The following is a 55,669-nucleotide window of genomic DNA, read 5'->3' on the forward strand; positions in this document are numbered from 1 at the left end:
TTTGAATATTTTTCAATGTAAAACGTGGATATATTTTTTACCATTAGAGGGAAAGCCAATTCCATTGACACGATTTCCAATAAAATGATAAAAACCAATAATCAATTGCCAAAGAAAAAGGTTCGAAAAAGATATACAGCTTTCAAACCAAAATTTGTCCCCCACAATGGCACTAGTTAGGTTTGGAAATAATTCAAATTTTGGCGAGTAAAATTATGTTATCTATTTTTATACATCTCCTACCAAAAAAATGTAAAATAAACAAGGATAATATATATATATCAATAAATTTTATGAGAAAATTATTATTTTTTAAAATCAAATGAATTATACTGGTTTCTACCGAGCAATAAAAAATAAAAAAATAATAATAAAAGGCTTATTTGTGGCAATTTCGCGCTACAGGTGGCACCATGTTTTTATAAAAAGATAAATTGGAATTTTTGGGCTTTGTCGTATTTGGCTTTTTGCTAACACAGGATGCCTTTTGCGCCTTACTCCTCATGTTCGTTGAAATTCCATTATTCTTGGCAAAAAAAGTTCAATATTAGGTTAAATTTGGGAGAAAAATTATGTGTTTGCACTCTCTAATCTACAACAAAATGTGTTTGTTATACATGTTTAGGTATTCAAAAATCATATATTAGTATCACATTTGAAACAAATGATACTCAAATATCATATAATAGTACTATGTTTTTAATGTTTTTTATTGACTTTCATTCATAAATGACACCTGAACCCAAGGAGTTCAAACACATTTTTCCTGACACCGAGACTGAAAGCAAATTTTTGTTTGGTTTTGAGAATTTTGAGCAAGTTACCATCAATATTACTTCAAATAAATATGCAAATTTTATACTAATGCATCAAAACATACGTGTTATATACATTTTTTTGAAGGTGGCACCATCTTTAAAAAAAAAAATGAAATATTGGAATTTTTGGCTTTGTCTTGCTTTGGGTTTTGCTAAAACACATAATGCCTTTTGCTCTTTACTCCCTAGTCGCGTTTGTCTGAAAGTCCATTATTCTCGGTATACAAAAAAATTCCATATTCCGTCAAAAAAAAATAATACAATATTTAACACGTATGTGTGCGATACATAGATTTTTTTAAACAATATATATCCAATGGATGAGTGACACCTCATCGGTGATCACATAGATGTGCACGGTAGATGTACAGCATATCAAAATTGTGCAGTGGGTTGCTTTTAGTAATTTTATGAATTTGTCTGCATTATTAGATAATTTTCATTTTTTTACTCTTGAAATAATTTTCTTTCTATTTTTCTCCAGAATAAAAATTGTATCACACAATTTGTAAATCAACAAAAAATAAAGACTGTATAATTTGTATCGGCAATTTTGCAGTGGCATACGACAGAGTATGAAATACAAAAATGTCTTCACCAAAAGTTATTATTAAATTTTTTTTTAAAAAAAGTATTTATTTTGTTTTCACTAATATAAAAAATGTTTAGAAAATGAAAATGATGTAGTTTGGGCTTGAATCAAGCCCGAAATCCATGAGAATGCATGGGCCTGACCAAAGTCAGATTAACTCCAAATCTTCGATGTTGAGTTTTTCACAAACCTGGATTTTCTTCCCATAATGTCGATTTCACACATCTTTTTTGAAAGATAATCTTATAATTAAATTAAGATAAATCGTTCATTACAAACTCAACCAACCAATGAAGAAAATCCTCATTCAACCGAACAAAAGGTGAAGGGGATAAAGAAGCAAATTTAGCCAAATTATGAGCAACGTTATTAGACAATCTAGGCTCATAAACTATGTCAGAGATAAATTTATCTTGCACCAATAGATTGATATCAGACGCACATGCTCCAATATAACCGAGATTTTCATGTACGGTTTTGACTGCTTGCATTGCCAATACAGAATCAGAAACAACTAGAACATCACAAAAGTTCTTTTCATAGACCAATTTAGCTCCTTTCCGAATAGCCAGTAGTTAACAATAGGCAACAAACAGTGGTCGAGAGATTTGCTTTCCAAATGCTAACAATAATCTCCCCCGACAGACTCTAAGAACACCTATGCTGTATAGGTTAGAATTTTCATTAACAAAAGTGTTAACGTTTAGTTTGTAGGTACCTGTAGCCGATTTCTTCCATATCTTGTTAGCAGGTTCACTTTGATATTAAGGTATAATAACAAAATAGTTACAACATGTCAACATCTTTAATTTTAAAAAATAATGACATATTCTATATATAAAGGCCGAAGTACTTATTTTAGATTGAGATCTCCAGTGGTCCGATTTTGTGACATACTCCATCCATTTAAATTGTAGATAAATAATATTTTTCATATATCTCATAAGTAAAATATCTAATCCATTTCAAAAATGGACATATCATCTCAACAAATTACATATTTAATATTATTCTGTAACCGTCATCAAGATAATAATTTAAAAAACTATAACAAAATTTTATTAATCAACTCGATCTATTAATAATCATGATCACGATTTTATACACGCGTTCCGGTAATAATAAAATTGGGGGCTCAAATGTCATCGTGTTTGGACGAAGGCCAAAAACGTTCAAATCTCTTGAGACAAATGTGTTAATACTTTTCTCTAATCTAAACATATTTATGATTTAAACATATATTTACTAATAATAAGAAAATCGGCGGATTAAATATTATGTTGTTTGGACGAAGACAAAAAACGTTCAAATTTCTCGACAAATGTGTTAATATTTTTCCCCAATCCAAACACACCTCAACCATTCGAATGCGCTGCATCTCTATTAAATATTAATCCAAATCCACGTAATCTTTATATGTTGATTTTATGTCTATCGACTCACACTCCAATTCTGTATCTATAGTTTGCAGTTCTACTCTGAAGCTCAAACGCAGTTTCACAGTGATTTATTCGGTATATCGAGTTGCCCTAGATCTCGTACGCATATTCTATAAATATATATATACACAAGCGTACGTATACACACAGATCTTATGTGCTCGATATTTTCGAATCAATCAGGTAATTCGATCTCTAGTCGGTTCCAGAGATGCATGGAGGGATATTCATGTGTTTTTCAGTGTTTTTTGCTATTGATTTGTTTTAAATTTTTGGTGTACGTTTATTTGTATGCTCTTATGTTTGTGTTTGGAGGTCAGTATATTTAATGATTGTGATTTGAAGAGGTTTGATGATTGTCGATCAAGGTATTGAGTTAGGTTTGACTTTTTGGTGTTAATGTTTTAATTCGGTAATTTGACTCTTAGGACCATCGATTTCTGGGCGGTTCGTTGGTTGTGACCGTAGACATGCATATTTGAATCCGTCAAACCCCTTTATAAAATATTATCAGTGCAATACTATTTTTTCAAATCTCACCCTTGACTTTTCAATCATTTCACCCAGGTATAGATTCTCCCCCTTGTTTTGTTTCTTTTCATTGTCGTATGAATTCTGATGTAGTGTTCGTGTTCTGGATATCAACTGTCTAAATTGGTTAAATTGGAAATTGACAAACAAAAAAAAAAGGATTGGATATTATTGGTAATGTTTATTTTTCAATTTTTGGCGTCTGAGCTTACTTTATATGTTTCTTTATTTATATTAAGTCCTAGGGGAGCTAAAATTTTCCAAGTATCTGACTTGCCATCAGCAGTTTCACTTGCAAATTTACAATCTTCAGCTATCATTAACTTCATGATCCGAAACTGGGGCAATTGATTGTTTATAGCAAAGTTTAGTGTCTATCTCAAACTTAATTGGAATAGTTACAGGTTTTAATGTTGAATGTAGTGGTCTACTTTGGCCTGTCAAAGTACTTCGGCTTTTATTGTCCTGAGATCTTATCGTATGTAACATTTATTTATATTTAGTACATCTTGCTTGAGTTTGATGTATTTTTTATTTTCCTGTAATTTATGTGAACTCTTCGAATTAGAATGCTCATATGTCTGCTTTGCAATTTCAGAATCATTCTAGATGAAGCACTTTGAAACATCCTTGAAGCATTAAAGATACCGAGGTGAATTTCGGAATTCGAGGCAAAATCAGATTGAGGCGTGGCATCTTGGCATGAAAGACGTGCAAATATTGCCTTGGCCCCGCCAACACGGTCATTTAAAGAAGCCAACGTGGATAATCATATTGGTTTCTTTAGTCAGCTTGTTCTTAGTTTGCACATATGTTTACCCACCTCACAGTTCTTCAGCTTGTTATGTTTTCTCATCTCATGGTTGCAAAGCCTTGCAAAGTTGGCTTCCACCTATGGCTGCTAGAGAACTCACTGATGAAGAAATTGCTTCTCGTGTTGTAATTAGAGACATTCTGAATATGGCATCTAATACATCTACCAATCCCAAAATCAGCTTCCTGTTTCTGACACCTGGTGCTTTACCTTTTGAAAAGCTATGGGATAAATTTTTCCAGGTACTGTGTGTTTCTTGAGTTCGCTTGCTATCATTCAGTGCGTTTGCAAAACTTACATATTTGACTTCGGCTAAACGGTGGTCTTGGCGTAAATGTCTCGAAGATGTAAAGGAAACTGTGTGTGTTCGATACTCATTTAGAGACTTTCTCTCTTTCATTTCAAGTAGTCTGTTTAGAATATGTATGTTCTATTTTGGTGTCCGAATTGCTGAATGAATTTGAACTTTTTTGAATTACTGAAACAACATGAAATGCACAATTTTTTTTTTTTTGGAATAGATTTATTATACTTCTCTCATTTCTGACTCTTAGGAACTGATTGCTAAACACTAAATGTTGGGAAAAAAAGACATTAGATTTGGTAAATAGTGGTGGTGAATTTTACAAACCTTTTATCAGTTTGTTACCCTGGATTTGAATCGTATTTAATATTTTTTTTTTAGGTTTGACCTTCTTTTCTTGTGTTTTGCTTCATTTGGCAGGGAAATGAACGTAGATTCTCTATTTATGTGCACGCATCAAAAGACAAACCTGTGCATTTTAGTCGTTATTTTATCAATCGGGAGATTCGTAGTGATAAGGTTGGTACCTCATCCCTTCATGCATTCTTGTTCAATGTATCTGGCCTGTGACGGACATTAATTTATATTAAATTTACTCTGTAGCTTTGGTGCTGTTGACAATTTATCTTGTTTGATGAAAGCCAAAAGTGAGATATAATCTAATAAATAAGTTTTAGTGTCGATTGGAAACATGGAGAGTGGGTAGGCTTTAATTTTTGTGGTTCCGGGTTCTGACACATTTTCTGCTACTGGAACATGTTAGTATTTGAAAACATTTAAAAAAAAACTAGTTATTGTGAACCTTGTTTAAAATTTATTTGAAATATTGCACCTACATGCACTTAACACAATCTTATATTCTTAAATTGAGCTACACTAATGTAGTGTCGTGCTTGATTCGTATGCAGATCAAATGATTCATTCACGCACTAGAAAGTATTTATAAACCAGTAATCGTGAACCCTGTTTAAACTTATTTGAAATATTGCACCTATATGCGCTGAACACAATCTTATATGCTTAATGAGCTATACTTACATGGTTTTCATGTTCAATTCGAATGGGGATCAAATGATTCGTTGAAACACAATTCTTGAGATTTTTCATTTATGGGATTATTTACTGCTCCAAGCTCGGTTAAGGAAATCTCATTGATTTATCTGCTTTACATATCTGTAGATCCTCAGCTTTTCACAATAATATTATATTGTTTCAATTAGCGAGCCATAATGAAATCCATCACATAATTACTACTGAGCACTGCACTTACAATTATTGCTGCGTTAACATTGTATACTGATTCACAATTTAAGGTGGTATGGGGGAAAATTTCAATGGTTGATGCTGAAAGGCGGCTTTTAGCAAATGCACTCAAAGATCCAGATAACCAGCGTTTCGTACTTCTGTCAGACAGGTGGTTATAGAATTTACTCTCTTTGAAGTTCTTAATTTTTCATTTATTGAGGAACTCTGGTAAGCAGTCAGTTATTAATGAAGCAATTTCGTGGAATGCAGCTGTGTGCCACTTTGGGATTTTGATTACGTGTACAACTATCTGATGCACGCAAATACCAGCTTTATAGATTCGTAAGCCTACAATTTCTAAACTCTCCATTATGTAGATTCTTCTCTGCAGCAGCAACTGTTTTGCCCTAGTTTCTAGTTTTTAGTTTTAGGAAATATTCAGTAGTGAACTTTTGAATAAATAGGTGGCTTACCATATAGAACGCTAAAAAATTGAAGGCTAAGACCAATTTCAGCAGAATCTGCTTTTCCTAATAACTCTTTTCTCCTCTCTCTCTCTCTTTTTACAAATAGTAATGTAAGATAAATAAACATTCGAAGAAAAAATTAGCGCTTTAGTGAAAACGAGTCCTGCTATACACAACAACGGGGGAATGCTCCCGAAAATTGGATAATTACAATGGAAACTTAATAAATGATATGGAACACTAATGTTCTGAATAAGATCATGCTTTCAAAACTTTACATATATCTCCATGAAGTACACAATTTATATTTTTTTATCGTCCTTTATTAAATATATTCATTCCGGAGTTTAAGTACCCATCCTGTTTTTTGCAGCTTCGAGGATCCAGGACCACATGGAAATGGCAGGTATTCTAAACACATGTTGCCCGAAGTTGAGAAAAAATACTTTCGGAAGGGAGCCCAGGTGGATTTATATTATTGAAACAGTTCCATAGTTGTCAGATTAACTAAGTGCAGTATGTTCAATTTTAAATATAATTAATTTTTGTTGTAATATGCATTTGGTGTTGTATAATGCAGTGGTTCACGATGAAGCGGCAGCATGCCATCATAACCATGGCTGACAGTCTCTATTATACAAAATTCAGGGATTACTGCAAGGTGATCTAGCTTATGATTTCTTGCTGGTAGTTTTCAACTGTCTTCTCCTTTTCCACAGCTTTGAATTTTTTCCTGGACATTTTTAGGTATAATGATCAGATTTTATTTAGATGTCAAACAAACCATTACGTTATTAATTAAGTTCTATCATACACTCTGGAAGATTATCTGGACCCCAATGCGTGCTTAACCTCCCTTCTGTTTTGCTTAACCTCTCTTCTGTTTTAAAATTGGAGGTAAGATGACCTCTGATTGTCAAAGGTAGGATAACTAACTCTTCCAATGGATGTCTCTGTTCCATATTCTAACTGCAAAGTTGATTTAATGATGAATTGATTAATGAGAAAAACCAAGCTGTTTGATTAGTGGAATTTGAAATGAAGCTGTTTGATTTGTGGACTTTGCTTCAGTATTTCAGATGTTTGTTCATGATTAGCCAAACTGGTTGTGCAATCTAAATCCGTGGGTCTTGTAAAATATAGAGGTTAAATCTATTGGATGAGTGAACTCTTGAAAGCATCTTAGGGGTAAGCCCACCCCAATATAGAATAAATGTTAGGTATGCTATGTTACATGGATCCGAATGTTGGGCGGTAAAGCGGATACATGAACAAAATATTAGAGTCGCGGAGATGAGATGTTAAAGTGGATGTGCTTCCATACAATAATGGATATGATAAGAAAATAATGTCAGTAGAGAAAAACTTGTTAAAATGGATGTGCTTTCATACAATAATGGATATGATAATATCAGTAGAGAAAAACTTGGGGTTGCACCTATTGAAGAAAAATTGAGGGAGACACGCCTGAGATGATGTTGACACATGCGAAGGCGACCAATAGAGACTCCGGTTAGGATATGCGAGACCATGACTAGTACCCATAATAATAGACGAAAATGAGACGAAAATGAGACGAAAAAAGACTTGAATTATAATGATTAAACATGATATTCATTATGGCGTAAGAAGATCCATATAGCCGACCTAACTTAGTAGGATAAAGGCTTGTGTGGTGTTGTGGAAACTCCCATAGAAACGTGAGAGCCGTCAAAATGAAATTCAAGTAAAGAGGCATTTTCAAGAGAAGGGTGAAACAATAGGATAGAGTGTGTGGAACTCTTAGCTCCATGATAGGGAATTTTAGCTCCCAAAAAAAAAAAAAAAACTGATAGGACCCCAAATGTATATCTCACAAATTATGAATCAAGAGCAGTAGGACACCATTGAATTGCTGAAATATTTTGATTAGAGTTTACTTCTTTATTTCTTGACTAATTTTATTAGGAAATTGAGGTTGCTATGTCATAATACTGAACCACCATGCCTTTGGTAACCTTTCATTGAACAGCCAGGAATTGACGGGCTCAACTGCTATTCCGATGAACACTATTTGCCCACCTTTTTCTACGTGAGTGCTGCCTTGCACCTTAATTTTTTTGTTTTTTTAAGATGCTTCCTCTGTCCTTTTGACCCTTCTAATTAAAACTGAATTTTTTCCTCGTCTTGTCAGATGTTCGATCCTGCTGGAGTTTCTAATTGGTCGGTAACACATGTTGATTGGTCTGAAATGAAGTGGCATCCGAAATCCTACCGAGCGCAGGACATCACCTATGAGCTGATTCGGAATATTACCGTATGACCACTCCTTTGAACTTTGACATCAGTATTGTTCAACTCTTTCATCTATCTTCACATTCAGCTTTTATACTCCCTAATCCAAGTTTTCTCGGGCATACTTTCAGACTGTTTGTGGTGATCCTAGTGTTCCAGTATCGATTTTGTTAATAGTGACCTTTTTTCATGAATCATATGCAAAATATTAGCGCTTTTTGGTTAAATCTTGCTTTGTGTCCTTCAAATCTGCGTATATATCGAGCTGCATAGTGCCTATCGTAACTACTTTTGACTTTGAGCTGTATTTTCGCAGTCTATTGTAGACAGTGTACATGCCACCAGTGACAAAAGGGTTGGTTATCTTTCTTTATTATAATTTAAAGTCCGCTACTACATCGCATTCCTGTTGACATATTTCTTTTTGACACGCAGAGAGAAATCCAGATCAGTCCTTGCATGTGGAATGGAAAACAACGACCATGTTATTTATTTGCTCGGAAATTTTTACCAGAAACTCTAGACAATTTGATGAAACTCATCCCAATTACACATACACCTGAGATGGTGAAACCTCAGCATTAATCCTCAGGCTGATGCAAGAGTTGCCTAGTTGTTTAAAGCAAAGATGGATTCGAGTTGGGATGACGACAGCCTGGAACGAAGACGAGATGCAAAAGAAGAATGGCCAGCATTTGCTTCTTCTTTTGGGACGATCCTTTCTTTCTCCAGGAACGGACTTTGGGGACTCTTCCTGGCTATATAAAGGCTAAGATTTGGCAGATTTTGATTGGAATTTCCATTTTCTTGTTTGAGTAAAATTTGGTTCGTACTTGTTTTTTCTTCGTTGTAGTATTATTCCCAGTTTGTAGACTGTATGATAATATGATATGACGAAGGCATTAAACTTTACTCTGTGGCGCTGTAAATATTTTGAGGGCTTAAACTTCATCTGTGAGATAACCGATTGTTTTTGTCTTTACTTAAAGCTCTCAACTTTGGGTTTGGATGTCAATGTGAGACAACTCTCGTTTCCTTTTATTCATTATTCACCAGTTATCCGACTCTTATATGCATCAGATAGAAAGTGGAAAGTGTAGCAGGGGCTAGAAAAATGTTGAGAGGAAGTGGATTGAAGAAAGAGGCTGCCTATAGCATCGTTGAAGTTAAGGGTTCATTTGTGAAGTTTGTAATTGGAGATTTTTCTCCTCCAAGAATGGATGTACTACTGAACATGCTAAGGACATTGAGTTGGCGGGAGGATGAAGAATTGATGTGTCTTAGTTGCACCCAACTCTCAAGCTTATATTTCGTGCCTATGATAGTTGGCAATGAATCCAGTGGATGGTCAGAAAGGCCGAGCAATGTCCTCAGCAAAATGAAGTCAAATTTTAAGCATAAATTTATGAAAATAAGCGAAAGTTCTCCAAAATTATTAATTTTAGTATTATTTTAATATTTTTTAAAATATATATACAAATTTTTTTTAAAAAATGTCCACTCTTGAAAAAGTTAAAAAATATTTCACAAATTTTTGTAATACAACGTTGCCAAATATTATCATAAAAATAAGCGTTATCATGTATGTCTGCGTGCGTGCGTGCGTGCGTTTAAGGTTACCAGCATATATATGTCATCCGCAGAACCCGCACACAAGCAGCATATTACCTTCTCTCTCTCAAATTCCGCTCCCGAATTGGCGAGGCGTCTCCTTCAGTTCATCGCTCTAGATTTTGGGTCCCTTTGATCTTTTTGTTTAACGCATTGATTCTTTTTCGCGCATCTAACCCTTGAATTCTGGGGATTTTCTCCCTTCACAATTGCGTAACAGCGTCCCCCAAAAATTCGTTGTTTTTTGAGTCACCATCTTCTTGATTTTTCCTTCAAATGGGTTTCCATAAAATACGATTATTGGCAATGATGATCTCGATGGGTTTGGGTGGATTGCCTTCCGTAGGATCCTGTAGCAGTTCTCAGTTAGTTATCAGTTTCTGAGCAAAAGATTGCATTTTTCAAAATTTTGGGGTGAAGTTTTTTTTATTTTATTTATGGGACTCCTACTTTTTGCTATTACATAATGATTCGAGGGGGTTTGTGATCAAGGTCTGTGAGAGTTGGGCCGCTGAACTGACGGTGAAAAGGGGAATAGAAGGAGAGGTCATGTCGCCGGTTCCAATAGAGACTGCGACGCCTGAAACGGCATCGTGTTCTGGAGGTTTGCGTCGTTTTAGAGATTTTAGAGGGATCCGATGGCGCATGGATTTGGGGATTTTATCGTCTTCCCTTTCTTCATCGATAGACGATCTTCGCCGGGTTAGCGCCAATTCTCGTAGAAGGTGAATACGAATACGATTACCTGTAATATGCAGAGCACATAGTTTAATTAATGTATTTTTCTTTTATCATTGATTGGAAATCTATTAGTCTGCCTGGTTTTAAGGTGGACTGAACCGGCAATGAGCATCCTTTTTTTTCTTTTAAATACAAGTTTCGGCATCCAAGATAGGAACATTATTATTATTATTATTTTTTGGCTAATTTGGGTTTTGTTGCTCACAATAGTTTGTGTTGCGAAGAGGAGTACTTGGTTTTATGATTGCGATTCATTTTGGTTGCAAGGGTGCTCCAGTTTTTGTTCCCTTCATGAGTTCCCAGTATTGGTAGAGCTCAAATCTTTTGGATTGTGTCTTATACGTCGTACCATCCGAATGCTAAATTTTATTTGGTAAACCATTCTCTTTCTTGGTTGAAGTGAGATTGTACCAGCAGAAAAGAAACTCAGATTGTACCAACAGAATAGAAACTCGTGGTTCTTTTAGAATAGTTATTGTACATGTGATTAATGTTGAACAGGTATGCTTCTCTGAGGAGAAAACTTCTAGTTGACCCGCATGTGGTAAAGGATGGTGGAATTTCTCCTGATCTTGCCATGGACAATCCTTTATCACAAAACCCAGGTACGATTCATTCTTATTCTCAACTACACAAATTGTCACTCTATGATCATTTTACAGAATAATTTGACTTGTATAAATTCCCGATTTGGTTATCCTCTCTGAATTTCTGCCTCTTACAATATTTCACATTTCTGTACTTGCGCTATTTTTGGAACCTGAATGATTAATTATTAAGTTTACAAAAATTTGTTTTAATTATGTTATTCATGTTTTAATTGCAGACAGCATGTGGGGTCGCTTTTTTAGAAATGCTGAATTAGAGAGAAAGCTTGATAAAGATTTGACACGCTTATACCCTGAAAGAGGTAGCTATTTTCAGACAAGTGCATGTCAAGGAATGCTAAGACGAATATTATTATTTTGGTGTCTTAAAAATCCGGAGTACGGTTACAGACAAGGTAGAGTGAATTTTATTTGCACATTATTCTTGCTTCTGTTTCAGTCACACATTTATATTATGGTACAATGTCCTAATAAAACGATGGAAGCATAGCAGTTGGCAGCGAAGGTGGCTCTACCTATTATCCAGAACTATTGTGGGGACTGGGGATGTATAGCTGATTGTCTGGCATTGTTTGTTGACCTCGAGATCATGACTCTGATGATTATTTTCCAGATTCTAAAATTGTTCTGTTTATCAATCATTTATGTTTGTAGATTCTGTGTATCTTCATATATAGGTATGCATGAACTCTTGGCTCCCCTGATGTATGTTCTTCATGTTGATGTGGAGCGTCTCTTAGAAGTGAGAAAGCTTTATGAAGACCATTTTGCTGACAAATTTGATGGCTTTACATTTCATGACAATGGCTTAACATATAATTTTGACTTCAAGAAATTCTCAGAATCCGTGGAATATAAAAATGGTTTAGAAAACAGTTTTGTGGAAGCTAATGGCCTGAGTGAACTTGATCCTGAGATACAAACTATTGTTTTACTAAATGATGCTTACGGAACCGAAGGTGAACTTGGCGTTGTGTTATCCGAGAAATTTATGGAACATGATGCCTATTCGATGTTTGATGCTTTGATGAAAGGGGCTGGTGGTGCAGTTGCCATGACCGAATTTTTCTCTCCTTCTCCTTTTGTGAATTCCCATACTGGCTTTCCCCCTGTAATCGAAGCTTCCGCTGCACTGTATCATTTGCTATCCATAGTCGATTCATCTCTTCACAGTCACCTTGTTGAAGTAGGAGTAGAACCACAATATTTTGCACTACGATGGCTACGTGTATTATTTGGTCGTGAATTTTCCTTGGAAAACCTTTTGGTGATCTGGGATGAAATTTTTTCTCGGGAAAACACCAAACTGAACAAATCAGCTGGTCTCGATGTAGAGTCCAATAGTGGAATCCTTGACTCGCATAGGGGAGCATTCATTTCTGCTTTTGCAGTTTCAATGGTACTTAATTTAAGGTCTTCATTGCTTGCTGCTGAGAATGCGACTGCCTGCCTTCAGAGATTGTTGAATTTTCCTGATGACATAAATATGGTCAAACTGATAGCAAAGGCAGTTTCGTTGCAAGCACTGACTATAGATTCAAATTTAAATTCCCTGCAAATTCAACACGACTTATTTGGTGGTAGGAAGTCAGTAGTTACTCGGGGCCATAGTCTTTCTCTAGATTTAATTTCTCCAAGAACTCCTTGGAAGATGGTTCATGAGAGCTACTGGGAAGAGAAATGGAAAGTTCTGCACAAGGAGGAAGAAAGCCAGAAAAATAACTCGGAAAAACAAGTCGTGAAAAGCAAAAAGGGTTGGTCCGAGAGAGTAAAATTGCGCCTATCCAGAACCGAATCAGACCCGTCTCCATTAGTAGAGTGTGAAACTACGAAAAGTTTGAAGCCATCTGTAAAGAGAAGTTTGTTGGAGGATCTAGTCAGAGAGCTCGGATCAGATGAAGAGAGAGAATCTGTTGGAAGCAATGAAGTTGCAGTCCACGAGAATCCCGTGGAGATTAAAGGACAAAATGCTACTGATCAAAAGCTTATCAGTGCATTGAGCGGCGCTGCAAGTGAAGGAAATTCTTCTGACTACTTTGAACCACAAAGTCCTATTCATGGAGATAGTGATCAGGAAAATGAACAGGATAGAAGTAGTGTTGCATCAAACTCACCTGTTGATGAAAATGATGCTAAGACCAATGATCCTGAGTCTTGTGGAACAAACTCCCCTCGGCCGGTCTCAGAACCTCCTATTGATCACTGTCCAAGTTTTAAGCAAAATGAGGATTCCATGGAAAAATCAGCTGTGGGGATAAAACCAATAAAGCTTCTATCTGGTAAATTTCCATGGTTATGGAAGTTTGGAAGAAATGCCAATGGGGGAATATTCAAGAGACCACCACCAACTGAAGTTGCGAAAACTTGCAACAGTGTAAGTAGTGGTCAGGAAAAAGATGCTACTTTTTTTATGTCTGATGAATATGATGGCTCATGTAGCACCAGCCACGGAGATACAGTCACCCAGAATGTGATGATCAGCTTGAGGAATCTTGGTCAATCCATGTTCGAAAACATCCAGGTATCAAATGAATCTTGTCTTTTGCAGTTTAGAACTGCGATGTTTTATTTTCTAATCCTGGATATCAGATTCAATCTTTCCTTGAGCTTCAGTTCATTTTTAACTGGTTTCATTTGGTCCTGCAGATGATTGAATCTGCCCTCCAACTGAATCGGGATCAGGTGGGATCACCAGAGAATTTAAAGAATGGTTTTTCCAGCGAAGAACGAGTCACGGCCACGGTTGCACTCAATGAGCTTCGAAAAATCAGCAATTTTTTATCTGATATCTGACTGTGTGAGGTATTTTGAATGTGTGCATTCTGCGTAGTTCCTTCTCCTCCTTCATTTAGCAAAACAATGTCTTCTGGGCATCATATATATTTGGTTTATTGATTCGAATCGATACGAACAGCCTTGTAAATACCCTTTCATCGAATACAACTTAATATTACTCGTAAGAAAGCATTAGAAGAGTAGCACAAACATGCAGGACGGTGGGGCGGTATCTCTGCTTATGACCAATTTTTCAGCAAAAAACATAAGCCCCATAGATAGGACAGTTGAATATCTGTTAGAACAAACTTTCAATGCTTTTCCTATGTTGTCTTGAAACCATCATCTCTTCGTTACGACGTCTTGGTCAGAAGGTTTTGTGATATCGATCCCTCAATCCATTATTTTTTCTGTTGATTGTAGATGATTTTTTATTAAGCTATTTTCAATCTGTATAGGACTTTGGATAAACTCGTAGCATTTTCTTGATAGCAGGTCTCGACCTTTGTAAATCTAATACTGCTTCTGTCGATTATAATTGTAGATTTTGTTTTGTCTTGTTTTGTTTATGTATTGCCAAGATTATAAGTGAAATTTTGTGGTCTCCACGCAAGTAGAAAAAAAGAAAAGAAGAAGATCGCGTGTACACACACGAGAAATACTATAATTAAACAGAGAAAATTAAGATTGGTCTTTAACCCCCCCCCCCCCCCCCCCCCAAAAAAAAAAAATAAAAAATTGAGTTGTATACAAGTGTCGTGCGTTCGCGGGAGAATTATATTTTTGGAAAATCCACGGCCATTTGTTTTTTTCGAAAATAATAATAATAATAAGCAAGATGCTACAAAGGCCTTGGAATTTGATATCACAGAGATACTCTAATGAATAAAAATAATTATATTTTATGCAATATGGTTACTAAGATAAGATATTTTATAACACAAATCGGACCCTGATAAGTGGCATTCACAGTAAATCTATATAGTTTTTACAATAGTTGGTTCTTTGTTTATACAGTCAGATCATGCGGTATGGTATGGAAGGTACAATGAAAACGCAAGAATGTCTGCATGTTTTCGTGATTTTAACTTCCACAAACCATCTTCCTCCCAAAAAAATCAAATAATACAAACAAAACCCACTAAACTCTCGATCTCTATATCAACATGCGGTTTCCATTATGCTGCGACGTACTCTGCGGATGGCTAAAAGGATCGCCAAATGGATTAGAAGTTCCCATTTGCTGCGGCTGCTGATAATACTGGGCTGCATACCCGTTACGCGGCACCATCATTGTATTATTTTGCTGCTGCTGCATCATTTGCTGTTGATTCATCATCATAATATGTTCTTGCTGAGACATCAATGCCATCTGCACATTTGCTGGAGGCGCAATGCTGTTGGACATGGCAAAAGGATCGTGTAGTTGATCGAATGCTGCATTATGTGCAGCCATTTCGTACCCATAACCTGCGTTGTGCAGCTGCAGTTGCCTCCTGGCCGAGTTATCTTCGTACAAGCTGTCAAGTAACAGCTTGTCGAACCCTCCAGCCTGTGTAGAAGTAGGATCAATCTAGTTTATAATATAATTCGATTTCATGAATGTACACACACAAGATTTTTTTTGTATCCAAATGTTGATGTAATCCAAATGATGCAATCAAAGTAATATACCATTTTGGTTTCAGGTGGTTGGGGTTTGTTAATGTAGCTCGGAGCTGTTACTAAAGCCAATTCCCATCCAGAACTCTTTCCTATTTCCATCAAGGCATTACTATTCGTATACAGCGGATCACTCCCTGGAATTAACACACACACACACACACATATATAGCAACAATATTCAGTGATCATCCATATTTCGTGCATATATGACAATACAAGTGAAAGTATATAATATCTAGAATCAAGTGTATCAGAAGATTTAAAAAGCCTACGAGCAGTTGAATCCAATGGTACAAGAAAAGCAGCGGTAATAATTGGTTACCAGGTTGAATAATTGCAAGCGCCAATGCATTGCTGTGTTCTAGTTCCACGGCCTTCGGATTTATTTCATTAAAACCCTGCAAAAGTTTTACATAGAAGAAGCTAGAAAATTTTGAGTCTCCCATAAGTCCTGTAACCTTCAAACGAAACATTGAAGGGGAAAACCATACCAGTAGATCAACAGGTTCTTGGGCTAATTTCAGTGGCTCAACTTCTTCTTCAATCTTAACCTCCGGTTCTTCAAGTATTTCAACAATCTCTTCCTTGTTTTCGACTTCTTTGCCTTGTTTTTCGATTGGAGCTGCTTCTTCGAGTTTTTCTGCCTCTTCTTCTGTCTCGCGATACTCCTGGTGTATGGTCACACTAATTATAATTGTTGTTTCTTTAAAAACCCGAAATTAGCAGGAAAGAGGACAGTGTAAAATTGTGAGAGAAATATAAAATCATCACCATGTCAACAAGATTAATAATCCCATCATTAATGGCGCAATATATATTGAAGCTTTCTTTCAAAACCTGCAGCAATCAAGGGTTAGTTCATTCACTCACGAAAATATACATTGTGTTCTTTGTAGAACATATAATTTTTGCATAAATTCATACCAAGGCCAATGCATATTGGATGAGGAAATTGTGACAGGCTGCTCCTTCAGGCTGAAAATTTTTCAAAACCATCCAAGATTTAACGCCCCATGTAAATTTGAGGTGAAATTGATTTGGGAGGACTCGTTACAGCAATACTACCTGGCAACCGACAAGTCGATACAGAAGTTGTTGCAACGCAGGTAGCTGATCCAGCAATTCTTGAGTGTTCAAGAGTCGTGTCTTACTATAAGCCTGATAGAGTAATTAACGATAGACAATAATGAATAATATGCAGTCAGTTGAAAAAATTGCGACCTCTGTTATTGGTAGAAATGAATATGGACACCTTAGTTACTCCAGGAGCTGATTTTGAGACTCTATCAGACTCTATATCGTAGTACAAAGTTCTAAAACACTCTAGTCGCTCCTCGAGGAAGAGCGAATACGTTCTAACCCAAGCAGAACAATCCCAAGCTGCATAACAAAATCGATCCAAATGTTAAAAAAAAAAAAGGTTTGGGGGGGGGGGGGGGGGGGGGGGGTGTTTTGTATTCTCTCTATTGAGCCATTCTAAACGTCAGTACACCTAAAGGACTAGAGTAATCTTTGAAGTTGGATATTTGAAACAAATGTCCCCTTTTGGAGTAATGCAGTAATTCTTCTCTGAAGCTTGGATCTCCCTCTCTTAACGTCCGGTGAATAACTATCAAAGTCTTTATGGCCACCTGAAAAATGCACTCGGGTCATTAGCGTAAGCATGGTTTGGTCTCGAATTACATTCCAGAGACTGATATGGACTTAAGCTTTATACTAGCAAAGCATCATGTAATCGATATCTTAGAACACATTTGTACAAGTTGTTCTGATCCGTAAAATGCATGTTTTGTAAACATGGATTCTTGTTGGATAAATTAAATCAGGAAATCAAAAGGAGAAGTACTGAAAAAAGCTTATTGAGTAGTGAAACTTTACAATCCAATTTCTAGTCTTTCCCAATCTTCTTGAAAGTGCATGAAGGCAGTAGGAAACATCAGCTCTCTGACGTGATATGGATACTGCGGCAAACATCTCTGTGACAAAATCAAGTAATTAAGAAGTAAATCACCAAACCATTCACCAAAAGAAGAAAGCATACAATACTTACTTGATTGCCAACAAAAAAGGCACTTTCTTAGGAAGACAAATTCATATGTACAGGCAGGCCATCATATCGGTGTGACATATATATTGATCATAACCACATTAAAGAAATTTCAACAAGGTGAGTTGCATGAATTAAAACGACAATTGAATGTGAAATTTCATTCCACCGTAGAATAAAAGGACTAAGTTTTAGAACAAAACAATAAACAAAATGCACTCACTTCTAACATGTCGTTCCTTTGGAGGATATTCAACATGATTAGTTGCCTTGACAATTGCAATATCCAAATCCTAGGCCAAACCAAGAAAATGTATCGCAATACATGAAAATACAGCAAGGAAATTTAAATCCAAAAACCCATCATGGAGAAATTCCCACAACAAATATAGGCGCCCACACGCACCCGTACCCATAGTTACTGTTGAGGTGGTGGCCGAGATTTTAAAGGCACAAGTGAAGTGTTGAAGAGTCAATAAAGGAAGCCATCCACTTAATTGTAACTAACTAGTGTTAGGAGAGTTAGTTAGGCCAAAAACTATTTTTTTGACCTGTGATAGGCAAGAAAACACATGCAATAAATAGTGGACCTACTGTAAAGATTCTTCCTTCTCCGTGATAATGAAAAATGCTCCCTGATTTCTTCAATCTTCTTCAACCTCTCACTCATTGCATAATCGTTTTCATTTTGGTGAATTGTATCAACGCATAAGAGCTATTCTCGTAACAATTGGCATCAGAGCCAGGTTCGATCATTCACTTCGATCATTCGCTTCGATCATCTGATTCTATCAAGAATGGCGTCTGCGAGATTTGATATTGATAAATTCACGGGGAAGAACGACTTTGGGATATGGCGTCTCAAGATGCGCGCTCTTCTAGTACATCAAGGTCTTGAGGATGCTCTGGAGGGTGAAAAGAAATTATCAGAATCTCTGATAAAGAAAAGAAAGGGCTCCTCGACAAGGCTCACAACGCCTTGATCTTATCTCTCGGTGACAAAGTTTTGAGGGAAGTTTCAAAAGAGAAGTCGTCTACAGCAATTTGGCAAAAATTGGAAAACCTGTACATGACCAAATCCTTGGCAAACAGGTTGTATTTGAAACAAAAGTTATACACCTTCAAGATGTTGGCAGGGAGATCTTTGGAAGATCATCTTGATGACTTCAATAAGATCCTTCTGGATCTTGAGAATATTGACATAAAGATTGAAGATGAAGATCAAGCTCTGCTTCTCCTAAGATCATTGTCCAGTGATTTCGATAACATCTCAGATACATTAATCTATGGGAGGGAAACATTAACTCTTGAAGAAGTGCAAGCAGCATTGTTCTCTAAAGAACTCAAGAAACGAACGGAAGGGACCGTTGATGTGCGGGCAGAAGGCTTGAATATCAGAGGAAGAAGTAAGAAGAAAGAATTTAAACCGAGAAGTGTTAATAGAAGCAAATCTGTGGATAGAAGGAGATGTTTTCTGTGCAAAAGAGAGGGACATATCAAAAGGGATTGTCCCGATCTCAAGAAGCACAATCTGGACAAGAAAAATGATCATGGAGATGCCGATGTAGCCTCAGAAGGATATGAGAGCGCTGAAGTTCTTTGTGTAACAAGTGAGGGAACAAGTCAAGAATGGGTTCTTGATTCGGGTTGCTCCTTCCATATGTGCCCTCAAAAGAACTGGTTTCTCTCAAACAAACCATACGAAGGAGGAAATGTATTGCTTGGAAACAACAAAGCATGCAAGATAGTTGGCATTGGATCCATAAGACTTAAACTTGCAGATGGCACTGAGAAAGTCTTGACTGATGTTAGGCATGTACCTGAGTTAAAAAGAAATTTGGTGTCAGTAGGGATGTTGGATTCCCACGGTTTTTGTTGCAAGGTTGAAGGTGGAGTTCTCAAAGTCTTGAAAAGATCATTAGTAGTAATGAAAGGAAGGCTTGAGAATGGTTTATACCTACTGCAAGCAAATGCCATTACTGCCGACACTTCAATTACAACATCAACAGATACACAACAGTCAAGAGCACAGATTTGGCACAAGAGATTAGCCCACATCAGTGATGCAGGGCTCAGGGAGCTCAGTAAACAAGGCCTTCTTGAAAAAGATCCAATGATAGGAGTCCAATTCTGTGAGCATTGCATATTTGGCAACGCAAAACGATTGAAGTTTGCCACTGGAATTCACAAGACCAAAGAAACTCTAGACTATGTTCATAGTGATCTTTGGGGCCCCTCTAGAGTCTCATCAAAGAGTGGTGAAAGGTATTTTCTATCATTGATTGATGACTACTCACGAAGAGTATGGATCTACATCCTGAAAAACAAGAGTGATACATTTGGAAAATTTAGAGAATGGAAAGCACTCGTTGAAACACAAACTGGAAGGAAGCTAAAGAAGCTACGAACGGACAATGGTTTAGAATTCTGCTCAGAAGAATTCAAACAATATTGTAAGGCAAATGGCATAGAGAGACATCTTACAGTGAAGGGAACTCCACAACAAAACGGTTTGGCGGAACGCATGAATAGAACTATTATGGAGAGAGTAAGGTGTATGTTGTCAGATGCTAACTTGCCAAACGATTTCTGGGCAGAAGCTGCTACAACAGCTGTATACATCATAAATAGAAGTCCATCCTCGGCAATTGAGTTTAAAACTCCTATGGAAAGATGGTCAAAACAACCCCCAAATCTGAGCAATCTAAGAATCTTCGGATGTGTGGCTTATGCACACATTAACCAAGGAAAGCTAGAACCCAGAGCCTTGAAGTGTATGTTCCTGGGATATCCGGAGGGTGTCAAAGGTTTCAGATTGTGGTACAAAGATGAGGGGAAGTCCAAGATAATCATCAGCAGGGATGTGGTATTTAGAGAAAATGAGATGTATCATCCACAAAATCAAAGCTCAAATGATGATCAACAATCTGTCGAAGATGAGAAATCTCAGATTGAGGTGGAGCCACCTGAAACATCATCTGAAGATTTAAAGGAACTGGTTGGACAAGGAGTGGATTCTCAGATTCAAGCCAGTTCTGAGGCAAAAGATGATTACTGGCTGACCAGGGACAGAATTAGAAGGAACATAACACCACCTTCTAGATTCGGATATGCAGAAATGATGGCATTTGCCCTCACAACAGCCACTGAACTTGAAGGTGAAGAACCATTGACCTTCAAGGAAGCAATGAGCAGCATCAACTCACAAAGATGGTTAGAGGCTATGAAAGATGAACTTAAGTCTCTGGAAAAGAACCAAACTTGGGATTTGGTTGAGAAACCAGTGAAGCAAAAGGTGATAGGCTGTAAAAGGGCGTATAAAGTCAAAGAGGCTATACCAAAAGTTGAGAAGTCCAGATTCAAGGCTAGGCTTGTTGCTAAGGGATATTCACAGCGCGAGGGAGTGGACTATAATGAAGTTTTTTCACCTGTGGTGAAACATAGCTCCATAAGGCTGCTGTTGTCACTAGTGGTGCAAGAAGACTTAGAGTTGGAACAACTCGATGTTAAAACAGCCTTCTTACACGGTGATCTTGATGAGAGAATTTTTATGACACAACCTGAAGGCTTTACAAAACCAGGAGAAGAGGATAAAGTGTGTCAATTGAAGAAATCGCTATATGGACTCAAACAATCCCCTCGTCAATGGTATCGAAGATTTGATACTTTCATGCTAAAAACAGGCTTCAAAAGAAGTGAACATGACAGCTGTGTTTATCATAAAAGAAGTGATAAGCACACTGAAATTCATTTATTACTTTATGTCGATGATATACTAGTTGCATCAAAGAGCAAATCTGATACTAAGATGGTGAAAGAGTTGCTGAAAAGTGAGTTTGAAATGAAGGATATGGGGCATGCTAGTAAGATACTAGGGATGGAAATTAACAGAAATCGACATGCTGGAAGAATCTCCATTTCTCAAAGTGGTTATATTGAGAAAGTCTTGAAGAGATTCAATATGGATAAGTCGAAGACAGTACTAACCCCATCTGCATCACACTTCAAACTGTCACAAAAGGACTCACCTGAGACTGAAGAGGAAATACAATATATGGAGAGGATACCTTACTCCAATGCTATAGGGAGTCTCGTGTACGCCATGGTTTGCACACGCCCGGATATAGCTTATGCAGTAAGCTTGGTAAGCCGTTATATGAGCAAACCAGGGAAGAAACACTGGGAGGCTGTGAAGTGGATCTTCAGGTATCTCAGGGGAACATCAAAAGTGGGATTGTTGTATGAAAAGAAGGGAGGAAACTCAGAAACGATAGAAGGCTTTGTAGATGCAGATTATGCGGGGTGTCTCGATACAAGGAGATCTCTAACTGGATATGCGTTTAAATACCATGGGAATGTGGTTAGCTGGAAATGTAACCTACAACATGCAGTGTCACTATCAACCACAGAGGCTGAATTCATTGCAGTCACAGAGGTGATCAAAGAAGCCATATGGATGAATGGAATGGTCACTGATTTGGAAAACAAAAGTGTAGTCCCAAGAGTATTCTGTGATAGTCAAAGTGGAATCCATCTTGTGATAGGCAAGAAAACACATGCAATAAATAGTGGACCTACTGTAAAGATTTTTCCTTCTTCGTGATAATGAAAAATGCTCCCTGATTTCTTCAATCTTCTTCAACCTCTCACTCATTGCATAATCGTTTTCATTTTGGTGAATTGTATCAACGCATAAGAGCTATTCTCGTAACAGTTACCTTGAATTCACTATTGACCTTGGCGAGGCCGACCGTGGTTGAGTCCTTGAGGGCTCCATAGGCTTTTCTAAAGCTTTCCATCAATAGTGAATTAATGAAAGAAAAATTAATCAAATATTTCCATTAAAATATATGTGCTGAATTATGTACCAATATACAGAAGAAATGAATAGATCAAGAGAGAGATATAGAGGGAAGAAAAGGGTTTGTTGTGTTCTTCCTCTCTTGTTCTCATACCTTATACTTTATTTCGATATGATTACAAGAAAATAAGCCATCAGATTCTGCGTTTCTCTCTTCCTTCTTTCTCTCATAATCTCTATTTTTGGTAAGTTTGACTGTGAAAATATATTTTCTGTATGCACTAAAATATATTTGTATACTTACATGAAGATATATATATGAGCTGCAGGTTTATTGCATGGCACAGTTGTTTGTCTGTTAGCTGTTTGGAAGTCATAGGATATTCTCCAATCATTGCAAATTTAATTTGATTCAATCAAACATTAGCATTTGGAAATTATGTAGAGTTTTCAAGTTTGTCAGTGAGGTGGCAAAGCTGCATGGCAGATTCATCGTAAAAGCTGATAATTATTTGTGTATAACATTTCCCGAATTTTATGTAATTTAAAATATATATCATATATGAGTTTAATTTCCACGTCTCGAATGATCGTTTTCAATTGTTGAACCATTTTGAAGGGATTAAAAGAGATTGAGGTCAATCTGAGATTTTATTGGTTGAGGTCAATCTGAGATTTTATTGAATTTCTCGATCGTCGGAGCTGTGTACATTTCTTCTATTAAGATCAACGATGTGTGCTTATTTGTTGTTGATTAATTTTTTGTGCCTGATTTAGTATATGTTCGTCCCTTGCTGTGTGGAGTTTTTTTTATGGGTTGATCAGGTTTCTTGAATTGGAATTTGTGTGATGAAGTTACAATGGGGTCTAATGGAATTGGTGTACAATCTCCGATGCTTCTTGTTAGTTGCATTTTATGGTACTACTAGTTGAGTTTTCCCAATGTAAATTTTTTTTGTTAAGTTTCTGTTTCCTTTTATGACTTGGCAGTTTGATGATTGTTTGAATGATATGCGCAATATGCCGGGACTGGCCAAGGAAAGAACTCGAAGAGAAAGTTGCACAACAATGATAATGATTAGAGAAATTCACGTTGCAAGAAACCAAAATTTAAACTAAAGGACAAGACTTATTCATCATTATCCAAGAAGAAAAGTAACTGCTTAAGTGAAGACAATGTAAATGGGGGTTTGAAGAAGTTTTTTGGTCAAACCACTGTGCATCAGACCAAATCCTCCAAGAGGCAACCTGCCATGAGTGATCTGAAAGTTAAAATTGCAACATTTAGAACAAAAGAGAGTGCGAAGTCAGATGATAAAGATGTGGTCTAAAAAATCTAACCGAGGGAAGAATGGGAAGAAGGGAAATGATCATTTGGGGCTTGACGAAGCTTGTCGATTGCAAAGGGGGACAGGAAATCTTTCAATAAAGATAAAGCTGGAGCAGAATCTTATTGATGCTTATTCTGCAGAAGGTTGGAAAGGTCAGAGGTATAAAATCTTTGTCATGTGATTTTTTGAGAAAGTGCCTACTTGCAGATTATACTCTATATTTTGTGTGCTTCGGATGCATTTTTTCACGTTAAGCTTTAAATAAAGCATGTCATCCTAAAGGAGGCCAACCAATCTATGCATCTAAGTTGTTGCATATGGTTTGTACAATAGACATTTGGTGTGGTAGATGGGAGGCACATGAATGTATTTGTAAAATGAAACTTGAATGGGCATCATAAAATGCATGTGAAGGATAGCATTTTTAGCCCGTCAGTGGTTCTGGTACCCAACAATTTTTATTCACTCCAGTCTAGAACGAATTATCTTGAGTTACAATGCATATATAGAGAATATTGTATACAGTTTTTTACAAAGTTCAATTTATAACGTTAAAAAAATTTGTTATCTTCGAAAATATTTGGTGTTAATTGTGTGAGTTAACCTCTACACATATCATGACAAACTGTGGATTATCAGTTATTCCTAGTGCATGAAACATCATGACTTGCACGCTGCTAACATGAATGGACATTTTTCTTCAGCCGAGAGAAGATTAAACCAGAAAAGGAATTACAAAGAGCAAAGTAGCAGATATTGAAATGCAAGCTGGGGATACGTGAAGTTATTCGTAAGTTGGATTTGCTCAGTTCTGTTGGATGCATTAATAACTCAAAAATAGCTCCTGATGGATCTGTTCATCTCGAGCATGTAAGTTCTTTTTCCATATGTAATTTATAATGGAGTTTCATCTGGTGTTTACATTTTCAACTACCCATGAATTGGCTAGCTAACTGGTATAGTGCAAGCATTACTTTGATTAGTGATTTACACATCTATGGTTCTAAATATCATTTTATCGAAGAGAAATATCATGCTAGTATTCCTTGAAATTGGATTTTTTTATGTTCAGAAAGAATCCATTTTATTTATTCTTCAATTAAAATTAGGAATTCAGTATGCTTGTTTTAAATTCGGACAATATGTTCCAAATGCGAGTTTCGAGAAGCTCTGCCTGACAACGACATTATACTTTGTGAAGGGACATGCAATCGTGCTTTTCACCAAAAGTTTCTTGATCCTCCTTTGTCAACTGAAAATAGTGAGTTTTTTTGCTCCTTATTTTATCGTTTTAGTAGGGATCAAGTCTCCCCTTTGAGGGACATCACACATCTGGAATCATTCAATGTTCTTTTGTGTGCTCATGTAATGAAGTTATTGTTATTCCAGTTCCTCCAGAAGATGAAGGATGGTTTTGCAAATTTTGTGTGAGTAAGATTGAAGTATTTGAAGCCACAAATGCTCACCTTGGTACCGACTTTTCTATGGACAGTAATTGGCAGGTTGGTTGTTTGTAAAAAGAGATGAAATCTATTTTCATTATTCCAGTCTATAATTTGATAGGATAGCATTGTTTGAATCATGATAGGATGTGTTCAATGAAGAAGCTGCATTACCTGATGGTGGAAATTCCATTGTATGTCATGAAGAAGACTGGCCATCAGATGACTCTGAAGACGATGACTATGATCCAGAAAATCCGGAAAGGATTGAATACGGTTATAGCGATTGTATATCTGGGTCTGATGATGATGATTCTGAATATAATTTCAGCTTTCTCGGGTCACTTGAGGATGAAGCACTTCTTATCCCAGGAAGATATGAAGATACAACAAAGGAATCGTTGGATGATTCTCTTATTTTAAACGGATTAGACTCAGATGAGATTAAGGCTGGTGAAATTCTATGCCGTCCCATACAGCGAGCAGCTGTAAACTATACAAAATTATAAGATGTGAGGATTTAAAATTCATTGAACTTTTTTCTGGAGAGAAACCATTGCAATGTGAAAAATATTTTGTGCCAGCACCTAAAACATCCAATAAGCCATTTTTTTTAAAAAAAAATCATCAATAATTTGTGATGGGGTATAATTTTCTTTTTGAGTCACATTGCAGCTGTGAAGGCACTTGTTGAGAAGTAATTCTATACACATGAATACAAATTGCTCCAACTTTCTCAACTTGATTGACCAGACTTTTGGGTCTTAGTCCTTCCCTTCCAAACATTTGGTATCTCCTGGAGGGGCTCCTCGTTCTTTGCTGAATGTGCTTTCAATAGTAGACTTTCTTGTCTTTAGGAAATGTTTGGAAAGAATGCTCTTGAAAGTGAACAAATTAGTGAAGATGAAGACTGGGGTCCCACAAAAAGAAAGCGGAAACGAAAGGAGGCTGATGCTGTCAGTACCATCATGACTCTAGGAGAAACCAATGAAAACGTTTTAGAAGAAGTGAAAGAGTCCCCATCAGGCAAGGATAAAAGATCCATTCTCAGACTACCACATAATGTGGTTGAGGTATTGTACATTACTTTTAATATTGTTCTCACTATTCAAACGATGTGCCAATTCTCTGTTTCTAATGTGTCGATGTAGAAGCTTCGACTCGTTTTCGCCGAGAATGAACTTCCTGTCAGAGCTGTAAGAGAGAGTCTTTCCAAGCAGCTAGGCCTAGAATTTGAGAAGGTAACTGTATGGTTAAGTTTACCTTTGTCTTATTAGAAACTAAGAATGTTAGGATAAGAAGAGCCTCTCGTTGACTTTTCACGTGGAAGCAGAAATTGGAAGCAATTAGACCTTTTTTTGTTGAGCATGTATATTTCCATTTGCAGGTCAATAAATGGTTCAAGAATACGCGCTACTTGGCACTAGAAGTCAGAAAGGCGAGGCAGTTCCTGATTGAATTTGCATTAAAATTTTCATGTTCTGTTATCTTCCGTTCTTTTTTCATCATTTCTTTCATTTGAAATCTTCATCTCCTTAGCAATACGCCTTCGCAGTCCATTAAGACCTTGTACAACGGTTCATTTCTTTTGAAATTCATTGTTCTCTCATGTATTCTCTAATTTGCATTGCTCCGATACCATTGATGCATTACTCGGTGTGTACAGTTTTCATTAAGTTTGAAGTTGAGTTTGTTAACCATCAAACATAGCAGGCAGAAAGATCTAAACTGTCTAAGGATGCCGGTTCCATTCAAAAGAAAACTGTGTTTGAAACTGCATCAGATGAAAATGATGATCAAATGGCACCAGAGGATAGCCTGACATCACAAACGATTAAGACTTTTAAAAAATATACTAGAAGAAGAAACAACTACTTGCTGACCGACTCTTTAATGAAAAGGAAGAGGAAACAGTCATTGAAAGACACGAGAAAGGTAATATGTTGTATTTATCCATTCTTACTTTATGCTGGCTTTCAACGAATATGTTCGAGTGTAGCAATTCTTTATTTCACGAGTATTACCAGCAGGACCTGATTTGCCGATTGACTTCTGTATTCCATTCGTGTTTAACTTCCTAAAAACCATAAAATATCAATGCTCTGTTTGTGTTACATTTGCTTGTCGGGATTCAATAAATTGAAGATAATTAGCATGCATGGATTATTAACATGATACAAGAATTGCGTGAGGCCGTTCTTTAGTATTTTCTGAACTTTCTAAGGCAATTATGTGCATACATATTTATCTTCATTTTGTGCGCTGATACTTTATTTCCTGCAATCAGAAGACACCGGTAGATTTTGGTGATGATGAGAGCCTAAAACATCTAATGGAGAAAGCAAAACAGGCTAAGAAGCAACTGAGCAGCAAGAATAGGGTTGATATGCTTGAAGCAGGAGCATGGAACGACTCTGTCGAATCAAAAATAGAGTGGAGAAATTTCAGCAATCTTTACTTCAACTTCCGTGCCGAAGATTTGGCAAAACCAATGCAACTACTTCAAGTGATTCATCAGCAAATGGTCACCTCTTCTCCCTTAATCTTGTTAGCATCTCCTTTGATTTTGTAAATTCTTTGCTTCGTACTTTGACCTTACCTCTCCGCAATTTGAGAAATAGAAGGCCTTTTTTGGTGTATGTATATACACATAGGTCAAGTATAGTAGATGACCAAGTTTTGCAGTGACTTCAAACAAAACAATATGCAAATGAGTTTCCCTTGTAATTGGTGCTATCATCATGTTTCGTGAAGTGAAATGGGGGAAAGGAAAAGAAAAAAAGATTTGTATACATAGCCACCTTTATTTACTTTATAGGTAATGATTCTTCGGTTCTTGAAGATATTGACAAATGACCCTATGTTTTTCGCATGTTAATTCAACTTGCCGGCCATGACTAAATAAACATAGCCTCAAATGAGCCTGAGGTAGAACTGAATAAGACTCGAGATGAGTTTAACATGTATGGTATTAAAATTGATGGTATTTCAAACAACACAGTGTCAAAACTCAAGCCTGAGCTAAATAACTTGATTGATATTCAAAAATCGAGCTTGTCCAGCTCAAAATCAAATTATTTAAAAATTCCCAATCCCCCTTTTTCGAGTCGATCACGAATATAGTGCCAACTAGATCTAATGCAACACTGGGTAACATTCATCTCATCATTCAGATCCAACCAACAGCATTAAACTCGTGGATAACAAAACACTCTTTTACGAGGACACGCTGCGATAACAAAACACTTACATTGCCTCATAACTTTAGCTCTGGACACCATCTTTTGTCGTGAAGGATGCACATAGGTAATTTTATTTTTTAAAAAAAAGAAAGGAAGGAAGGAAAAAGATTAAAAAAAGGCTGCACCAGATGCCAACAGCGTGGTGACATCTAAAAATCAACAAACATAACAAAGCATGATATGAAGCGCCACATAGAAATTGCTCTTTCGATCATAAAAATTATCACTTACAGCATCAGCCTGTTGTGATCGAGATCATAGGAAGCTTAGATTTTTTTATCGTTTAGATGCATGCAAAATACAATTTCTCCTCAAAATTTAGTTCTCTTGTCACGATCGTGAAAGGTCTTGAGAGCCATTACTCTTCGAACAATTCAACTTGCGCCTTTTTGCAGCTAGCCGAGGTCTCAACTGCACATCATGTTATGATTATATTAGTAACTTAGAAAACAGAAAAGTTCTTGCCTTCTTGGCGACTGAAATCAACAGGATCTCTTCTCCAAAACCAGAAATCAAAAAGTTTTTTTAAGGCAAATATAAGTGGTAAATGAGGCTTGTAGGATTAAGATTCCAAATTCCACATCAGAAATAAAGGAGTGCAACTATTCAAATGGAAGTTCATTTGAACAGGTACAGTTAGCACCAAACTATAATCAAAAAATTGACCGGATATTATTAAAGCGAGCAAAATCATGATTTGTACTAGCAAAAGGGATAAAGAAAATGAAACAAGCCATGAAGGTGTAACATAACACACCAGCTCTACGTACTTCAACTGTTTCATGATTTCTTCTGTGTCGAGCTCCTGAATTCATAAGAGTTGAACATATCAGTATATAATGAAACCGCATTAACAATTTGTTAAATAGATTCAAATCAAACATCATGAACTATCTCCCAAAGTGACAAATATTTTTCAGGTGCGAGGAAATCAACGTAAAAAATGGAAAAAAAACAAAAGCAATGATGCTGAATGAGCTTCACCATTTGCAAGAACTTAGATGGCATAAAAATGTGTGGGAAATTGTGGAAAACAAGAACTATTAGCATCTGTTCTCCCGCTGGTTTTAGAATCCATGATTTTCATTATTACATTTAGGGCACGAACTTCAAATTAAAGGAAATTTTTTCTACATATAAAAAGACCACCAAGTTTTGAACAAGTTACACATATCAATTTCTGAACATTTGTAGCAGGAATAAATAAAATCTGAAAGGCAGCACCTTGTGTTACCATCTCTCCTTTGAGATTTAGATTTGCCATTAGGTGTTTAAAGATATCATTCTAACATCTTAAGATAAAATGAAGTAGGCCTTCTGGAGCATGAAACAGAATTACGTAACTGCAGGAAAAAAGAAATACCTGGGGTACAGCACAATCTGCATGAGCTGGATCCCAATGAATACAACAAAAGCATTCCCATTTATCAGTTTGAACTTCAAAAAGAGGGGCCCTGAATATGTCAGCAGAAAAGATAAATTGTAATTCACTGTTCAGAATATAATGTTGCAAATTTATACGCCAGATGCATTGATTAAATCAATATTAACCTGCATTAATCTTATATTGAACTGCTTTATTTGAAGTATATGCATACCTAGGCACAAGATATAAGTTTCCATGATCAAATAGTTCACTTCTGATACCAACAAATAAAAGTAATTTGTTTCGATGACAATATCAATGTTATACAATTAAACCAGATGGATAATGTGAAGAAGGCCACATCTCCACTATAAAAAGTCATTAAAATTTGAGAAACCATGCCATCACCACTTGGGTTCAAACCCATGTAAAAGTAAAAAATCCTCCGCCCTCAACCCCACCCTAGCCCAAAAATAAAAGTAAAAAAATTTGAGAAAGGATCTTTCTATTAAACTTTATACCATAAAATGTAGTCACGACTCGGCCACTATATCCTATGAGTTAGTTTTTGCTTTTTTCCCAAGAGATTCAAATTATTGATTCTAAAATCTAAGAGGATTTTTAATGAGGTAAAACAATTTTGTCAGTTCTCCATCAACGTTCAAAAGGCAAAGTTTATGCTCATAATAGTTCTGAAACGAAATCGGAAGTGTTTACCTGCGCCATTTTCCACACATGGTTCCATCAACACCTTTTCCGACGCCTTCAATTATCTCCCGACACTGAATCCAATTGCCAATAGAACTGAGCTTCAAAGGATTGGTCGATTTCCATTCCTGGAAAAAATTGTGAAATTTACTATTTAACACTTATCCTAAACATGACGCCAACTTAATACAAAAGCCATATCTTCAAAAAATTTACCCATGAACAATCATCTTCAAGAGGATGAATTTCTATCTGGACGCCATTAAGATCACATTCACTGCAGCATTTGTGAACATCAATTACACACAAGGTTAGCTAGTGGTTGGTCTGAGAAACTAATCATAAGCTGTAAAGCAAGAAAGATATTAACAATATGAGGAATATAACCTATTAAATTGAAAATCCCAACTAGTTGGTCTGGTGCAAAAATGATGGGACATGGTATAAATCGGAAAGATTACAAGACATGAATACAGAAGTAGGTCACTGATCAAGAAACTAAATTAGATGAGTAAACTGCAGGCAAACTTTATTCAAAATAAACTCATCGTGAAATTTATTGTCTTAGAGATCACTTAACTTGGTTATTCTGAACTGAAACTTATACTATCCTATATCTCCATATCGTGAAAATATAAAGTCATCAAGAATAATAGATATGGAATTTCAACATGCGCCAAAGGTATAAACAGCACACTAAAAAACTACCAAAACTGAAATATAAAGACAAATATTACATTACAAGGAAGAAACTGCCAAACAAATATGGTGCAATGGTTACACTACATGAAAGATATAGAGAAAGAAACACAAGAAGCAAGAAAAGTACACACATACAATAAACTGACTTATAGCAGACAAATGTCTGCGTTCTTATAAACTTCAATATCTACTCTTCAATTTGTAAAAATGTTAAAAGAAATTATAAAAATGATGATGCCGCTTGCCAATTTTTAGGTATGGAATTCCAATACTAAGTCCTTAAGAGTAAAATAGCTCATGATGAAAAACGGGAAATTGAAATGTTTCACTCTAACAAAGCTGTCTTGTCACATGATGAAATAGAGAAACAAAAACTGTTAGACTACACAACAGAGAAATAAAACCAAAAAAGCATAAAAGATTATCGTGTTCGATGATTTTAGTATTGTGACGAACCATTATCGGCAGTGGGATAATCTGCACTTCCAATTGATAGTATGATTACAGGAACACAGATACTTTTTATGAAATGTACAGAACAACTCCTTACAAAAACCCAAAACACTGTATCCATAGATGATAACAAAAGTTGGACCTTCAAAGAATCACCAAATTATGTAGGGCAGACTAGAAAATGGTGTTATAAAGGTGAGGGGCACTAAAAGTTAACCAACTAATAATTATCTTACCGAGAAGCAGATTTAAAGGTTATTATAATTTTGAAAAACATATTACCCACATGTGCCTAAGAAAGATATACAAAAAACATCAGGGATATCTATCATCTCACATTATGCATTTGATAATCCCAACAGCGATACTTGGACAGAAATTTCATGAAGATAAATAATTAGCAAAACATAAATATCCCAACTCAATTAAAAATGACTGGAAATTATTTAGGAACATACCCATCAATGGGACCACGCCAATCAGGAACACTTGCTTGAAAATCATCGCCGATTCGCACACACGACATATGTGGCTCAGTATCTCGGAACATGAACTCCAGGGATCCTAGTTCACCTACTGATGCTGAAATGCCATATTTTCCAATCTCCATGCTGGTGTGCAAATTACCGGAAGATTTCTCCTTCAGTATTTTGTGCTTCTTTTTCAAGCAAGAGTTACAAAGCCATTCACCAGCAGGTATTCTTGCCGCACGAGGTTCGCAGCAAGTAATATGAAAGGCATCTTCACAATTATCACAAATTAACAAGTTCTTTGAAGTTTCCAAATGCCCACAGACTTTGCATGTCTTTGAACAGCATCTGCTGCCAGAGTTACCAGTATTTTCAGCATCTGCTTGATTATGTCTAGTCCAAAATTTCTCAAGCAGTCCCTGACTTCTGAGAATTGAAATGCATATATCTCTTTCTGAAATATCTGGCACCTTCTCAGTTACCAAAGCACCGGAAGAAGAGCACTCGCCTGTATCCTCCACATCAATTTTCAAGGAAGCCGATCCAACGTCCAGGTTTGACTTTGACGATGAACAATTATTGCCACAAATGACATTCAAAGCTATATCCATGTCACTTATCAAGGCCTCTTCAGAACTAGCTCGTTCCTCAGTTGGACACTCGTCATAGTCTACTGTGGTATCTTGATTACATTCCACTGGACACGCAACAGGAAGCCATGTGGATTCTGTCCCGATTTCAGAAACTTTCTCTTGGGGAAGCCCGGCGGGAGCAGCTTCAGAACTGATGGAAGAGCGGCAAACATCACTACACTTAGCACCAGAAGTTGGTTGGATTGTGCAAACGCAACTAGAGCTATGATTCTGCTTCCGACGATGATATACAAAAGACGGCGCAAAATTTTGGGACATTGTACTGTAGATGGATTGCTGGAAACAATTTCTTACGCAGTTTAAGGAACATGGGCTGTCATCGGTTTTTCTCCCCGTATGATAAGATTTTCCACAGCCTTTGATATTATACTCTCCACACATTGAACAATTTTTTTCCCATACTTCTAGTTCCAGGAATTTAATCATGTGAAAGTCCAGGTTTCACAAGACAGGCACATAAGAATAGAAATTTGACCACGTAACAGATGGAAATTTGCATCAGCACTCACAACTGAACTACAAAAAAATATTTAGAAATTCAGGCACCAGAAAACAATTTATAAAGTAGGTTTCTGGCAGTCAAATTATATCATATTAGTCAAATAATAACATCCAGGTACTAAAGATATCTCATCAGGACTAAAGCACGATTCATACAAGATACTATATTTGATGACTTCCTTTTAAAGGTACCTTCATAACCAGTAGATGATGCACCATTCACCTTAATAAGAACTAGTAAGGCAACACACGGTTTTCTGTTTTTATCTCATTGCATTGACACCTTTGTCCTTTCACGGGTTTATTGTACCTAATTCTACATTGTGATTTGGGGAACTAACTCTTTGTCATTGCTGATTAGATTAACAACAGCAAGCATATGATACAAAGAAAAAGTATATAAATCCCACTAACTTATTTGAAGAAATACTGTTGACTCTTTATTCCACAACAAATACCCAAAAAAATCGCAATATAATGAAAAGCTTTGGATATCTCTTCCAAAAAAAAAAACACAAAAGGCATATTAGAAAAAAGGAAAGGAGACCATTTGCTCAAGAGATATCACATAAACATTGCCTTGATCAACCGCCCTTTCCCTGAAGTATCTAGCATCCAAGCATATTTAAAAGAGAAAAAGGACTAGAACTCCCAGCCTTGAGATCTCTCTAGCTTGCAGGGGGAAATTCAATAGATATCTTAACACATAGAGATAACCAAGAGGCAATTTTTTAAGAAACCTATCTGGCTCACAAAATAATCACGAAAATGACAGAAAAGTGATCGGCAACCAATCTTCATTATTAGGGTAACAATACCTTTGTCTTATCTCTCGTCAAATACCAGCCTTCAGAGCAGTATAAATATAGAAAAATAGTTGGCAGCATTTGTTCAATTCATGTTTTTTACCCTGTTAGAATTTAAACAGCAGACAATACATACACCTATGTTCTTTCATGTAGTTGAATAAACCATTGATGTGCCCAATATATTTCTCCCAAACATATAATGTATGACATATTTTGATGTGGACCACTGTTGTCTCTAATTGCTTTAATGAAATTTAACAGCAAAACTAAGGTAGTTGAATAAAAGGATCCAGTAACATGAGTTGTCTCGTAACTAATGCAAATCCATGATTAAGCGGAAACCACTCACAAACTTAAGAGGGGCTCCAAAATTATTTCCTCATAGAATACAGATTATCCCCCTAAAGAAATCAATGTTTGATTTTGGTCTATCACGTCACTCATCCCCACGGGGATCAGATTCTGTCTCTTTTCTTGCACACATTTAACATAAAATAAATCTAGATTGTCTTTGTATTCCAATCTCTTCCTCTTACATTATATCACCAACCAATGTCAAGAAACTCTGGCAGTGAAACAATGCTTGTGACCCATCTCTTATCAGATTAATTCATCTCACAAACAGTTCTCTTTTCACAGAAACAGATTAATTATGATCTCATTTTCCATTTAGGTTTTCGTGTAAAACATTGCTATCTTTCTCCAAAATATGCAATTATTCTAGAACAAAAACGAACGATCATAAACAAATTAAACAAAAATCCACCGGTCACACAAATTTGCACAGGCTGTGCAAGTACACCAGATAATCAACAATCAAAACGATGCCAAAGATCAAACAAATAACTATTTCAAAACTACACCCCAGTGGTTTCCAAAGGAGAGCACCACACAAAATTCAAGAATACAAGAACAATGCACAGATACAGAAATTCTTTTATACCTTTAATCCGCCAGTGCAACAGTGCATGAGAAGGCTGTGTCTCCAACAAAATTTAAAGGGTTGAGGATTTTCTTTCTTGGCGAATGATGGACAAATGGGGGAGAGAGGGGACAGAGCTGCAGCCGTGTACTATACAACAGTTTTTACATATGCGAGCAAATGTAAATTAATTGAAAAAAATTATTCAAAGGCCAAAAAAATCTCTACATTTTCCTTTTCAAGTAAACTAATTTCTTTGTTAAATCATGAATTTGAAACGGTTCATAGTTTCTTATCAACTATACTCAAAGATTATTGCAAAACATGGGCTATAATGGATTTACTTAAATTCAATATCGATGACTGGACTTCGATATTTCTATTAATAGCATATTCCTATCTCGAAAATAGTAAGTTTGTTCATTATCATCATTTTCAAATGAAATTTAATGTAACTATAACGGTAACAATAAAAAATATTATCCGACGTTTTTCTAGATACATCGTTTACATTTATAAAAATAACGAGAAATCACTCTATATTTATGACGTGTGTCAGTGGACATATTTTCAAATTGAATTTGACTAAAGTCTATAAAAAAATATAAATTATAAATCATTGTGTTTTATTAGTATATAATAATAAATTTATAATTATCATACAAAATTCTGTAATATAAACACACATTATGAGCGTAAATATACGGCCTAGACCTCATTGAACCATATACACAATTTTGTCAGCCTTTTGTAATGGATTATAATCCATTGGGCTCAGAATGGATCGGTCATATTGGGCCACGAAGCCCAGATTATGTTTATTTTGTACCTCTTGAGATTTCCTGGTATGAAATAAATGATTAATCAACGAACAATATAATCACATGTCAATGTTAAATATTCTTAAAAAAATATATTAGAAAACAATATTAAATCAACAATAATAAAATAAAATAATACTTGATAATTCTCGATAACAAAAAAAATAAGAACATAACAAACCGACGAGAATTATTACCAACAAACGAAAATATTGATGTTGCGCAAATAAAAATACCGAAGATGGAATAATATGTCACCGATTACCCAACAAATGAAAATGCCGAGGACAACCAACAAATTCAAAACACCAATGGAAATACCGAAGCCAACGAATTGAAATGAAATTGCAAAACACCAATTAAAATACCGAAGCCAACGAATTGAAATGAAATTGAAAAAAAAGAAGGGAAGAATGATCGGCAAGAAGGGGAGAGGGTGCAATAAATAGAGGGGGAGCTCGGTCACGGATTCTGAATCCGTGACAGGAGGTCACGGATTCTGAAATCCGTGACCTCCTTCTTTTTTATTTTATTTTTTAAAAAAGTCTGAATCCGGGACAGTCAACCCCGGATTGTAATACTTTTGTAAACATTTTAACTTTGCAATATATTTATAATGATTTTATTAATTTATAATATTTAAAAAAAAAAAACCCTGATAACATTGGCATGACTAGGAGTCTCAAGTTTTTGTTCATATTTTTAAAATGACAAAAATTTGTGTGAGACGGTCTCATGAGTCGTATTTTGTGATACGGATATCTTATTTGGGTCATCCATGAAAAAATATTACTTTTTATGTTAAAAAGTATTATTTTTTATTGTGAATATCGGTATGGTTAACCCGTCACACAGATAAAGATTCGTGAGATCGTCTAGCAAGATACATAATTTTTTAAAAAATACTGCAATTTTATTTAAACATAAACACTGTTTTTTTAATACAAAATATTCATTTTATAAATTTTGCACATATCCATGTGTAATATTGTGCGTGAGTTGTTGGCTATGTATTTATCAAACATACTCCCTAAAGATATTTTTTTACGTGTCAATAAGCTTTATGTTGCTTTTGTGTTTTCATCAATTTAATGCACCCATGTGCATTTTTTAACTATTTAAAGATGCAATTTAAACTTAATTATTTGAAATATCGTTCAAATTTACTAAAATAATATATATTATATTATGAAATTATCTGAATTTTAATATATATGAAATAAAATATTAGCTTAAATGATAATAATTCAGATTCCAGATAATTATTTCTTAAAAATATATAATTTAAATTTCCATTAAATTTTTTAAAATTAAAAAAAATATATTTAGATATAGGGAATTCAGTGAGAAAGAGTAAAGGTGAAGCATCTATCTCCACCAAATGGACATACTGAGTAGTAACCAACTCCAAATTGATCTATTAATAACAAGAAAAACTCGTGAGACTGTATTACATGTCAATTTATAAAATGAATATCCGATCCGACTTAAATCTTGATAAAATATTGTTTTTTATATCGAAAATATTTTAAATATGAATCAGATTGACCGTCTCACGAATTTAAATATATGAAATCATTTCTCAGTAAACATACTCAATGAATAAAAACATTCTCATAATTGACAGCAACTCTACAACAAAAGTAACAGTTAAAAGAAAGTGTGCCCACCAAACATCCCAACAAAAAATTGTCCCCAACGGGAGGACTCTAATATTTCCTACATGAAAAATAAATCATTTTTTTAAAAATATATAATTGATAAGTTTTTATATTTTATAAGCGATTAACCTTAATCCGTTTTTTTTATATCAAATTCGTCTTTTAAAATAGTAAATTTAAGATCTTGAAAAATCTACGTTGATTCGATAATCTAAAGACATTTTATAAGCTTTCAAGCGATTTATTTTAAGATTCTACAAGCTTTTTTTCAAAATTTTTAACGAAATACTTTTAATTTAAAGAACTCATAAGCTTTTAAAAAGTTAATAAACTATTTTATAAAGACATTCCCACTTCGTCTGTGTGGAATTGTTCTGTAAATTTTTCAATATCAAGAAATGCATTATTTTGTCACATTCTCAGCTTCCTCAAATAAGGAAATAGCTGCAATTTTCTCGAGATATATAGTTTTTTTAGTGGGTAAATAATAATCACATTAATTGTTACATTAATATCATTAACTACTTATACCATTTTTCCCCCTATTAAAATCTTCATTAAGGGCAAAATGAGAAATTCCTTTCTAAAATTTACATTTTCAAACACTTTTTGACCGGGATATTTTTTTAAAACCCGAGAATGTCATTTTCTAAAAAAAAAAAAATAGTTGATCAGGTTTATTTTATAAATTTCTAATTTTTCATATGTGTGAAAACACAGACAAACTTATACGAGTGAAACAAATGAAGTATCTCCGACCATGTTAAAATATAACAATAGATTCTACAATTACTCATTTACCCTTGGCCATATTTTTTTTTTACAAGATAAATTTTTTTTTTTTACTTCTAAAATGCGGTGCTTTAAATTTGTAATTTGAAGGGGTAATTTGGTATATAAAATATCCAATAACTAATGATTGAGTAGTTAGGTTAGGTTAAATCAAATAATAGATTGGAAAAATAATAATCAAATAATAGATTGACCTTTGCATCTGCATACGGATGGTCAAGTTGACCAAATTAGTGCTGAGCAGCTGGGCTCAATTTCACCATTGCTAGCTAAATACATTTAATGTAGTACATCACATAATATATTCATTTATTCTAACAGAAAACGCGTATATAAAACGCGAGATATTCCAAATTACGGCACGCGTTTCTTGTCAACTTGCTTGGTTTATTGTTTTTCTAGGAACAATTATTCTAAACAAGGAGATTTTATAATGACATTGCTGCACCGAAAGGGAACATCGGAATTAGTTTCAACAATAAAATAATAGTAATTCCTAGATAGGATACGGTATCAACTTTGCATGGAAAAAATAAACTAAAGATTTTATATTTCTTGGAAAAACTAAAAATGGGTGAGAGAAATGAATATTAGCAAATAACATAGATTTACTTTCTATTAATTTTTTTTTTTTTTAGTGAAAAGTGATTTCACAATATTGTGATCCACATTATACGAGACTGATCTCCTTTAAATCATCATCATTTTTTTTCATACACGATATTATTCTCTATATTAGTGTTATCGAGCATACGAACATGCTTATATAATTAAAATTTTCTTTTATTATTATTATTATTTTATTTGCAATCACTACCTTTGAGTGCACATCGAGTAAACACATGGAGTAACGCAATATATTGAAAATCATGTTAATCAGACAAATCATACTATTTAAGCCTTATGTGACAAGCTCGTCATAAAAAGTAATTTGTATATAGTTTTGTTACATTGTCTACCATCTGTGCAAACATCTGTGTCCACGGATGAGATGACACTTATCTATTAGATATATAACTTTAATATAGTTCATCATATCCAATATATACGTGTCACTTCACTGGTTGACACAGAAGTGCTCGGTTAGTGGACAACATAACAAAACTGTATATATAACACAAATATATTTATAATTATAAACATTAAAAGCCAAAGATTTATTAGACTAGTGTCAGAGGTGAGATCTCTAGAACTATATGGTATTTAATTCAAATCTCATTTTGTGTGAGTAATATTTAGATTAGATTAGATAAGAAATTCTTTGGTCCCAAATTGTATAAAAAAGAATTATAATGCTGGATAATAATAAAAATTGAAGAGTTAATTGTGAGACGGTCTCACGAATATTTATACGTGAGACAGGTCAACCATACCTATATTCACAATAAAATTAATATTTTTTCATTGATTAACCAAATAAGAGATCTGTCTCGTAAAATACGATCCGTGAGACCGTCTCACACAAATTTTTGTCTAATTATGATTAGTGAACTTAGTCCCACGCCACCTTTGATATTGAGTAAAGTCTAAACAAAGACAAGTAAAATATCACTAAAAATTAAAATAGGAAACAAGGACGAGTAGGAAGAAAGAAATATAATTAGCCCAAACATGACCCCCCGGGAAGTAGCAGCAACTGCAACAATGGGGAAGAAGGGCAGAATGGGCACTCCATGTCGATCGGAAGGGTAAAACCGTCATTCTACATCCACCCCAGCAGTAGAAAACCGATAGGACAACAGAAATCAACGAGGGTGAATGGAAGTTTCGCACTTTTCTTCCCTGCGTCCACTGATATACCGCAATTTTACCTTTTTCTTCTTCGCCAACTCACTCACCATTAGCTTGGATCCATCAATGTCTCCACGGTCTTTAGGTATTCTGCTATGCATTTATCTTCTTTGATTTGATTTGATTTGACTTGAATTGACTTGTGTGTGTTGGTTCGACGATCTATCTCATTCCACCCGTTTTTTGTTTGTGACGTGGTTTTTCTTAATTATTTGTTTGTGACATGGGTTTGAAGTTTTCTCGGATTTCTGATTTCAGAACTTGATAGCTTGAGACTTTTAGTTGCGGATCTTTGTAATTATTCTAATACAATGGTGGGATTGAGTAATTTTGCTCTTGTTTATTTTTCGTTGGATTCCTGAAGTCGCCTACTCCACTAGAGGCTCGATGGATCTGTAATTTTATGTGGTTTTTGGGTTTTATCTACTTTTGTTGATGATTGGAGTAAGTTAACTTGTGTCCAGATCTAGCGGTGTAGATTTCTTCTGCCCATGTGGTAATCGTCAGTTTGCCTTGTGCGAAATGTGCATATGGACTCTAACGATCTCTAGCATTTCAGGATGAAATTGATATTGACGACTTTCTGTAGTTTTCTCAATCATAATCACTTTATCTCGAGGCCTTTTAGTACACTATTTGTCATCAAATTCTGTTAGTGTTTTGTTGAATTTTCTGCGAAATCTCATTTTGTTTCAATATCTTCCTCAATCCGCACCAGGCATTTAATTTCCAATGCTGAATTGATTTTTTGGGGTTTTTCTTTATGTACATTTACATTGTGAACAAGGTTTTCGAGTTTCAACTTGACTAGAGGAGGTGTTTTAGCATGTGACTGTTATTTATTTATTTTCAACTTCTAGGTATAATATCTGACTGGAAGTGGGCACGCTAGGTTGAGCTTCTGAACTACATCGCAGTTATCATCATAATTTAGTGGCTGTTTGGTGTATAGTTGTTAAAAAATCTGTCCTTTGGCCTTCTGGGTAGAGTTACGACTGAGATATGGGTTCTCGATTTCCTTCACATCAGCTGAGCAATGGCCTGTATGTGTCTGGCCGCCCTGAACAACCAAAAGAAAAGACTCCCTCAATGAGCTCAGTCGCTATGCCCTACACTGGTGGCGATATAAAAAGATCTGGAGAACTGGGAAAGATGTTTGACATTCCTATGGATAGCTCAAGGTCCCGAAAATCTGGTCCTATTAGCAATGCTCCGACAAGAATGGGGTCATTTGGTGGAACATCCTCTCACTCAGGCCAATTAAATTCTGTCAATCGGGCCTCTGTTTCTTCTGGAGGGGTTTCTGGATCGGCGTCTATGAAGAAAACCAATTCTGGTCCCCTTAATAAACATGGGGAACCATTAAAAAAATCATCTGGTCCTCAAGGAGGAGGAACAGCCGTTTCTCGTCAAAATTCTGGCCCTCTTCCACCAGTTCTTCCAACCACGGGTCTAATTACATCCGGACCTATTACTTCAGGTCCACTGAATTCATCTGGGGCTCCTAGGAAGACATCTGGTCCTTTGGAGTCCATTGGGTCAATGAAGTTACACAATGCTTCTGTTGTGAATAATCAGGCTGTTACCCACCTCAGTCAGGATGATGAATATTCCTTCCGGAGGAGCTTCCCGAAGCCAATTCTTTGGTCCATCATTCTTCTTTTTGTGATGGGGTTTATTGCCGGCGGTTTCATTCTTGGAGCTGTCCGGAACCCTATTCTTCTTCTTGTCGTCAGTGTACTTTTTGCTGCTGTTGCTACAATATTTACCTGGAATACATGTTGGGGAAGAAGAGCTGTTACCAGTTATATAGCTAGTTATCCTGATGCTGAATTACGAACTGCAAAAGATGGCCAGTTTGTTAAAGTGTCAGGGGTATGATATGTCTTGATTTGTGCTGATATAAATCTTAATATTACATGTTCTAGGAATAATTCCCACTGATCTTGCTTTTTGTGTGCCCCTGCCTCTTTTCAAGAAGTCAGTTAAGAAATATCTATCTCTTGGACTGAAATTGATATTACATATCTCGTATCTCCGCTTTATCAAATATTTTGTGGATTTATATTGAACATTAGCTCGGATTTTATAATAGAGAGCTAGGTTATGTGATTGTTGTCTAACTCCTGCAGTGAGGCATTCTGTCATGGTAGCGTGGAAACTGAAGGTTTCTTTGGGAATAGATCGTGTATGGATTATAAAAATTATGTGTTTTGATACTCCTGTGGAGAATAATTAGTATTAGATCTTAATTTTCACTAGCAAAGCCGTGACATGTTAAGTTCTCACCACAACTTTTATTAGTTTTCTTTTCTTTTATAATAGTAATTGATATCCAATATTCATTGCATCGTACATAAATTGGCATGTGACAGTTTAATTCATGTGGCATCACACAACATTTCGTCTATTCTCTTCTAAGGAATTTTTTTGGCGCTATGTTTGATTCTGTATGCTTATAGTTTGTCATCTCATTACCACATGCATCATCAATGAATAGTAAGTATTGCTTGATTACATTTCATGTAAATGATGAATTTTAAACACCCATCCTAACCAGTAGAATGTGTACTTTGAAGGTTGTCACATGTGGAAATGTTCCTCTTGAATCATCATTCCAGAAAGTTCCCCGGTGTGTTTATACCTCCACAAGTTTATATGAGTACAGGGGATGGGATTCAAAAGCAGCAAATCCCACTCACCGCCGCTTTACCTGGGGCCTTCGTGCATTAGAGGTGAGAAAGGACTATCTCTCCTGACCTTACGCTACATGTTTCTTGCTCTTCAAATTTTGTATGCATGATACATTCTGTATGTGGTGACTGCTTTTAGTGTATCTATTGATTTACTTATGTTATCCACGTTTGGGGTTCTTGTGGAGTCAATTGTATGCTTGGATGCATGTTTACCTTTTGAACTTTGTGATGTTCTTGGTGGCGGCAGTTCCATAAATGCCATAAAATAATGATTGTTAAACAAACTTGATTTGCGCATTTGAGATATTTGTATGCTATTTTTGTTTATTATTAATGTTGTCCATCTGTCTTGTTTCAAACATGTTTCACAAGTTTAGACTATTTTAAAGTACCGACTCTCATTTGGTTGTTGCAGTCTGCCATGATAGAAACTTATCTAATTCTCACTTATTCAGAGTTAGTTAATTGTGAAAATGTATTTGATCCACGTGTAGTTAGTTATAGATCAGGCATACTCTATGTTTATATGATCTCTCTCCCCATATCAAGAGCTACTTAGCGCTAAGAACTGGAATTTCCTTTTTTCCAAATTCACACACTTCCTTAATAGATTCTGTATGACTGCAGAGGCATGTGGTTGATTTCTATATATCCGATTTCCAATCTGGATTGAGGGCATTGGTTAAGACTGGCTATGGTGCAAGAGTGACACCCTATGTTGATGAATCTGTTGTTGTTGAAATCAATCCATCGAATGGGGACGTTTCTTCAGATTTTGTCAGATGGTTAGGAGTGAGGAATCTTTCAAGTGATGACCGTGTAATGCGATTGAAAGAAGGGTAAGATGTTTTTTTTCCTTGCAACAAGCTTCCATGTTGTGTTTCATGTTAATGTTTCTTATGCTAGTTATTCTGAAATGACTACAATATTATCGAAAATGATGGAGCAAATTATGGAAAGATGAGTAATTTGGTTTCACATTGTTTGAGCCTATAGTAATTTACCAAGTGCAATGTTTGTGGATGGATAATGTGAGCTCACATATTTCCTGATGATCAATAACACTCGCTGCTTATCTCCAAGTATAGTATCGAAAAATGCCCATTATTTGGGATTCAACCTACTAGCCAGGCTGACCTTTATTCTCTCGACAATTGCTAGGTACATCAAAGAAGGTAGCACTGTCAGTGTTATGGGCGTAGTGCAGCGAAATGAGAATGTTTTAATGATTGTTCCTCCTCCAGAACCCTTTTCAACCGGATGCCAGTGGAGTAAATGCATTCTGCCAGCCAGTCTTGAAGGCATCGTTTTGAGATGTGAAGACACCTCAAAGATTGATGTTATACCAGTTTAGTGGGCAACATTTGCATACCAAAACGGGTTTCTGTTATCCGAGGGTAAACTATCAGAAACACAAGAACAAGAACGCAAATTTGTATAGTTTTCGTGTATTTACTTCCAACTCAATTTCATTTCGATCAGGAAGTTTTTCGAAGAGCATTGGTGTGATTATGTTAGCATTGTGGAGGTGCCTTGACAATATACCAGAAGTTGAAGATTCATGTTCTGTTGGAACTGTTTTGGTTAATTGATTATTCTTTGATCTTGTGAAAATTTGGTTGTGTTGAAAATGGTAAGTACTCTTAGACATGGATATGTTTATTGGTTTGAGATATTCTGTGGCCTTTTTGCCACTCCCTTTTTTCTTGGAAATGAAGTATGTACTTATATTGTAAAGGTGTGTCTGATCTCTTTAAATTCGAGGAGGTTCAGTGTAAAAAAATTTTAGCAAAGGGCAAAAAGTTTCGGTTTTAAAATTTTATAACACGGTGGAGAGAGATTTGTAGTCAAATGCAATTTTTGAGGCTTTATAATCTATTACTAATTTAATCGTGAAATCCTTTTTAGGCAGTTAAGTTTAATAAAATGCCCCAAGTTTTTCCATAAAATTCTGATTTAGAAAATTCAGTGGAGTTAAATTTTTTGCTAGTAAAGGACTAAATTTAAGGCGTGTGTGCTATATTAGATTAAATTTACGATTAAACGAATAACAAACAAATATGTATAATGTGAAGATTTTTTATAGTCTTGAAATTATAAAATCGAAATTGATTAATTGGTTGGAATAGTGATAATAAAAATTAATAATTAAAAATATAGCTACATAAGATTAATATATTTAAATTTTGGAGATCATTTTGAGTAATTGAGAAATTAATTAATTGATAAAGTAAACTAGTTGGTAGCCTAGTTTGAGAAAGTGAAACGCCACTATCCCATCAAGTCAAGTTATGCAAAGGTCGCATCGGGGGATTGTGTTTTGCACTTTGTACTATAATCTATATATAACGCTGTATGCACAAAAACAATCGTCAAGTGGAACAAATATATCTTATCAACTCTTGTCCAAACAATTTTACGCCATTTTCAAGTCGCAACCAACCATTTTTTATCAGTGATCACAATTTATAAAGCAGAAAGAATATTTAAAGATTCATAGAATTTCACAGAGAGAAGTATCATTGATCCAAAACCAGTTGAATATTTGATTTCTTATATCGAAATAACTCTAAAATCTTATTTAAAAAGATTAGATTCTTTTTAAAATTTTCTATTACATTATGAATGAACGGGGACCTCTTGCTTAGAATTCAAGACACGTGATTGTATTGGATTTGTTTCGTTGTCAATCATGCATTGCTCGTACACTTGACAGCAACCAATCGTAAACTATTATATATCTCAAATATGAAAAAATATGTCATCATATATGTTGGGAAGGTACGTATCAATGATCACAGACAAAAATGCAAGAATCCAAAATTGTTTCAAAGAAAGAATTCAAATTTCTACTTTGTACAAATTTGACAGAGAAAAAAGATCTACGAGTACAACACTTCACATGGCCCCAAGAAAATATGACATGAAATTTGAAATTGTAGCCACACACAACAACTAGCCAAGTGATGATCAATCCATGTGTTTCCACCCAACCCCGTACTTGATAATAACTCATCACAAAAGTTCACATATATATATATATATATATATATATATATATATGCGTGTGTGTGTGTGTGTATAAAATAGCAGGCAAGAAAATATATCCGAGTAGGAAAAAAAGCAATACATTAACTAATAAATATGAGATGTGTTCATGTTTGTGGTGAGGAGGAAAAAGAACTGGGGCGGCAGCAGGCGGCGGGATCCTGCCAGTATTGCGGCGGAGGCAAGGTGGAGGCTGTGGATGTGGAGATCAAGTGTCGGATTTGCTTCCTGCCTCTTGGCTTCGTGGTTAAAAAGAGATACATCTGCAAGGACTGTGGCAAGCATTTGATATTGTGTTCGTAATATATAATTCTATTATTTCATGCATATTTAATAATTTCTATGTAATATGATTATTATTTTTATTATTAATGAGAGGGGTGGGGTATTATATATTTCCCATCCATTGACATTTGTTCCGGTTACATTTTCAAGTTCAAAGGTTTGAGCAAAATTTGGCTAAATTGGATTTTTGGTATGAAAATTGTTAGAATAGGTTTTTTATTTTCAAAGAATTGTGAACATTTTTGGGATGTGAATATGTTTAAAGGGGCCTTTGATGAATAATTTTCTGTAAAAATATAGTCAAGTTAAGATGTATTTGTTGTCGGCAAAATATAAGATGAATTGGTGGGGTGAACATTTTGCCAATAAAAGGCAGACAAAGAGGTGGTTGGTTGGTTAACAAAATAATGTAAAAGAAGTGTAGCAAAGTTGACTAATGAAATTTAATACACGTGGTTTCATAGGGGAGATGTACAAATAGAAGTGTTTTAAGACTCGATAGGCGGGGGGGTGTTTACTCATTGTCAACCATTTAAGTATTTAGGTGATTTTTTTTAAAAATTTAAATATTTATTTTTTAATCTGTATATTTTTTCTAAAATTCTTCTGATTCAAATTCAAATACAGTGGCATATTTTTTTATACGATATAAATTGATTGAAAAATATGTCAAACAATCTTTTTCTTAAAATCCAAAAAAAAATTAAAAATATTATATATATTACGTTAGATGGCCGCCTAGGCAGGTTCAAAAGTTAGGGTGGTGAGCCACCGTCCGACGCCTAGGCAGTTCTAAGCGGTAATTTTAAAACATTGATAAATAGAGCTACATCGTCTCACATCTTAGTATCCAATTCTCAAGTAGAGAATCACAATTCTCAAGTTTCTCTATTTTTCGGAGTGTTTCTATATTATTTGTGAGGTATTTGTTCTCGTGTTGTAAGATAATATGTTTTCTTGGAAACATAGTGAATAGTTGTACATCATAAGATATTATAGTGAAATTCTTCTCATATTGCTCATGATTTTTAATATAATAATTTTTAGGAGTTTTTCACATAAATCTCAGTGTCTAATTTTATATTTTATTTTCATATTTTTATTTCAAGTTGCCGCACATGAGAACAACAAGTGATATCAGAGTCTTGGTTTAAAATTTCTTAAACTTCGGAATATGTTCTATGATTGCAGCCTAGACCGATTTTTCATATCAAGAAAGATCTTTTGAAATTTTTATTAAGACGGGATTGTTTTTCAGTCTATTAAATTGTTGTAGACAAAATGGTTGAAAGATACAAGATAAAAAGGTTCAATGAAAATAAAATTGCAAACAATTTTAAGGAAAGAGAATTGCTTGATTGTTATTGAAAATAGACCAAAAGAAATCATGAACGATGAGAAATGGAATGAGATGAGTTATGACTCCAGTGGGAGCCACATGATGCATGGTACATAAAATTCGAGAAGTGATAAAGAAAAATTTTAATGCTTTAAATGTGACGATAAATGACACTTCAAGAAAAAATATACGAGTAACGAGAAGAGATCTCAAGGAAACGTGGCCAATAACTCAAACGGTAGTAAAATATTATTCAACGAAGTAACAACAGTTACAGAAGACAGACGCATGACACATGGATTATGGATTCAAGAGCGACTTGACAACGTTAAGTCTAAGATAAAATGGTACGATCGATATGAACAAATCTCATGAGAATATGTATTCATGAAAAATGATCATGTCTTGAAAATCACTGAAGTCGGTACCATATATATAAAAATGTTTGATGACCTTATTGGTATCGTACATGAAGAACGACATATGAAGAACTGACAAATAATTTTTTGTCTTTGAGGCAATTAGATGATATTAACGTGTGCAAAACTCGTGTTGAGAACGAGATCGTGAAAATTGTGAAAGACAATCTCGTGGTTACTAAATTATCAGAATTAACACATACATAACCATGAATCGTTCAGCAATCAGTGTTAGTTTCAAGCTAAGGTATTGAAAAGTGAAATGATCAACCAAAACCATTCAGCACATATTTTATCTTTTTACCCGTGTACCAGGCAAGTCGAATCGATCTCCCTGCGAACAAAGCTTAGTAGTCACCCCTTTAGGGTTTCAACCTCCAAAAGAAACCATGCAAATTTCCAATTCCCTGCCAATCCTCGTATCCATACTCTAAAGGTAAAAATGCCAACCAACCAAAATCGCTTTAATTTAGTTCAAATAAAAAATCTCGAAATACAGGTAACTTAAAGAACAAAACTCAAGTTCTGGACATTTTAACCTCACAGAAATCTGAGAAAGACACTAAAACAAAAGGCTCTTGTGTAAAACAAAAGTGATCGGTACTCAGTTCATCCTCCTAATCAACTCATTGATGTAATCCTCACGATTACCAGCGTCACCACCTTCAACATAATGATTCCTCTTCTTCTTCAAACCGCCCAAAGGTGCTTTGAGTTGGAATGGCCATAGGAAGTTGTTTGCTTGTTTGAAGTGGGGTCCAACGGTCATAATTTCGTGAATTAGATCCTCCATGCAGATTATACCGTATTTACCCAGCACCTATCAAAACACAGCTACAACTAAATTGAAAAAGGGAAAAAAACTTAAAATTAATAGCATTTTAACAAATATTGTACGAGTCTCAAAACCTGCTCAATAATGGAATTGTCGGTCAAGGCATTTCTCTGCTTGTTTACTTTCCCATAACCACGCTTGTAAATCAATTCACGGACACTTTTGAGGTTAGGGTACCTGACGAATTTATATAGCAGTGAGAAGTTTCTTGGAAGTTCATTTGATTCTCAAGAGTTGATGAAATGTTTGTTAATCATGCAAGCACAAGCTTACCCATATGTAACATATGGCTCAACTCTGTGAAGCATGTTCATTGTAGCTTTGTTAACTTTCAAAAAGACACCATTAAAGATCTTACATGAGAGTCAACAAAAATGGTTATTAATTAGAATGTAGAAAAACTTCAAGGATGAAAATAAACAACTTGATTGGAGAGAGGAGAATAACTTATAAATGGAGTATCCAACAAAATTTAGGATCACCTGACGTAATCGAAGAAGCTGCAGAATTTTCTTGGTTCTCGGATGCATGGCATTAATTCTGAAAATTAAATGACAGCATGAACATGGTTGGTGCTGCGGATATAATATAACTATAAAAATATATTGAACAGTAAATGCATTACCCACGGATTCTGATAATGAACAGAAGCTTAGCTTCTGGATTAACATAAAAGCCACCCTTCAGTCTAGCCTCCCGCTTCAAGCGAATCAACTCCTTCTCCTGAAAACATTTGATCAAACAAAGAGGGTTGATAAAACATTATGTTTCCATTTGATTATAACAAAAAGATACTTCAATTCATACCTGATCCTCATACTCCTTGGCATACTGCCTTGCTTTCTTGCAGATCAACTTTCGGGTCTCAGATTTCTTCTTCTTTGATTCATCAAGCTCTTTTACCTTAGCAAGGGCCCATTCCTCGTTTCTCTTCTGTTTCTTGAGAACAGACTCGGGAACTGCTACTTCACCTTTGACCTCCTCACCCATATCTCTATCCCAGTAGCCATGTACGACAAAACAAAAAATGAGAACCTACCTTGATGGTAAAATCTTATATAACAAACTTACGAACTAGGTTATATGTCTAATTAAATATTTAAACAAATTGTGTCTAAAAACATCCTTAGCTTCAACAAGGTGTCAGGAATAACGAATCCCAGATTTAGCTGGTTAATCTGTCTGCATGCTTGCCTTCATTCACGGAAGACTTGAGAGTCATGAGATAGGATTTTCCCACAATGTTAGGTATATAACGAGCCCACTGATACAGATTTACGGTGAGATTGTGCAGAGTAACAACGTCTGAATGATATTCGGTAAATTCTAGCAAACTTAAGAGCATTTTCCAGAAATCTTAACTGATCTCATAATGCTTCAAACACACACAAAAAAAAAAGGATAATAAAAAAATACTCTCCTTTGGTGTTCTGCATCCCAGAGCTTCACAAATTAAACATCGCCATCTAAAAAGACGAACTGAACAGTAATATAAAAGAAAACAGATTTCGTATCCTGTATTTGGCATTTAGTCATCATCACTCAATCAAAATCCATCCATCATGCAAACAACAAAAATTAGGAAATCAATTAAAATTATTAAAACGGAAACGATGGTTAGCCTTATGCCCGCATATTTACCTCAGATCAAATTAGCGCCTCTGCGAGGAGAATGCTGTAGTGAGGGAACTTCAAGTAGTGTATGGCTGTTCCCCCTATGAAACAGCCCTAGTTCATATATTCGGCGGGCTGCTTTGTATTTTTCGGGCTTGGTGAGGCCCATACTAAATGGGCTTTGATCAAATGTGTATATTAGTTATTGGTGTAAGCCCATATCTTATCACCTCGGATTATGAGTGAAACTGTTTTTTTTCCCCGAACAAATTCATATAAATGTTATTAATAACTCTTTTACAACGCAAGATTTTCTTACGCTAAGTAATATCTATGTAAGATTTTAGATAATATTTTAATATTAAAAAGTATAGAGAATAATTTTATAATAAAAATTTGTGCCGTTTTATATAATTGATTTTTGAATAATAAGTTAATAGATTTTCAAAGTTGATAAAATCTTACTATGATTGAGGTAATTTAGAGTATTAGTGATTTTGAGAATTTTTTTTCCAAATATGATATTAAACAAAATAAGGATATATTTGGTATTAAAAGACATATTAAACACCAAACCTCAAAAAACTTTCATGAAACAGTTTCACATATCAATTTTGTAAAACATATCTCTAACCCGCTCTACCCATAAAAAAAATTATTTTTATGCTAAAGTATTAATCTTCATTATAAATATAGATCGGACCGATCTTTCTCACGATCGACATTTTTCCTGACCCTAGTTATCGAGATTTTTTCCGTCCCGATCAATGTTGGGAAAGAGATCGGAATACTAATATCCACCCGACGATATTCCAGATCCGATTATTTTAATATTTTTTTAAAAAATATTGTAGTATTATTAACACGCTGGTTAGAATATTGTAATTTTAAACAAAATAATATTGAGTCGAAGACCTTATAGAAATTGGCTAACGCATTTTAAGGATACTAACCCATACATGGCAATTTTAAAGCTTAAATCAATATACAAATATTATAATAAAAACAAATTTATACAAAATAAAAGAGAGTTTATATCATTTTTTCCGTTCAGCCTAAAAGTTAAAAACATGAAAGGAACACCTTCCTTATTGTTCTTACTCTTATATTTATCAAAATATCATCTTTCTATTGATAGATATCCTGAACTTTAGGGATATACCCTCTCTACTCGACCCTACTCGAACTTTCGGGATACCGAATATTTGAGTCATGATATTGTTGGATACGAGATCGAGAGAATAAATTATCAATTTTTATCAGAATGGAGTAGGAAGATTACCCGATCCCACTCCTAACATGGACCGATTTCAACGAATACCATCAATTGCCCAACAACACTAAGGAATCATCTTGCTGCTGATTTATTTAGTTAATGGAAATTTATATGTGTGTGTCATTAAGAAAAAGCACTTTATAGATTTGATTTTCGAGCTTCAAACATATCTGTATATGATTAAAAAAAAATAAAAAAATCTCAGTCAATTACAGGGAACTATCTTATTGTTCTCCCGTGCATCTGTTCTATTCTTGCCATGAAGGAGAGACTAATTCCATCAAAATCCCCTTGCTTGAATAAACTTTGTGTCCAAGTAGCATGGTGCTTTCGATAATCAATTCCTTCTACACTGCTTCTGATCAATTACGTATGCCGAACAACAATCAACTCAATCACAGACTCTAACCAGGAAACGTCCATAAGAAAATAAGATGCAGGATATCAAACTTGAACTATACTGGCTCGGGAGCTGGTTATGTGATAGGATCATCTCGTCCACCTCCAGAAAATGAAGATGACAATGACTGTAAAAACCATGCCTGCATACTTGATCCATTTGTCAACGCGATTACGCCTTTCAATCAGCCTTAGGAGGGAATTTGATAGCCCCAGAGTGTTGAGCACATCCAATGCTTTCCTCTGAGCCCTCTGCATCAAAGTTGAAATATGGGTAAAGAGTTGTATAAAACCAGTATGCTGCACCCCTCGACTGCAAAAATCTTTGAATTCTGAGGAAAATTTCTTTTTTGCAATTTGCTTTGATGCACGGTTGATATTACATAAAAGCTTCACTTATCTATGTATTTCAATTCCAACATTTATAACAGTACTGGAGTGAATGTAGTATTTAGTCGCAGAAGCAAATAACCTTCAAGTGTTCCCTTTGCTCGCTATACTTGGAAAGAATGGCAACTCCAGTTGCAAAAGTATCCTCTAGTAGTTGGGATGACCTATGGACAGACTCAGACGCTTGTGCTTCCTCGTCAAAAATTCTCAATATATGTGAATCTCCATTCTGAAACAAAAAGGGGAAAGCAATGGACCAAATAAGTTGATTTAAAGAATTGAATAAAGACAGATGTCCTAGAGAGTATCTTCGAGAGTCCATACAGCTCTTCCAAATAATTCTGCCCTCTCTTGAGCCTCTTGTATTCGCTTTTGATGCCGTGATAAGTATTTATCCAGACTAGCTCTTAATGACTCAGCCTCCTCACTGATTTGTTCCACTTTTCTGTACAACATCATGAATAATAAAAATTTGATTTAACTCCAAAAATAAGACTTATTTGCAACAAATGAGCATGAATTATAAACGATGATAAAAGGTAAGTTGAGATGAACTCTATCCTAAAACAACATCAGTGAATTAGATATATGATTTCATCAAAATTAATCAAGGACCATTGGCAAAACTAGTTCATTTTTAAACCTCCAGCTTCCATGTTGACATGCAATCAGGACAAAAGATACCAAACATGAAAACGAAAACAAGTTATAACAGAAGAAAATCCAGCAGGAGGGCAATAAACAAAAGTAGTAAGCTATTCACAATTTAACACATAAAGATACATATTCATCTGTTTCTTTATCATTTTAGTTGAACCAGGGATATAAAGGGAATTAGCATAACCATCATGTCCAGCCATTCCCAGTTCCACCAAATCAGACCCAACACCCAGCACTCAACAAAAGCAAACCAAAATTCTCAGAAAACCCATGGGGTTGGATTTGGATTGGTGGATTTAACATTGGATGAAAAGATTTGAAAAGTGATTCTCAAACGACTTTTTTGGTTGAGAAGTCGAATTGATGATGAATGAATTCGAAATTCAAATAGCACAAAAGTATCCAAACAAGTATGACGAATCTAAATAATAGATTTGATATGGCCTTGATTCCAAATCCATCAATCAAATCGAACCATGAACCATCAATAATCAATAAATAAGAAAAACACAAAAACAAGTTAACAGCACCTTTTCCAGAGATCACGCTGCGATTTGGCGGCGATGGAACGCCAGTGTCGATCCATGTCGGAACACAAAGACTGGATCTGGTTGATATCTCGCCGAACCACCGTGGATTGATCATCAGTTACCCCGGGAATAACAGTATTTGATGATGAAGAAGATGATGATGAGTATTCGAGACGCTCGAGCCTCTCCAAGGCGTCTCTCGTCCTCAGTAACAGCCGCTTGGAGCTCGAGTACAGCTCCGATAGAGTTCCGCCGCCGCCGCTTTCCACCTCCATGGCCAATTTTTTTAGAAATGATTTGTGAAATTGATGTTTCTTCTGCTCGAAGGTGGAATTTAATTGGCAGATTGATTCCTTCTGAAAATTTCGGCTTTTCAATGGACACCCGAACTTTATCAAAATTATATTCTGCACCCGTAAACGGTAAAACTTGGTATACTGATATACATGACTTGAAGATCCATTGTACACACCAATATGTTCTCTCTGTGATATTGTCCATGCGTTGCCTGATTTTGATAATCATTTTTTAATTTAAAACCTCTAATCTTTATTTCATATTTCCATTGGATCAAAAAAAAATTTCATTGATTCATTATTATATATCAAAGTTAAATAATTAATCATTGTTTAGTGTCATAATGAGATATTTATTATATTTTTATGGGACCAATAGATAAGCTCTAGATAAACCATCGAGTTGAACGTGGTACCTTGAAAACAACATCAATTAGACAAACCACACTAGGCAAAACTTGTATGACAAGATCGTCGAAAAATTTGTTGGTATAAATTTATTAATTATTTACATTATACTATTAAGTGTGAGAGCCTTAGTGTAACTAACTTAGAAGACACCAAAATATTTAATTTTATAATTACCCTTCTTACCCTACTAAAAACTTCCTCAAGTCACTCAATATTTTACATAGAACAAAGCTAAACAAAACTTTTCTTTTAAATCGAACTTGTTAATTGTTTAGTATTATTTGATCAAATTAAAAATAAAAATAACACATACAGCACGTGTGTATCTTTTGCTAATTATTATTATTATACATCTTTGTTTTATTTGATGTTTGACTTAATTTATACTATAGAATTAAGTAATGTTTTATTATGTCATATTTATATCTTGCACCATTCATCGTTTTATCAAATAAATCAAATAATAAGATAATTTAATATTTAGGCCTCCATTTGGTTTCCAATTCGGTCAAAGGGTATCGTGTTTTTTTTTTTTTTTGTCAGATGAACTCAACTTAGGGTAGTTTGGTTTTTAAGGGGTGACTATTGTTTTAGAAAAAAATCAAACAAATTGTGTGTCATTGTTTTCACTTAGATTCAAACTCAACCACTTGTTGGAATGAGCTTTTACAAATACATATGTCACTGAAAGCTTTTATTGATTATTATCGCTAAAACATTACAGAAACCAAACCCGAATAGTCGACACCAACTTATATGAAATGAAATTCAATAAACACCAGTCACGTGAAAGATAAGTTAATTAACATGAAGTGAAAATAAATGGACAACAATCCACATGAACTGAAAATAAATCAATTAAACTCGGTTTATTTAATCGACATGAACTGAAACTAAATCGACATAAGTTCCCATTAGCTAATCCAGCCTAAAACATTCTACATGAGTTGAAAACCGGCACATATGCATTCGAAATCAATCTAAACCAGTCTAGACATGATTTTATTTAAAATATTCAAAAAAATGGAAAAAACGCATGACACCATACCAATAACGATTCAGAAAAAATTGAAAG

At 35.2% G+C, this 55,669-nt stretch overlaps 7 protein-coding genes and 1 pseudogene across 9 annotated transcripts; 4 read left to right on the forward strand and 4 right to left on the reverse strand.

Moving 5' to 3' along the window:
• Positions 1–2,765: 2,765 nt before the first annotated feature.
• LOC142548463 (glycosyltransferase BC10-like) lies at positions 2,766–9,396 on the forward strand. 2 transcript variants are annotated; one of them, XM_075656801.1, is made up of 11 exons: positions 2,770–3,032; positions 3,979–4,436; positions 4,919–5,017; positions 5,812–5,912; positions 6,014–6,085; positions 6,584–6,674; positions 6,791–6,871; positions 8,222–8,281; positions 8,384–8,506; positions 8,801–8,839; positions 8,920–9,396. In XM_075656801.1, the coding sequence occupies exons 2-11, from the start codon at positions 4,083–4,085 to the stop codon at positions 9,067–9,069; spliced, it is 1,170 nt and encodes a 389-aa protein (XP_075512916.1). In that variant the 5' UTR covers positions 2,770–3,032; positions 3,979–4,082; the 3' UTR covers positions 9,070–9,396. The 2 variants fall into 2 exon arrangements, with proteins under 2 accessions (XP_075512917.1, XP_075512916.1); XM_075656802.1 differs by lacking the exon at positions 8,920–9,396 and having other exon boundaries at positions 2,766–3,032; positions 8,384–8,536.
• Positions 9,397–10,122: 726 nt separating this feature from the next.
• On the forward strand, positions 10,123–14,751 carry LOC142548464 (uncharacterized). Its single transcript, XM_075656803.1, has 5 exons — positions 10,123–10,820; positions 11,338–11,441; positions 11,663–11,839; positions 12,122–13,965; positions 14,091–14,751. Exons 1-5 carry the CDS (start codon positions 10,645–10,647, stop codon positions 14,235–14,237), a joined length of 2,448 nt encoding a protein of 815 aa, XP_075512918.1. The 5' UTR covers positions 10,123–10,644; the 3' UTR covers positions 14,238–14,751.
• Positions 14,752–15,301: 550 nt separating this feature from the next.
• Positions 15,302–22,942, reverse strand: LOC142548340 (putative clathrin assembly protein At5g57200). Its single transcript, XM_075656644.1, has 12 exons — positions 22,650–22,942; positions 18,155–18,224; positions 17,763–17,860; positions 17,377–17,515; positions 17,137–17,264; positions 16,950–17,042; positions 16,809–16,859; positions 16,656–16,721; positions 16,376–16,591; positions 16,207–16,282; positions 15,894–16,018; positions 15,302–15,771 (listed from the first exon to the last, which is right to left on the reverse strand). The coding sequence occupies exons 1-12, from the start codon at positions 22,728–22,730 to the stop codon at positions 15,376–15,378; spliced, it is 1,539 nt and encodes a 512-aa protein (XP_075512759.1). The 5' UTR covers positions 22,731–22,942; the 3' UTR covers positions 15,302–15,375.
• Positions 22,943–23,592: 650 nt separating this feature from the next.
• Positions 23,593–28,287, forward strand: LOC142548341 (pathogenesis-related homeodomain protein-like; annotated as a pseudogene).
• A 641-nt stretch (positions 28,288–28,928) lies between these two features.
• LOC142548465 (uncharacterized) lies at positions 28,929–35,509 on the reverse strand. Of its 2 annotated transcripts, none has more exons than XM_075656804.1 (7): positions 35,353–35,509; positions 32,435–33,610; positions 31,038–31,098; positions 30,831–30,949; positions 30,111–30,201; positions 29,505–29,552; positions 28,929–29,158 (listed from the first exon to the last, which is right to left on the reverse strand). In XM_075656804.1, exons 2-7 carry the CDS (start codon positions 33,523–33,525, stop codon positions 29,078–29,080), a joined length of 1,491 nt encoding a protein of 496 aa, XP_075512919.1. In that variant the 5' UTR covers positions 33,526–33,610; positions 35,353–35,509; the 3' UTR covers positions 28,929–29,077. The 2 variants fall into 2 exon arrangements, with proteins under 2 accessions (XP_075512919.1, XP_075512920.1); XM_075656805.1 differs by having other exon boundaries at positions 32,435–33,615; positions 35,353–35,508.
• A 4,759-nt stretch (positions 35,510–40,268) lies between these two features.
• Positions 40,269–44,829, forward strand: LOC142548466 (putative membrane protein At1g16860). The gene is made up of 5 exons (XM_075656806.1): positions 40,269–40,481; positions 41,257–42,271; positions 42,976–43,131; positions 43,720–43,931; positions 44,254–44,829. The coding sequence occupies exons 2-5, from the start codon at positions 41,399–41,401 to the stop codon at positions 44,444–44,446; spliced, it is 1,434 nt and encodes a 477-aa protein (XP_075512921.1). The 5' UTR covers positions 40,269–40,481; positions 41,257–41,398; the 3' UTR covers positions 44,447–44,829.
• Positions 44,830–48,620: 3,791 nt separating this feature from the next.
• On the reverse strand, positions 48,621–50,724 carry LOC142548467 (large ribosomal subunit protein uL30y-like). Its single transcript, XM_075656807.1, has 7 exons — positions 50,660–50,724; positions 49,826–50,010; positions 49,644–49,741; positions 49,501–49,558; positions 49,292–49,371; positions 49,093–49,195; positions 48,621–49,003 (listed from the first exon to the last, which is right to left on the reverse strand). The coding sequence occupies exons 2-7, from the start codon at positions 50,006–50,008 to the stop codon at positions 48,788–48,790; spliced, it is 738 nt and encodes a 245-aa protein (XP_075512922.1). The 5' UTR covers positions 50,009–50,010; positions 50,660–50,724; the 3' UTR covers positions 48,621–48,787.
• Positions 50,725–52,096: 1,372 nt separating this feature from the next.
• LOC142548468 (membrin-11-like) lies at positions 52,097–54,205 on the reverse strand. The gene is made up of 4 exons (XM_075656809.1): positions 53,888–54,205; positions 53,022–53,142; positions 52,780–52,926; positions 52,097–52,559 (listed from the first exon to the last, which is right to left on the reverse strand). Exons 1-4 carry the CDS (start codon positions 54,160–54,162, stop codon positions 52,398–52,400), a joined length of 705 nt encoding a protein of 234 aa, XP_075512924.1. The 5' UTR covers positions 54,163–54,205; the 3' UTR covers positions 52,097–52,397.
• Positions 54,206–55,669: the final 1,464 nt, after the last annotated feature.

The sequence above is a fragment of the Primulina tabacum genome, chromosome 6 (genome assembly GCF_025594145.1).
Source record: "Primulina tabacum isolate GXHZ01 chromosome 6, ASM2559414v2, whole genome shotgun sequence".
NCBI classification, from domain to species: Eukaryota; Viridiplantae; Streptophyta; class Magnoliopsida; order Lamiales; family Gesneriaceae; genus Primulina; species Primulina tabacum.

Excerpts from the sequence above, each read along its gene's own strand:
- LOC142548463 (XM_075656801.1), top strand. The coding sequence starts at position 4,083 with ATGAAAGACGTGCAAATATTGCCTTGGCCCCGCCAACACGGTCATTTA. Across the intron at positions 6,872-8,221 it reads AATTCAGGGATTACTGCAAG|CCAGGAATTGACGGGCTCAA; the intron begins GTGATCTAGCTT and ends TTCATTGAACAG. Across the intron at positions 8,282-8,383 it reads ATTTGCCCACCTTTTTCTAC|ATGTTCGATCCTGCTGGAGT; the intron begins GTGAGTGCTGCC and ends TCGTCTTGTCAG.
- LOC142548464 (XM_075656803.1), top strand. The coding sequence starts at position 10,645 with ATGTCGCCGGTTCCAATAGAGACTGCGACGCCTGAAACGGCATCGTGT. Across the intron at positions 10,821-11,337 it reads AGCGCCAATTCTCGTAGAAG|GTATGCTTCTCTGAGGAGAA; the intron begins GTGAATACGAAT and ends AATGTTGAACAG. Across the intron at positions 11,442-11,662 it reads TCCTTTATCACAAAACCCAG|ACAGCATGTGGGGTCGCTTT; the intron begins GTACGATTCATT and ends TTTTAATTGCAG.
- LOC142548340 (XM_075656644.1), bottom strand. The coding sequence starts at position 22,730 with ATGGAAAGCTTTAGAAAAGCCTATGGAGCCCTCAAGGACTCAACCACG. Across the intron at positions 18,225-22,649 it reads AGGTCAATAGTGAATTCAAG|GATTTGGATATTGCAATTGT; the intron begins GTAACTGTTACG and ends GGTTTGGCCTAG. Across the intron at positions 17,265-17,376 it reads AGATTACTCTAGTCCTTTAG|CTTGGGATTGTTCTGCTTGG; the intron begins GTGTACTGACGT and ends TTTGTTATGCAG.
- LOC142548465 (XM_075656804.1), bottom strand. The coding sequence starts at position 33,525 with ATGATTAAATTCCTGGAACTAGAAGTATGGGAAAAAAATTGTTCAATG. Across the intron at positions 31,099-32,434 it reads TGGCGTGGTCCCATTGATGG|TGAATGTGATCTTAATGGCG; the intron begins GTATGTTCCTAA and ends CAAATGCTGCAG. Across the intron at positions 30,202-30,830 it reads ATGTGTGGAAAATGGCGCAG|GGCCCCTCTTTTTGAAGTTC; the intron begins GTAAACACTTCC and ends TGACATATTCAG.
- LOC142548466 (XM_075656806.1), top strand. The coding sequence starts at position 41,399 with ATGGGTTCTCGATTTCCTTCACATCAGCTGAGCAATGGCCTGTATGTG. Across the intron at positions 42,272-42,975 it reads AGTTTGTTAAAGTGTCAGGG|GTTGTCACATGTGGAAATGT; the intron begins GTATGATATGTC and ends TGTACTTTGAAG. Across the intron at positions 43,932-44,253 it reads GTAATGCGATTGAAAGAAGG|GTACATCAAAGAAGGTAGCA; the intron begins GTAAGATGTTTT and ends GACAATTGCTAG.
- LOC142548467 (XM_075656807.1), bottom strand. The coding sequence starts at position 50,008 with ATGGGTGAGGAGGTCAAAGGTGAAGTAGCAGTTCCCGAGTCTGTTCTC. Across the intron at positions 49,742-49,825 it reads CCAAGGAGTATGAGGATCAG|GAGAAGGAGTTGATTCGCTT; the intron begins GTATGAATTGAA and ends AAATGTTTTCAG. Across the intron at positions 49,559-49,643 it reads TTCATTATCAGAATCCGTGG|AATTAATGCCATGCATCCGA; the intron begins GTAATGCATTTA and ends TTTAATTTTCAG.
- LOC142548468 (XM_075656809.1), bottom strand. The coding sequence starts at position 54,162 with ATGGAGGTGGAAAGCGGCGGCGGCGGAACTCTATCGGAGCTGTACTCG. Across the intron at positions 53,143-53,887 it reads CAGCGTGATCTCTGGAAAAG|AAAAGTGGAACAAATCAGTG; the intron begins GTGCTGTTAACT and ends GATGTTGTACAG. Across the intron at positions 52,927-53,021 it reads CAGAATTATTTGGAAGAGCT|AATGGAGATTCACATATATT; the intron begins GTATGGACTCTC and ends TTTTTGTTTCAG.